Source organism: Pholcus phalangioides, unplaced genomic scaffold, assembly GCF_987345545.1.
Source record: "Pholcus phalangioides strain wild (caught in Gottingen) unplaced genomic scaffold, Ppha-v1.0 ptg000003l_1, whole genome shotgun sequence".
Classification (NCBI taxonomy): Eukaryota; Metazoa; Arthropoda; class Arachnida; order Araneae; family Pholcidae; genus Pholcus; species Pholcus phalangioides.
The window spans coordinates 1,940,267-2,012,355 of record NW_028301596.1 but is presented as its reverse complement, the minus strand read 5'-3'; the positions used below and the strand labels follow the sequence as shown (position 1 = coordinate 2,012,355).

At 35.9% G+C, this 72,089-nt stretch overlaps 1 protein-coding gene across 1 annotated transcript; it reads left to right on the top strand.

The window, feature by feature from the left end:
* Nucleotides 1-37,797: 37,797 nt before the first annotated feature.
* On the top strand, nt 37,798-38,875 carry LOC149087882 (uncharacterized). Its single transcript, XM_089252579.1, has one exon. It carries the CDS (start codon nt 38,126-38,128, stop codon nt 38,873-38,875), a length of 750 nt encoding a protein of 249 aa, XP_089108705.1. The 5' UTR covers nt 37,798-38,125.
* The last annotated feature ends 33,214 nt before the right edge of the window (nt 38,876-72,089 follow it).

The following is a 72,089-nucleotide window of genomic DNA, read 5'->3' as shown; positions in this document are numbered from 1 at the left end:
GTTATATAGGCGTTGCCGACCGCAGCGCCGTACTCTGATTGGTTCCATATTTCTTTATTTGCGTACGCATGCCTGTACCAGTTTTTTTGGCTCTTCAGTTTATCTGAAGAAATGAAACAGAAAATACTTGATAAAATGAAATGGAAAATGTACTTGGAAATGAAATAAAAAAATAGAAAATACTTAAAGAAAACAGAGAGGAATAAAAGATTATCTTTAAAAAAAATAAAATAAATAATACAAAAATGAAATAAATAAATAATATAAGAAATGAAAAAGTTACAGATATTAAAAATGAAATAAGTAAAAGAAATATGAAAAAATAACATGAAAATAAAGTAAAAAACATCATGAAAATTAAATAGAAAACATTACGAAAATGAAATAATATGAGAATGAATTGAATAATATGGAAAGAATAGAATAATTAATCTATATGATTATTCTATTTTTAATTATGGAATTATCAAAATACAATAATTAACTATAACCAATTAATTAACCATTATGATTGAATTATTAACCATCGACTGTGAAGTTATTATGAATACAGTCGAATCCCATTTTAACGAATACCGTTATACCGAAAATCTCGTTTTAACGAACACTTCTTATAATCCCCCAGATGAGTTTACATAGAAACAATGCAAATATTTAGAATTCCTTTATAACGTAATTTAGTTTTAACGAAGTTATTTCTCTGGTCTCTTGGAGTTCGTTATAACGGGATTCGACTGTATAATTATTAATTAATAAGCGTCCGGGACATTCATGATGGTCAATTGATTCATTGAAAACGAGCTTTGACTTGGCAAATGTCCGGAATGAAAACGTTTACAAACGTATTTCGAGCTTTTACCAACTCGCCTTTGGTAAAACCTAGGTCTTACCAGTAAATCCTAGGTTTTTTACCAGTCTTCGGGCTTTTACAGTGACTATCTATATATATATATATTATACATAGTTTTTTTTAACGTCTAAATTTCATCTAGAAACATGCTTTATACACGTTTTGTGCAAATACATGATGTAGAAGGACCTAAGAATGAATATAAATACTGTATATTCAGTATCCACTTAGGGAGTGTTATTTACATTGCATTTGAAGAAGAGCGAAAAAAGTATTCGGTTAAGAGCAATCATCCACTAATCCGATTTTTATAACATAAACGTGTAGAAACTGAACGGGATTAAATAGTTTTACACTTCTAAGTATTATCGTCTTATTCGGTATTCACTTACAGAAGTGCAACTGTCCATGTATCTTAGTTGTTGAATGGATAATAAAATACGATGTAATACAGTGGAATCCCGTTTTAGCGAGTACCGTTATAGCGAAAATCTCGTTTTAACGAACACTTTTCTAATCCCCCAAATAAGTTTGCATAGGAACAATGCTAGGTAACCTGGAATTCCTTTATAACGAAATTTCGTTTTAACGAAGTGATTCCTCCGGTCTCTTAGCGTTCGTTATAATGGGATTCGACTGTATGTATTACACTCGTATTTTATTTTGTTATAACGTCAAAAATTGTTGATACCGGCTGATACTTAAAACTTGGAATGATTTTTTTATTAACAGTCAAACTCAGTTATAACGTCAACAATTCTTGATAACGGCTGCTACTGAAAACCTGGAATTATTATAATGGAATTAAATATTTCACTATGAATTTGCAACATTTTTGGAGCGAATTTGTCCCGTGGTGTTTAAGAAGATCCTAACTTCCGCATTTTTCTCAACAAAATATGGTCACGCTGATCTTGATATTTCAACTCTATTTAGTATTCGATTGCCTCTGATCATCATATTAAAGGTATTGAAAATTTCAGCCTTGGTTGTAACGAAACCTCGTTTATAAAGAAAAATTCGTGGAATCGTAGATTTTGTTATAACCGCGTTTATAACTACACATTGAAACACGAGGGCTATAAATAATTTTGAAAAAGTCCATGAACAGTCTCTATTTTTCATATTGTACAGTGAAACTCGTTTATAGCGACTTCAGTTGCAACGACCTTGGGACTTCGGCTATTTAGGATTAGGCTGATTCCCCATAGAGAATAATATTAATGAGGCCCGGTTCTACGTCGAGGTGGACTTGACATCGGTAGTAAACGGTACTTCTCATTTCTATAACAACCCCTTGCGATTACAGAAAGCACTCCCCCTCCCCCCCTCTAGTTTCCTAGTTTGGCTTCTTAGCAGTTAGCAGAGCTTACAAGCTACAAAAATGCAAAAGCTTGCAATTAGAGATCTTACTGATTAAGATGGGGGGGGGGGGTCGCTATAAAGTACGATCTGAGTCAACCAAGGACCGTAAAAATCTCTGAATCGCAAAAGGTTAATTTTGTTTGTGAAGTACGGTTTAAATCACTGCAGACTTGCTAATGCATTGTATTAGATTTCTCGCCAAATGATGTTTTTAAGCAACATTTGGATTTATTTTTATTCCACAAAACAAATATGTACACAAATTCAAACATGTTACAGGAATATAAACATATAATACGCAAATGCAAGCATATACACAACTACAAACATATGCACTACAAACAAACACTGTAGCCTCTAGGACAGTGTTTCTCAACCGCCGGACCGCGGTACCGGGCCCTGACATCATTCGAACCGGGCCGGGAGTAGTTCATTTTTATCCATTTATTTCCCATTATTCGTATGTATGGCCGGGCCTTCCAATCAGAAGAAGAAAAAAATCAACAGGGCCGCGGGCTTACAAAGGTTGAGAACCACTGCTTAGGGCACAGAGGTCTTCAACCTTTTTCCATTCGCGAGCACTGCCTGTACCCGTCATCAAAATAACATCCTTATGGCAAGTTTAGCATACGAATGAATGAAATCAGGATTATTTCAATCCTCTCATGCAATTTTTACAAGGTGTTTTGATTGGAACGTTGATCAAATGCTCGCGAGCATGAAATCGGACACAATCATCGAGAACTCTGGGTACTTCAGGGAGCACGGTGATGCTCGCGAGCAACGGGATGAAGATCCCTGCTGTAGGGACTGGAAAGTCCTTCCAGCCGGTTTTTAAAGGAATTTAGAATATTGAATATATATCTGAGCAACCGCGTTATTATATTTATTAGATAAAAATAATTATTTGTTATTATTATTACTTTATTTGTTGTTATTATTATTACTTTATTTGTTGTTATTATTATTACTTTATTTGTTGTTATTATTATTACTTTATTTGTTGTTATTATTATTACTTTATTTGTTGTTATTATTATTACTTTATTTGTTGTTATTATTATTACTTTATTTGTTGTTATTATTATTACTTTATTTGTTGTTATTATTATTACTTTATTTGTTGTTATTATTATTACTTTATTTGTTGTTATTATTATTACTTTATTTGTTATTATTATTACTTTATTTATTGGATTGGTAACATTATTGGTGAGAATTGACAATGTCCCGTATTGTTTACTGATCAAGTCTGGCTACACTAATCACGATGAAGTAACAACTTCTATTCACGGTATTTGATTGCATCTGTATATATATTTCATCAAAAATAATCGTTTTAACGACATAATTTCGTAGAATTATTAATACCGTTCGACCGAGTTTTTTTTATTAAGAATTAATAAGTTTTATATATTAATTGATTAATATAATTTATTTAAAGTGTTTTATTATCAATGAACAAATATTATCTAAATATTTTATTCAATGGATGGAATAATTGTTCTTCCCGCAGTTCTATGATTAATGCGAGGGGAAAAAGATGCCTAGATGAACGGTGTACCTACGAGTACCATGAATTTCCAGACGTAATTCTGGTGAATGAATTATTGCGGAGTGAATATTTTTCTCATGAAATCGTCGGCAAGATAATTCCGGTATGCAATATTGATTTGATTACGGCTTAGCCGTGACACTAAACCGATTAAATTGCCTTAATTGAATGAATGAGGAAAGAAATTTAAACGATACAATTTCTTCATTCGTTTAAACCGAAATTTGCAATTTTGAATGCGGACAAGCACTTAAGTTTCAAAAAGAAAATCTTCATAATTATATATTTCTTTTAATTTTTAAAATATCATGATAAAATAATACTCAGAGTATTTTTTAAAGCTAATTGTTATAAGTGCATTTCTATTAAATGGCTTCGAGTAAATTAGTCGAAGCCATAATTTAAGCCTTATTTACATAAGCCTTATTTCGTCTTAATTAGTAGTGGTAGTCAATCGTTTCAGCGAAACTGGACTTGAATAATGGTAATAAAAGTACATAAAAGAGCTGTTAATTGGACTTCACTCATCTCCAAGCTGCTGTTTCGTTACCGTAAAATAATTTTTCATTTTGTTTAAAGCTGAAACACTTTTCAGGTTTTTTTTCTCGAAATGAGATTAAAAATAAGCTGTGAGATCTTAATTTCTAAAATTCTTCAAATTTTACAAGAAAAGTAAGTCAAAAAAAAAGAAAAAAACTAGACAAACAATACGAGGAATTCAACTAATGTACAATCAAACCAGATGTGATGGTCTTCAGCGAAATAGATAATACAATGTATTGAGAAGTATGCGCGAGGTGTTATAAATTTCGAAGAATCCATCATCGCATTATTATTTTTACTTTTCCCAACAAAGATGAATGAGGAAAGAAAAATATAATCTAACGCATTAGTGTGATATAAAGCATGATGTGTGTGATTAATGGACTGTCTGTCATCAATATCCGACGGGAAATTACTCGGAAAAGTTTTCGATGAGAGATCACACAGAAATTTCAAATATTATAGACCATATTTCTATTACCACAATTGTCGAACTTCCAGACATTCGACAAAATAGATGTATCGTATCACATAAACATATTATAAATAATTAATGCAGTAGAACTCACTACATCGATACTCGATGTAACAATACACCCTTCTACTAAGAAAATATTTTATATGTGGTTTGGAATTGTCTTTTAGTCTAGTGTTAAAATCCTCTCGATACAACGATATACTTCACTACGATAAACTCCTGTATAACGATATTTTTTAAGAAATTTTGAAACGGCTACAACTATATTATTTTGTATTCCACTCAAAATCACTTTCAATATATTTTTTAAATCCCTCACCGGTGTTTGTTCTTCCGAGGGTGTTTAATAGCATCTGTATTTTGCACCATCTACCCCCCCCCCCCCGAAAGTGTTAATAAAGTTGCAGTGAAGCTACTTTTTGTGCAGTAAAGCGAGTACTATGTAGTAAACTACTTTACAGGGTGAAACGACTACCTGAATTACATTCATCAACTAATCAATTAGACGTTTCTACTACGAATAAATACTTAGAATTAATGCATAAGGTGTACTAACAACGACAATTCAGGAGAGTTGCCAACAACACCATATACAAGATATACAGAAAAACTGGCTAATTTTGTAGAGTCACTGATTTTTGGAAAAATTCTCATCTCTGCCCCTCCCGGGACTAGAATCCGGGTCCGTCAAATGCTCTACCATCTAAGCTATAGCGACAGATAGAATATTTAACTAATGGAGTGCATATATATGCTGAATGATACCCGGGGTACCCGAATCATGCCTTTTTTTTTATCGGACACTGGTCAGGGATCTCCCACTACTTCGCGAACTGGCTACTATTTACAGGCTAATTTACAACGAAATCGCCCAATTCGCGAAGTGGCCAATTTCGGGCTTTGACAGTACATCCGATGCCAGAGTTATATGTACTTAATTAAAACTTCTTGAAAAATACAAAAAAAGTTAATAAAATTTGAAAAAAAATTCATGGTTCATAACTTATCCGAAATACAAGCAGAACATATGATTCACAACGAATTAATTAATTACTTCATATTTTCTGGGTTCTTCATATTTTATTTTACCCCCCTCGAAATTTTCTTAGTGGGTGAAAATACTCCTCAAAATTTTTCTTTGGGGACGAAAATATTCCTCAAAATTTTTCTTTGGGGACGAAAATATTCCTCAAAATTTTTCTTTGGGGGCAAAAATATTCCTCAAAATTTTGTTTGATTTTGTTTTTTGAAAATATGAGCACAAGAGAATAAACATAAAGTGAATAGTATACCAAGGGTTCAGAGGTTATCCGTATAGGATCTGCAACTTGATTATACAGGCTTATTTTAACTTAGCTCTGATCCCTGTATAGTGCTCGTTACACACCTTTATTTTAAAAAAAGGGGCTGCTGACACCAAATCCTTCACCTTGTTCAAAGGCAGTATCTGAGTTCAACTTTTCTTATAAGATTTTTTGGACTTGGTCGACAAACTATCTGTTGTTTTCCAAGCAGACAACCAATTAGTATTTCAGCTAAAAACGAAATTCCGAATAGAAAAATTTCATAACAACCCTGGAATATGTTCGAAAGACTTCGCAATTCGTTAAAGGAAATGAGTATTACCAACAAATAAAAATTAAAAATGTTCAATTTAGTTTAGATCAAAATTGCATGGAAGCAAAAAGAAGTTTTTAGATCATATGGTTGAAAGCTTGGACAGCAGTTTTCCATTGACTTTGACGCAGTTTTTATTCCTATGAATCACATAACATGTGGAAAAACTTTGGAGTCCAATGAGATAAAAAAATAAATGACACTATAACGGTTCAAAAAACGAATCGCAACCCAAGTTGTGATGAAGCAATGAACTGTTTAATTTGCGTCTATTTTAAAAGAAATGTGAATACCTTATGTAAAAATGAAAATATGTTTCCCTATATAAAAAGAAGCGCCACTTAGGGAAGAATGGTTATCTGTAAAAGAAGTATTACATAAACATAAAGGAATGAAAATGGCAGAAATTTGCAAATATACCAGTGGTGATAACGCGTCCTTTTATGTATCCAGAATATAGAAAGTTGAGCGTAATTGCTTCAACTTTGCCTCTTTCAACAGCATCATGTGAGAACGTGGTTTTACTTATTTATTTAAAAAAATACAAACTACAGGCAAAAGCCCAGTTACAGTTTGCATATACAAGAATGATGAATACAAGATAAAGATAAAACATATATATGCACATACAAAATAAAAATTTAAAAATATACATCATCAGTATTATTGCATCTTAGAAATCGGTGCAATGGGAAATTTTCCAAAACATTAGAGCGATATGGAGGGACATAAAAAAAGATTACGGCATCCAAGATTGATTCTTGGGCAATAAAAAAAGTAATAAGATTTAGACTATCAGGTTCACATCAATATCAAAGAGAAGAATTTTTACAAAAAATCTAGTAAGGGGGGCCCGGAGACGGCGTGAGCTTCAAGTGAATCATAACTAAACGATGACCGAAGTATTTCGTTTGGTAAGTAATGATTATATGAACACAATATAAACACAAAAAAGAGGGCTCAACTAATAAGATTATCATGCGAAGGCTCTTCTTTCACTGTCATTGATGAAGGCGTTCACTGCGATATGGATTTTGAACTGGCTGTTATAAAATATGGAAATAAAAGAAAAAAAATGGAAAAAAAAAATGCAATGAGTATATAAATATACTGTATATGCGTATGATTAAGTTGGTTCTTGTTATCTCATTCTTTTTATACATTTGTATCAAATCAATATTTAATATAAGGGTTCCGATCAAATATTTTTCAAAGTTTGAAAGTTTTGTCGTATGTTTTCATTTATGTATCATGAATTTTATATACGAATGTCGTGGCGTTTTATAAGGTTTTCAGGGTGTTTCATTTCCAATTAAAAATCGTTTTTCGCAGTTAAAAAATTACCCCCTCGAAATTCGGGAGAGGAGTGAAATTACTCGTCATAAAAAAAATCCCCCATAACACTGCTTCTATCAACTGAAAAGTGGTTCAGTTTATTATCTGGAAATTAATTAGAAATTTCGCGAATGAAATATTTTACGTGTTAGCACCGATCATAAATTTAGTTTTCTCCAGATTTATCGAGTTCAAATGAAATACAAATAAATTTGCGATTTATAATTAGAAAGGGGGAAAAAACAAAAAAATAATAATTAGTTATAATGATTTATCGGAAATATGTAAATTAGACTTGTGTCATAACTTAGATTAATGTATCACTAATTGTAAATTTACCAAACATATTTCTGCTCAGACTGCGTTTTGCTTAGGCATCGGAGTGTGTGTTCGTTTCTAGCCTCATCAATCATTATTTACAATAATTTCTCAATTCGATTATATACGTGTCCCATAAATTCAAAAAAAATTCGTAGAAATTGAAGGAATCGGTATATTTAAATGCAGTTTGCTGAATAGTTATTCTCGTGAAGGGGGAATTTTTTTTGGTACAGGAAAAAAAAATTTGTTAAGTTTTTGTTGATAGAGGATCAAAAACACCTGTTCGGCAGGAATAATACTCCTGTCGGATTATTTCTTTCCTTAAATTTGCAATTATTTCTTTCATTAAATTTGCAATTATTTCTTTCATTAAATTTGCAATTATTTCTTTCATTAAATTTGCAATTATTTCTTTCATTAAATTTGCAATTATTTCTTTCATTAAATTTGCAATTATTTCTTTCATTAAATTTGCAATTATTTCTTTCATTAAATTTGCAATTATTTCTTTCATTAAATTTGCAATTATTTCTTTCATTAAATTTGCAATTATTTCTTTCATTAAATTTGCAATTATTTATTTAAATTTGCAATTATTTATTTAAATTTGCAATTATTTATTTAAATTTGCAATTATTTATTTAAATTTGCAATTATTTATTTAAATTTGCAATTATTTATTTAAATTTGCAATTATTTCTTTCATTAAATTTGCAATTATTTCTTTCATTAAATTTGCAATTATTTATTTCATTAAATTTGCAATTATTTCTTTAAATTTGCAATTATTTCTTTAAATTTGCAAATATTTTTTAAATTTGCAATTATTTATTTAAATTTGCAATTATTTATTCAAATTTGCAATTATTTATTCAAATTTGCAATTATTTATTTCATTAAATTTGCAATTATTTATTTCATTAAATTTGCAATTATTTATTTCATTAAATTTGCAATTATTTATTTCATTAAATTTGCAATTATTTATTTCATTAAATTTGCAATTATTTATTTCATTAAATTTGCAATTATTTATTTCATTAAATTTGCAATTATTTATTTCATTAAATTTGCAATTATTTATTTCATTAAATTTGCAATTATTTATTTCATTAAATTTGCAATTATTTATTTCATTAAATTTGCAATTATTTATTTCATTAAATTTGCAATTATTTATTTCATTAAATTTGCAATTATTTAATGATAATTGGGATCCATGATGCAGCCACCTCGTTGGGCAATTTGCCTGTTGTGGCGTTGTATTTGTATGTATTTGTATAATTTCTTTAATTAGTTTTATTATAATTTCTTTAATTAGTTTTATTATAATTTTTTCCATTAGTTCTCAGATTTCTTTTCTTTCATTATACCCTAATTATCATTAATTTCGATATAATTTCTTTAATTAGTATTAATATAATTTCTTTAATTAGTTTTATTATAATTTTTTAAATTAGTTTTGTTATAATTTCTTTCATTAGTTTGAGTATAATTTTTCATCAGTTTTGGTGTAATGTTTTTCACTATACAGCTATCGTATAATTTTTTCATTAGTTTAAGTATAATTACTTTAATTAGTTTCGGTATAATTTCGTTCATTAGCTTTGGAAAACGTTCTTTTAGTATAATTCCTTCTATTTAGTATAATTTTTCTCATTTATATGAATTTTTTAATTTTATTATTTTTTCCGGAAAACATTTTTTCGGAGCAACCGAGAGTTAAGACTTGGTAACCAATCCAAGTAAGATCCTCGGTGAGCGTGATATTTTTTGTCCTCTGAAGACGACACCCATCGCGAGTCGAAACGCATAAGGAGTTTTGTATTTTTCCTTGTTGTTTTGTTTGCCTTTTGGTGGTGGTTTTTCTAAGTCAAATGTACACCTGCATAGACTTTGGCTATTGGATTTTTTTGATAACGACTTGTATTTTTTGTGAATATTCTTTTGTAATATAAAGGATTAACTACAGATTACTTGGCAAAAGAATCGATTTTTAATCGCTGTTTGATGACACAACACGTGCCAATATCTTTCGCCTTCGGTTCGTATCTATTTTTATGCTGTTCTGCGTCTGACATTGGAAGACAAATGGACTCCGATGAAGGTCCGTGTAATGTCAGAAATTAATCGGAAATCGTTAACAAGTTTTTTCCCACCCACGCGATCGGTACATGTCGTGTTATGACCAAAATGAAAAGATTTATGATAAATGCGTGGCTATACATACAGGGTGTCCTGTAAGCGCTAGCACGGCTTTTATTTCATCAAGAGGTATAGTTTAAGTTTTAAAAATGCTTTCAAAAATTACTTTGTATCAGTTTTGAGAGTAAAAATACAGTGTGCAACAAAATTACAAAATAACCTAAATTTTTATACGGTCCCCCCTGTGATCTAACTTCCAGTTAGATAGTTGTTGACCTGTCTCTCACTCATCTGAGGCCAACGAATTAAATTCCAAGTTTCTAGCCGCAATATCCGCTGAGATGTCCGAATTCAAAAATCGGAGTAAAGTTGGGAAACAACGACGTTAAATGCGGGGAAAACCGTTTTAACCAAATATAACGCTGTTCTCTCCTAAATTCCCTCCGTTTTTCGATTTCCAATATCTCTGTGAATATTTCACACATAGAAACCTGGAATTTTTTCTGTTGGCATCAAGAGAGACAGGACAACAACTTTCTAACTGGAAGTAAGAGCACGGGGCAACGTATAAAAATTTAGATTTTTTTTATTTTGCGGCGCAGTGTATTTTCACTCTCAAAATTGGTACAGGGTAATTTTTGAATGCCTGTTGAGCATTTTTTTAATCTGGAATCATGCCTCTAAGACGGACGAGTGATGAAATAAAGGCCGGAGCCTAGCACTTACAGGACACCCTGTATAATTACAGTGTATTCAATTGACCATCAACTTGTTTCAGAAGTTCATTTAACTGCACAGACTTTGGGTGGGAATCACTACCAACTCTCGTAAACGTTTCCGATACAGCTCATAACCGTACGCCTTATTCTATCTAATGGGACCCCCACGTAATTAGCATGTCTGCAATGCGGCAAAATCAACTAAATATTCCATCTTATAGAAAGTGTTAAATGATTCTCCCACGCATACAAAATATACAACGACGTTCATTCAAATGCAAATTTATACTCAGTAAAATTATAGGAATCTCTATAACGTAAACTTATTAAATTAATCTTATTACGGAGAATTCTAGTAAAAAAGTACTACGTTGCGCAAGGGAAATATACATTCTCATATATAATTTACTTCGATTCAAACTAATATTGTTCAGTATTTCAGCGATAGGAATTTCCCCTTACATGTTTCGTAACGCGTCTGTGAATATATTGTAGAATGTTATTATGGGTTAGTGAAGTATAAATTCAAAACTTTCCACGGGAATTACTTACAGCTGAATTTATGTTAATTTTTTGAATGCATTTGCACATATTTTCCCGTACGAGAAACATTCACGCTCAATGTAAATTTCACGTTTCACGTATTGACTTTCGGTTTTTGAAATAGTGTATAATGAGGGGGGAAACTTCTCTGTTGACTTTCATGGAGGCGTATTAAAGCTCTATAAGGAAGTGAATGTGTTGTGTGTTTGTTGGATGTACGAATTTGTTGACAAAAATGTTTTGTATAGTTCAGCTTTTCTCAAAATATTTTCGTCATTAGCGCTTTTTTTCCCAATCATGTACATTTATATACCGGATGCATAGCAAACAGGGGCTATGCCATTTTACTAGCGAATCGTTGATCCTAGAGGTATACCTCCAATTAGAAAAAAGTATTCAAATAACGCGTATATATAGAACTCAGATATGTCATTCATGTTTCAGGGGGGTTGTATAGTTATCAATTGATAAAAAAATAAATTTTTGTTACAGTCCCCGTGTACCACCAAAATCCAATCAGAAAGTTTTTCCTTGTCTTTCCTGATGCAAAAAAATCCCATGTTTCTAAGTGCGATATTCATTGAGATATTCGAATTTCAGAAAGAGGAAAGCAGGGGGAAAAACAACGTTAAATGGGGAAAAACCGTTTTACCCTCATTTAGCGCTGTTTTTTCCCAAATTTGCTCCGTTTTTCGAATTCGAATATCTCAGTGAATATCGCACTTAGAAGCATGGAATTTTTTTGTTGGCATCAAGAAATACAGGGCAACAACTTTCTAGGGGGACCGTAAAAAAGTTGATTTTTTTTTATTTTGATGTGACCCCTTGACACATGTATGACATATCTGAGTACTACACGTTATTTCAAAACTTTTTCTAATTGGAAGTATGCTTCTAGGATCAACGGTTTTCAGTAAAATTCCAACCGCCCGTTTACTACGCACCCTGTATAGATTTTCTGAGCACACTCTCCCCCACCCCTCGTCTAACCAGGGTCCTCCTCGTCCAGGAGAGAGGTAATTTCTACTTATTTAAATTGATTCCTGACTAAATTTATAGCGTCGAAAAATTTTATAAATCAGCGCCGTTCTCCGCGAACAAACCTTACAATTCATAACATATTAAAACAAACCGTTCTTTCTTTCAAACCGAGCACAACTCCGGTCTGTCACCATGAGTGAGCTGTGTCGGAAGTGTGGTATGTGTACCTTACAGTATGATTGTGTATCTAGTGTTGTGTCAGATTTTTTAGTGCCGCCATCTATATTTCAGAAGTGTAATAACTGAATATTTGCGCCTTTTGCTCTACGTGGCGAGACTTTTTGACGGGGAGATCGGCTCGCATTCACACCCAAAAATTGGAAGACATAGAAAACCAACTTCTGCCAATCATCACTGTGGCGCCAGTGGGGTTCGAGTCCAGAACCTCTCGATGCTAGTCTGTTACTATGACCACTCGACTACCACAGCAGCTAACGAACCATATAACATAACGATTTTTTTCTCCTGTGTAACGATATTGGTCCGTTCCGTTTTTTACAAAAGAGATGACAATAACCGAATGATAACATTATCCATGATTCTGATAAGTGGCGGCATCGACTGTATCAGCAAACAACTAACCGAGAAAATGAAAATACCGGTAGGTGGTAATGGGGGGAAAAATCGCCATTCTACCTTTACATCAAATAGTCATTTGCAAAGTACTGCTTTTCTTCATCACTTATTGTAACCAATCACAGGAAACTAAATTTCTCCTGTACGTTGTTAACAAACCGTATTACACTGTGATTCCATGTGCGCGTGGAGCTGCTTTCGCAATGACCTTACTGTAGTGAGGGCAAATGTATGACGGAAAAGAAGCTCTTCCCTTCAGTTCTTGATCAGTTTCTTTCAGTTGACCAGATTCAAATTTATTTTTCCCCGAGAGTCGTTCTCAAAGGATCTATGGAACATATTATGTGCATTAAAGGAAATATCGTAATTCTTGATACACAATAGGCAGCTCCATTCAACGCCTCACAATCGTTGAATAATAAAAATGCAAGATTTGTGCTCAAATTAAAAGAAAGTCTCGTTTTAGAATAAAATTTTTAAGGAGGAAGGTGCATTGCATTGTATTTTCAGAATTTATTGGGGGGGGGGGACTCAAATGGCCTCAGCCCTAGGTTCCGACGCTTATGATTGTTACCAACATAACTCACGAGACGAACAATTACGCTAACCTAAATTTCCTCCTTACTCATGTAAATGTTAAGTTTGTTAATATGTTTCCGAACCTGCAGACTAGATAGCGTTCAGTATCCCGCTTGTGGAGGCTTTTCAGTGTAGTTTAATTTTTCCTCGCTAATTTCACTTAAATGCTTCACATCAGTTTCTCTTCACAGGTCTCTGTGGCCCTTTTAATTACCTGCCGTGGTTTTGCGCCCTCTTTTACTTGATTTCCACTCATGTGTGACTTCCCCCCCCCCCTCCCAGTATATTCCCAGTCCTGCAAGGATGAGAATCGCTGGTCTAGTACAGTTGTGTCGACCCCGTGGTACGCGTACTTATGAGATTAAATTAAGGGTACGCGTTTGATAAATGCACGCGTATATTCAGAGGTACAATTCACGCGAAGAAAACGAGTGAAGTAATATAAAAATAGAAAAAAAAACACATTAGTTATATGACTACATAAAAGAGCTACATACTATTTCTACGCCCACTCAAATCGAAGTCTTTTCAGGAATACACACACGGCTATTGCGTATTTCTAGGAGCATCCTACTTCCTACAAATTTCTAGAAAAACCACCGACTACGCATTTGTGCGAGTCTCATTCATTTCGTACGGACCTATTCGCTTCCTACGCATTTCTAGAAGTATTTATACTTCCTACGCATTTATTGAAGTACCTACACTTCCTACGCATTTATTGAAGTACCTACACTTCCTACGCATTTATTGAAGTACCTACACTTCCCACGCATTTCTAGAAGTACTTACACATTTATAGAAGTACCTACACATTTACAGAAGTACCTACACATTTATAGAAGTACCTACACATTTACAGAAGTACCTACACATTTATAGAAGTACCTACACATTTATAGAAGTACCTACACTTCCTACGCATTTATAGAAGTACCTACACTTCCTACGCATTTCTAGAAGTATCTACACTTCCTACGCATTTATAGAAGTACCTACACTTCCTACGCATTTATAGAAGTACCTACACTTCCTACGCATTTATAGAAACACGCAAGCCTCATTCGTTTTGTCAGAAGTACTTACAGTACTACTTCCATTTGATGAACGAAGAACATGGCTCCACAAATATGAATAGCTATCACAAAATATTTCTGTGGAAGGTCTTTAACGCAGAGATGCATTCAAATGCCTCTCTTGAGAGAGACATTGAAGAAACGATCTCGAGAAATTGGCTACAAACTTTAGATTCCGGCCTAATTAGCTCTCTTGGGTGGTAGTAAATCGTAGTAGAACAAGATTGATGAAAGTTATTATGCCATAAAGACTATAACCTCGACTTCATGTTATAAGCTTCAAATAAATTCCTCTGGCAAATTGTTACGGATGATGATACGCGAATGATTGCCTGGTATTAGAATTGCAAGACAATTTGTTATTTCATGAGAATTTTTTTTCCGATACTTTTCCCTCATAAGAACAAAGAAATCAACCTAGATTCATTCTGGTGATTCAGGAATTAAGGAGCTCGTCTTCTTTCGATGATGATGGAATCTCCGATACGATTTGCCGAATGAGTTTTCAGCCCGAAGGGCATGAGAGAATTTGCATATAATTTGGTCCATCAGAGTAATGAGTTCTTTTCCAGATGGGAAGACACTCTTCATTTAATCATTGCGAGAGATGGATTTTATGATGTACTTCAGTCAAAATTAGTTTTCTAAACATATTTATGGCTTCTGAAATTGTCTCTGTCCAGTAGATTTTTGTATTTCCGTCACATTAAATAGCGGTTTTCTTTGGGTATGAACGGAAATTAACTGGTAGAGATTTTTCTCGTTTCAAATAATCGAATTCATGCAGGGATACGAATTTTATCACCTCGTAATAAAGCTTTGATGTTGAGTTTATGAGTAGAAATAAAAAGAAAAAAAACATCCTATGCATTTCTTTTCAATTTAGCGAATGATTCAAACAATACTGTAAAACTTCTCGATAAGGGACACCCATGAAACTAGACTTTTAACCCCATAAAGGAAGGTATGTTATTAATCCTCCCGTACTCTCCCTGCGTAAGCCTCTGATTAAGCGTATTATTTTGCCAATATTTATTCACCTGTATATACGAGACAGAGCGGTCGGCAATCTGTTGATCGCGGAGTCGTGTTACCATCAGGGGCTTCGTCATCGTCCCCTGAAGAAAACATGACGGCGCGTGCCTCCGTTGATAATTAGTTGTAGTCTCCTACAGATGACAACTTTTGATAAAAAAAAATGAAATTATATAAATGAATCTTTCTCTCACAAAAATGTATACATATATAATGGCTCGAGAACAAAAATTCACAAGTTCTGGAGGTAGCATGCGTCTCTAAAAATGGCACCTTTCTAAACGGTTTGAGGCATGCCTGAGCGCATGCGTTACGTGCACAATACTTTACTAGAGCAGAGAAAGTATAAAAGTTGAGATGGTACTTTTAAGGAATGGACCATTCTTATGTAGGGAGAAAAGAACGGGGTACTTTACCGCACAACAACTGCGGTCACATATCGCCATACAATTCCCAACCAGTAAAGAAGGTTGGGAAATGAAGGCGCCATCTATCGGTGGTCACCTCAAGCTCGGTAGGTAAAGAACTTACTGATACTCTTTGCCCGAATTTGAACCCATGGACCTTCACGTCCTGGCGAGTGATATAATGAGCAAGTAAGTGAGTGAGTGATATAATGAGCAAATAAGTGAGTGATATAATGAGCAAATAAGTGAGTGACTTGGTGAGCAAATAAGTGAGTGACTTGGTGAGCAAATAAATGAGTGACTTGGTGAGCAAATAAATGAGTGACCTGGTGAGCAAATAAGTGAGTGACCTGGTGAGCAAATAAGTGAGTGACCTAGTAAGTGAGTGATGTAATGAGCAAATAATTGAGTGACCTGTTAAGTGAGTGATATAATGAGCAAGTAGGTGAGTGAGCGACCTAGTGAGAAAGTGAGTGAGACAGTGAGTGAATGATAGAAGACTAAGCTACCTAGTGAGAAAGCTCATTCATTGACTCACTCGCTCAGTCACTCACTCATATCGAACTGTTGTCGGTGAGTTTTCCCGACGATCAATTTTCCATTGTGTGAATTGTTGGTCGGTGAATTTTCCGGTGGTGAATTGCTCGAGATGAATTTTTCGGACACGGAAACTAACACGTTCGATTCCCTTATCAAAAAATCAAGTAGGAAAAACGTTCATAAAAGGAAATCAATCATTCAACGTTTTAAAGGGATATTTATTTCAGCGATATTACTTTAATCTGGAAAACCCACGAAACATTCTTCCCCCGTCGGAAAATTTATAAGTGTTTCAAAAAGCGATTGGAGCAAACATTTCAGTGAGTTTGTTCATGAAAAATTCAGCCACTTTAAAATCTCATGTCAAAGAAATATTTGGAGGGAAACAATCTTTCCTCATGTAAAATGGATACACTTTTTAGTTGGAAAAATATTGACGATAAAATAAACAGACACATATATCATATTTTTTGAATCCTGGCCAAGTACTGGATATATATATACTTTTTACATATATATATATATAGTGTTTTCATACCCGTTATTATTTTGGATTGAGTGTTTCCAATACGTACCGTCAAATGGGTTTTGATGTTCGAATTGAAACTTTTCATTCAACTCGTTGAATAAGGGATTGGTGCGCACAAATTTTCGAATTGTTCAACTTTCGAACATAAAAGTTTCTGCTCCTAACTGTGTTGAAGTTTTCGTTCTACTAGAAAACAGAATAGCATTTTATTCATTTCGTCGTTTCCCAGCCCAATGAGGTTGTCTGACGACTTACTAATACCTTACTACCGAACCGAAAACCGTAATTGGTGAAACGGGGCTCCAATGGATAGTTATAATCCATCAAACCACCTTCATCACGACTCTGCCAATTCCTGTGCAGTAGTACGCTTTGCAAACATACCATACTAAAAATATTTTTAAAGCATTTCTGCTGGAAATCACTATACAGGGTGGGCAAAAAGACCGTAGAAACTTTGAAAATAAATATAAACCGCAAAAATAACCGAAATGAGAAACAGTTTGCAGGGTTACCATCGCTAGGTCACAGAAACATTTTTAAGATAGGAAAAAAACCCTAAAAAAACAACCGATAGGTGGCGCTGGTGCAATCGACTTCGGTGGAAATTATCACCTTGTGTGTCAGTGTGCGACCTTTTTTTTTACACCTCGGAACAGACACTTTCCAGCTGGATCGTCAAGGGTAATGTCCATAGTAGAAACAGTCAAGTGTTCTGGCACTTACAGTGGACTCTTGTAAGACGGAATTTATCGCAGTTGCAGCCGTGAAAGTTTGTTTTGGTTTCTCAGTGGAACAAAATGATGTGACGAATTTCAGAATTTTCAACGGACATTTTGCGCTTCCCGTATTACACCTAAAAGTTACAAACAACGAACAAAATTTTGCGAACAACTAGAACACACTTTAACGCTTCCAAAACGATCGCGATAATGTAAATTAGACTGTGAACTTGTCAGGCGCGACCAATCATTTTTTGCAAGAACTTTGTTTCCCACCTAATAACTGATAGGACTCACCTGGTTATCCAAAAAGCTGCACAAATGAGTTTGAGGTCTTAACATTTTTCTTGACATTGAATCTCGTCGAAAAACCGGCTTATTGGCGTTATTACTTTTTAGGAAACGTCCCCAAACCTTAAGCCGTCTCATTTACACGTGAAAAATGTTGTTACTAATATGTATTATTGACCTTTTTGTAAATTTATGAATTTATCTGTACGTGAAATTGATTTGCATTATTGAAATTATGATAAATAATGCAGAATAACGACAAAAAAAAATGTGCCGTTATACCCAAGGTTGGTCACGTTTTCATCGACGTTATACAAGCAATTGTTAACATTATTCTCCATGGAAATTAGTTAGAATCACCAAATATTGACGTTATAATCGAGGTCGTTACAACCCAACTCAACTGCACGTAAAAAAAAAATATTTTTTATTGGCTGTGGTATGATATGCCGTTTTTCTATTTTTGTCTACGGAAACTTTACTCTAGACTTTTTCACATGCCCCGGCCACATGAATGACCAAGTGCGTGACCACATGAGCGACCAAGAAAGTGGCAGTCACGCACTTGGTCACTCACACACACACACATACGGTTACTCACTCGTATATATATATATATATATATATATATAATATATGATCATTCAGCAATTAAAATGGTCACTCACCCAATCACTTGGTTACCAAGACGTTGAGTCGCTCATTCGGTAACTCATACTCTGCCCGGCCAAGGCAGGCGAAACGTCTGGGGCGAAATGCCATTGGTGAAATTTCCGCGACGAAATGTCGGAGGCGAAATGGTCGGATTCCATATATTTTACAGCGGCCGCATAAAAATGTATTTTTTTTTTGCGGTCGTTTTTACGGTGTCTTGGAAAGTCGTTAAGTTAACGACTTGCCCGGAGATATCCCACTCTATTTCCTTCTTATTATTTTCAAAATTATAATGTCCGTGGGAAATATGTTTCCCAGTGAATGTCACACGTAAAGCTTCAAACATCATTTTCAAAACTAGAGAAAGAATCATCTCTTGTCTTGTATTACGGAGCTTTATGAGTCTTTACTTGAGTTTCAGTTAAGTTCGTAAATATCTTAGCACTTATTATTATTTTCTGTGAATGCATCAAAAGGCAAATCTACAACTTGATAAGCTTTGGTTTTTTTTTCTCGCGGCAAGGGCGTCAGCCTGCCTTCAGGAGAGCGCACGCCACTTCATTGATTTGAAAAATTGTCACGGCCACTTAACCAAGTGATGTGGAACCAGTGCCGTCTTTAGGCATGGGGCCCCCACCCGGGCAGCTTATAAACAATCCCTACATTTCTAGCGCATCGTGATTGACCGAAATGGTTGATAAACCATAACGTCACTCATGGTGAAATTTTTGCTGGCGACGTTTAACAATAGATACATTTAATTGTGCTAGAATCCGGCGTCCGAAGTTGGAGTAATGGCGATACTCAAGTACCGAAGATTGTGTGTTCGATTCGATCTGAAACCCATCCAAATTTTTCTTCCATCTTTGCTGCCATTTACTGATTTACTAAAAAATGTTTCCATTCTTGTTCCTGATTAAAATCAAATGCGGTTCACGTGCATCGAAAAGACAATAATAACAGCTCGCGAAGCGCGCGCTCAGCCCACAGCTATCATTTACTGATTCAATGAAAAAATGATTTCATTTTCCGTTAATGAACTTTGAAATTAAGTTTTGCCCAAAACCCCGCCTCTCGTGACGTCTTGCTAGCTTTTTTTGCTCGCAGTAACCAATCACCGGAGTGCTAATGCTTCCTGTGTTACTAAGAAAGTAGAGATTGAAATTACGCACCCGGACGCTGCCGGGGGGGGGGGGGGCTCAAGAGAAAAGGGGCCTCACAAAAATGAGATCTGGTTGAGATTTTCGAGAATTTGCATGGTAGGGCCTCAGAAAAATCATTTGGCCCGAGGGCCCATGATGTTCTCAGGACGGTCCTGTGCGGAACAGCGCCACAGGTCACTCAAATTGCCTGTAAATGTGCTGTGGTTCACTCAATAAGTGATTTGTAAATGTGCTGTGGTTCACTCAATAAGTGATTTGTAAATGTGCTGTGGTTCACTCAATAAGTGATTTGTAAATGTGCCGTGGTGATCAAAACATGTTTCGCGGTTCACTCAAGTAATCCAGGAATGCACTGCTGGTCCCTCAAGGGATTTGCAAATGTGCTGCGGGTCGCTTGAGTGAGATGGATTTGTGCTGTAAGTCACTCAAGTGAGCGAATATGCTACTACTACACCACACACACACACCTCGTCCATATTCCTTTGCAGAAATTCTAACGAATTGGTACATGTTGGAATGTGTGTCCGTGTTGTGAACCTAACGCGAGGCTTGTTTCTGTGTAATGCTTGTTATAGTGCCGCCATCTACCACATATTTTTCCAACTACGAGTGAACTGAAACGAAAAACTACGTTTTGAAGATTTTACCGTTGTAGGCCTGTTGCTCTCTGCGGCGAGACATTTTAATAGGGAGATCGGCTTTTATTCGTAACTCGAAGTTGGAAACCCCAGAAAACTAACTTCAGCCTACCACCACTGCGGCGAGGTTCGAACCCAGGACTTCGCGATGCGAGTCCGTCACTATGACCACTCGACCACCACAGTGACGAGCGAACGCGCTGCAGTTCCTTTAGTGAAGGGGTCGCGGGCATCTCAAGTGATTTGTAAATGTGCCGCGGGCCGCTTGAGTAAGCTGTATTTGTGCCGCTAGTCACTCAAGTGAGTAAATAGGCTATGGTTCACTCAGTATGTGTCGCGGGTCACCCAAGTGATACAGGAATGTACCGCGGATTACATAAGTGATCCTGGAATGTACCGCGGATTACATAAGTGATCCTGGAATGTATCTCAAGTCACTCAAGTGATCTGGAAACGTGCCGCGGTGATCTGCAAAAATAGTCGATCCCGCTTATAAAGTTCCCACTTGGAACGTTTTCTCGCTTATTAAGATTTATTTTTATGGTCCGTCAACTCTAAATAATTCGCATTGAGATTTCCCGTTTAAACTGTTTTCCCGCTTGCTTACAAAGGTTTTTTCATTTTGGTGTCTTTTAAAACGTTCTAAGCGGGATCTACTGTATTTCGCGGGTCACATGAGTGATCGGGAAATGTGACACGAGAAACTTCAGTGAACTGAAACTGTTCCGCGTGAAACTTATGTGACTTATAAACGTGCCGTAGGCCGTTTGAGGGACCTGGAACTGTGCTGCAGGTCACTCAAGTACAATCTGTAGAGCAAATCAGTAGATGTGCTGCTATTAATGCTTTTTTAACAAGCTTCTATGGTCGCCTTCCAGTCGAGTGGTCAGGGAACTGTCCTCTGACTATGCAAGTCCAGGTTCGAATCCCGGTTCGGGCATAGATGTCTGCTAACACTAACAGATTTCTTGAACACATCATACGGACCTTTTGCGAATACGTCAGGTTCTTGTTGTTCTAAGTGCATGGGCGGAGATCCGAGGAGGGGGGGGGGCAATTCTCCAGCCTCAAAGGTGGAGTCGATTGATCTGGGGCAGTGATTCTCAACGTGGGCGTTAACGCCCCCTGGGGGGGGGATGGAATGTTCCAGGGGTCGGTAGAAGCTTTTAGTATAACATAGGATCCTTTGGGTTAGATTGCGTTGGGGGGGGGGGGATTTGAGGAAAAAAATTTCTGAAGAAGGGGGCGGTGGGACAAAAAAGGTTGAGAAAATATGAGCTAGTATATAAAGGAATAAACATCAATATCATTGTGCCTCCCCCAGAAATAATGACCATGCCCCCACCAAACTTCCAAGTCTATCTCTGCCCATGTCTAAGTGTAATCTGTGTGCATCTATCTGTTAATGTCCCGCGGGCCACTTGAGTGCACTGCAACTGTGTCGCAAGTCAATTAAACGATCTTGGTATGTGAAGCGGTGGTCTTTGAATATGCCGCGGTTCAATTAAATGATCTCGGAATGCACCGCGAGTCCCTTCAGTGGTCTGGGATTGTACCGCGGTCCACTTGGGTGATATTTAAAAATGTGACGCGGGACACTTGGGTAATACCTTGGATTATGTCCCGGTGCCACTCGAATAATTTGGAACTGTAGCGCGAGTAACCAAGTGACCTGGAAATAAGTCATTTAATAATAATTATCTCACGATAATATTTTTTTTCAAGATTGAGATTGAGGTCACGGGCCACATCAGATGACTCCAAGGGGCCACATTTGGCTCGTAGGCCATGGGTTGGGCATGCATGCTTTACGGATTTCTGTGATTAGTTTTAGCGATTTATTAATTTATATTTCTCTTGCATTCACTACCATTAATTACGAATGTTTCAAGTAGACTTACGGAAATTAAACATTCAAGAGTTATGAATTGAAAAGGGAATAGAAATCGCATTTCCGCACACCGTAAATTTAAAAAAAAATTGAATTAATGCAATTGCCATTATATTTATGTGTCAAAGAAAATTTATTTTTTCGAGTAAATTGAAATTTTTAATTTAGCCTATACACGCCGTTTCCCCTCGCGCTGAAATAACAGAAATTTAATCAATTGTGAAAAAAAGTAATTTGAGGAACATCGTGAAAAAGTGGCGGAAACCATGAGTTTTAATTATTATCGATGTCTTGGCAAATTTTTCTTCAGGTGTAGCAAAATTAATTTTCATTCAGGGTTTGTAGAGAGAGTTGTTGAAGTTAATCCGTTATTCCAGCCATAATTTCAAATTTTACTTCGAAATTTGTTTTTCATTTGAAAATGCTTATTTGTCTTCTTTATAAAGGAGATTAATATTTTATATGTATTTTTTCTTTTTTTTGGGAACGTCAATTTCATTCTATAGCAGAGGTTCTCAAAATCTGTGGCCATCCGCGGCTCCCCTTGCCATGAAAACCTTTATGTGTTGCTCCCAAGAATAGTTTAAAAGAGATCCTACCTAAGTTTTTAACAGCTGGGATTGATGCGAAGATGAGGTTTAGGGGGGGGGGAAGAGAAATTTCACATGACCTTGCGGGGAATCGAACCCCCGCCTCCTCTCACTTCCCGGGCGCGCACTAGACCAGTGGTCCTCAACCTTTGTAAGCCTGCGGCCCGGTAAATCTCTTTTGTGTAAGTGAAAGGCCCGGCCATACACACAACTAACGAGAAATTAATGGGGAAAATTAAACTGCGAATCACACTCGCTGCCAGGTGTGACTAGTGTCAGGGCCTAGTACTGGGCCGCGGCCCGGCGGTTGAGAAACACTGCGCTAGACTACACGGGCAACGAATGTGTCAATCTTTCCTTAGAGCTCGTGTGCACTGAACGGGATCAGAAGCTCACAATCGCTGACACTGCCGCCAAATGACGACTTATCCGAGGATTACGTCACTCTCCGCTATCCATACGAAGGTTTTAACACCTGGATGATGCGAAGATGAATTTAGGAAAGAGAGGAAATTCAACTGCTCTTGCGAGGAATCGAACCCACGTCCTCTGACTTGCCGGGTGAGCGCCATACGCTACTAGACTAAGGATAGCGGAGAGTGACACCATCCTCGGGTAAGTCGCCATCTGGTGGCAGTGTCAGCAATTGTGAGCTTTGGCCTGAACTAGGTCGCACCGTCCATGAATAATGGGTCCCGCAGTGTACACGAGTACCAAGGAAAGATTGAGATATTCTTTGACTTTGCAGTCTAGTAGTTCAGGACGCTCATCCGGCAAGTGAGTGGACTTGGGTTCGATCCCCCGCAAGGGCAATTGAATTTTCTCTCTTTCTTAAATTCATCTTCGCATCAGCCAGCTGTTGAGATACTTTCATATGGATAGCGGAGAGAGATATATCGTCCTCGGATACAAAAATAACTATTTAAATGCACGAATGAGGCATCAATCACAATCGAAGGTGAGCTACCGTCTTCTTTGACAGAGGTTGGTGACGCACACTTTGAGAAACACCAATTTATGCTATTGGTATCGTCGGCTGCCATCAAATTATACTGCTCACCAAAAGAAAATTACGCTCTTAAGCAAATGTCAATGATTTCAGGATATATTGGGTTGCTGGCATTGGTTTTGTCAGATTAACTCTAGTTTTTGAGTTAAAGTGATAATTACATTTCAATGGTAATACATAAGCACTTACTTTTGACATTTTTTTTTTTTTTTGTGCTGCAACTGACAACCTTACTTGCCTTCGAAAACTTTTTTGGCTGAAATCGGCAACTTCACTTGCCTTAACACTTTTCAACACCTTAACACTTGGCAATATCCCGTTTTTTTGTGGAAGAAATGTGGTCTGTCTAAGTATTCATTGTGTTGTGTGTTGTTCTATCTACATCTACAGGAACAACTTTCGCGGGAAGGGTGGAACCATTTGGCGGGTATCACTTGTCTTGCGGGACGGACGTTGTGCACCCCGTTTTAGAACTTTCTATAAATTTTCAAACGGTACTGAGACAATAATAACAGGCTTTGCCAAACAGAACAATCTGATTTTTTTAAAGAAAATGCAGGCATAATTTATCTAAGAACATTTTTTTCTATTTTAATGTGTAATATGTCCAAATTTAATTTATTTATTAACAATAAACTACTTTTTTATTATCACAAGTGTGAGTTCCTTATTGTACTTACATTCAGTTTCAATCATATATATGAAAAGGTGAATGTAATAAATGCAGTTATTATACACAATAACAGGTTATTATGCATACTGAGAAAGCACTTTGGTAAATTTGATAAATTTCCCTAAATCAGTCACTTTTACCGGCGATTATGCATAGTAGGCACACAAGCGTCGCGTCGTAGGTAAACATGATAAATCGTACTATATGATATATATGATAATTCATTTATGTATTGTATCATTATATCGAGGTACGATCGTAAAGTTTGTTATAATACCGGGATCCGACAAAATTCATCACACGTACTAGACTCATTTGGAATTTTTTTCATATTTATCACATTCACTAATTACCCTCGTATATTATGCACAATCACAGATAAAGGCGATAAATTTCTAGTACTTATCAAATTTACCAACGACGCTTGGGTATTATGCATATTCACCGGTAAAAATGATAAATTCATGAAACTTACCAAGATGATTGGTAAGTATGCATAATAACCGATTTATCACACTTACCGTAACATATATGCATACATTTTCCTATTCATCCCATCAATTAATCATATGGAGTTATTACTTTATGGAGTTTTCCTCTGAAAATATAAGTTTGCGAAATTTTGGGTTACCGATTCACCCGCAGAGGCGGATTAAATGGCGGGAGCACCGGGCCCCGAGTTCTGAATTACCCCAAAAAACCTCAGTTTTATACTTTCTCTAATTTATAAGGGACCTCAATATTTTTCTTTTACTCCAGGAGCCTCAACCGACCTTAATCCGCTTCTGTTCACCAGTTGTAAAAATCAGCCGCTTAATAAAGACAAAATCATAAGAGCGGAAGTGATTTTAGTAAGCGCTATGCCCTATATTCACAAAAAATACAGATATGGTCACATACTCAAGGCGATAAACATGTCTAACACTACATAATGAAACATTGGAGTTTTGCGGATAACAGCACTATTCATACTTGTAACGTATTATTCATGATTTCAGAGCACTTCTAGTAAATATACATTTTTAAACGAATTCATAAATTCCAACATTTGTACATTCGTTCTGCATATAAGTAAAGCATAAAAAGCCTACGGTTCTTTAGCCTAATTTCCATTCGAGATAAAATCGAGTGAGTCTGATTATTCCCATTCAAAATCGCAACGCCGTTGTCGAAACTGAATTTATTTTTGTTTGTATGCGGATTCACTACGATGATGTGTTCCCTTGGATATTCGTATAAAACGATGCCTCGAGGGCAAATCATTTGAGATGTATTAGTGCAATCCACATTTGCATACAAAGAGACTTACGCTTGTTTCGGTGGTATACCTTTCAACTATTTTCGATTTGGATGAGGAGAAACTTTGAAGGAAATGTTCGCGCACCCCAAAAAATAAAATAGGAAAAAAAATCCCAGGGAATAAATTTTTTCTTGGCAAACTTTAGACAGAGAGAGACTGTATTATAGGAAAGACTTGCGTTTCTGTCTCCAGTTGAAATCGGAAGCACGCTCTATGTAGGAAAAATATATATAAATAAGTGAAGATACCTTTTTCCTATCAATAAAACAGAGGATCATATAAAAAAATGGGAGAAAAAGAAATCCGGAGAAACATGATTGAACATGAAATGACATGCAACAAACTAAAGCATTTCCTTTTTTGTTTTTGGTTCCTTGAATTTTGTTGTTTCCTTGAATGCACACTTACCGTTTCGTTGTGTTTTCTTCAAATACTAAGACAAAATATTTTAGTTTTGTTTGTGGGACGAGTTTAGTATTTCCGATTTCAATAAGAATTTAAAAACATTCAAATAATTCTCAATCTAAATAAATGTCAGGAGTACATAGACTATTAGATTGATTATTTAAATATGTTAAGATATAATAATATATGTAATTTCAAGTGATGAAAACTATTCAAATAAATAATCCTTTAAGGATGCCATTGCACGCTTCCGGAACTCCACGCTATCCTATGAGAAAAACCCTCCGTCTTTAGGCAAAATTCAGTTTTCCTATTCATTTTCAAGCAGCTTTTAAATGCTACTGGATACTTTTATAAATTTTAATTAAAGCTTTTCGGATTTTAGTAGGTGCTTATTTACTAAGCATTAACTAGAACAACATGTAACTCGGACGAGATAAGTAGGGTGAATATATACTTCTTCCTCGAAATCAATCTTTGTAAAAGTTCTTGAGTTAACACTAGTTTTTAACCTTTTACCGGCTGAATTCAGATTTAGTTTAGTTTTCTTAATTTTTTCTTTTTATTTCTCTTTCTGATCTTCAAGTTTCGAGATATCAGTCAAAAAAATCCATGAAATTTTTTTTTTCCTGTATGTGTTCTGGACTTGCCCACGTCGATAGCAACAGCATTAAAATTGAAAAAAAACCAATTAAATTTTATTTTTCCTTAAAAATAAATTATTTAAAAAATTTGAATTTGTGACAAGTACTCGAAGAATGAAATTTTGGTTTTGTAAATTGAGTTTGGAATCTCACATCTTCAGGGGGAAAAAATCAAGTGCTTTCATGAACAAAAAATAGTTTTTTTCATTAATAAAACATCGGTTTGTAATTCTCAATCCTTCACCCCCAGTACAATATGATTAACCTTCCTGTATCCCTTGGATAATGCGTTTTCTATCAGTTATAAAATTATGTTTTTTGCAATTGGTTATATTAATCATCCATTAACTAATTTTAAATTATTTAACACATTGTTTAATTGTCTTTTTGGCATGGTTAACAATTAATTTAGATTTCTTTCTCTTATTCATCTTTTAAAAATTAATTAAAAAGAGTAAACTAAAAAAAAAAATTAACATTTCTCGTAATTTGGAAAATACAAAAGATTCATTGAATTGTTCTGAATTTATTGCCAGCCAAAACAACAATAACAAGCATGATGATTTCACTAGGTTCGGATGTCAACAAATCGTAAAAGTCCTTTAGGTATTCATGGTACTTTCCTTATTTGAAATGCAAAGCAAATACCATCGCTAACCGAAAAAGAAACTTTTGCAACGCTAATTTCGTTCGAGACATATCTGCGAGCGAAAGCTAAAAAATGAGGTGTCAGAACGTCAGTACGATGCATATTTTCTATATTATATTGAAAGTTTTAATTTTTCTCAACATCTCAATTTCTCCGACTAATTAGTCGACACGTTATAATTTTTTTCCACATCGCACCCAGTGATGGTAACCTCTTCCAGCAAAATTTCCCTTTTGGCTAAATTTTTCCCACGCATTCAGAAAAATGTGCTGCCATCTAGCGGGGGATATACGTTATCAAGAATATTACAATAGTATTGCACTGCATTAATTTTTTTATTTTTTGCAAAAATTTTTTTGTTTGATGAACTCTCAAAATTTCCCACAAATGCTAAGAAATTTCCCACTTGGGTGAATTTTGCCCAATTTTTCCCACGAGTTACCATCACTGCTCGCACCCCTAAAAAAAATGCTTACCCACACCCATGGTTGAGAACCACTGGTCTAATGGACTGACTTGGGGCTCGTCAAACATAACAACCAGAGATTTTTATCTGTAAAGCGGAAACCATCGAGCTTATATTACTGGAGTGAGTATGAGTATGACGTCAGCGGTCTCCGGCTTGGCAGTGCTGAGAACGGTGTCCCCAACATAATTCGTCGGAAGATCACGTGACTCGGTGAAAACACGCACAATCCCTCGTTATTTTCTTATGGCGTCCACAGGAATTTGAAACAATAAATGAAAGAAATGATTTCCGCATCGATGAGATAATTCCACAATTAACGAAAGAGATAATAATAAAATTAATTAACGATAATTCCAGAATTAAAGAAAAAGAAAATTTCAGCATTGATGAAAGAGATAATTCCAGAATGAAGGAAAGAGTAAATTCCAAAATTAATGAAAGCGATAATTTCAGCATCAATGAAAGATAATTTCAGCACCAATGAAAGTGATAATTCCAGAATGATGAAAGTGATAATTCCAGAATGATGAAAGTTATAATTCCAGAATGATGAAAGTGATAATTCCAGAATGATGAAAGTTATAATTCCAGAATGATGAAAGTTATAATTCCAGATGATGAAAGTGATAATTCCAGAATGATGAAAGTTATAATTCCAGAATGATGAAAGTGATAATTCCAGATGATGAAAGTGATAATTCCAGAATTAATGAAAGTGATAATTCCAAACTTAATGAAAGCGAAAAATCTAGAATTAAAGAGATAATTCCAATGTAATGAAAGGCCCCCGCGATGGCTTTCGCCGGCTGTCGCGGGGGGCCGGCGAGTTTACTCTGAAAATTTAATGAAAGCGAAAAGTCTAGAATTAAAGAGATAATTCCAATTTAATGAAAGAAAAAGTTATAGAATTATATATATCTATCGAAAGAAATAATTCCAGCATTAATGAAAGAAATAATTCCAGCATTAATGAAAGAAATGATTCCATAAGTAATGAAAGAAACAATTCCAAAATCAATGAAGGAAATTTCAGCATTAACGAAAAAATGATCCCAGTATTAATGAAATAAATAATTTAATCTTTTTTCATCTTTAGAGGAGTTCTCTATCCTTTTTTTTAATCATTAAAACCCAATATTTAGAGACCGAACTGCACATTTCTATGGGCAAATCGCCAGGCACGAACTTTGTTGTCACCGAGTCACGTCATTTCCTTGCATTCGATGTCGTGGCGGTCGGTACTCCCTCCAGTAATATAAGCGCGATGGCGGAAACCAATCTGAAATGTGGACTATTTACTCTATTTTCGCCAGTTTGGCTGTTGTTGCATACAGCTTAGATCATCTATAGAACAAAAATTAAAATTTCTAGACTTCAGTGTACGATGGACAAAAATTTAAAGTTTTTCATAAATGGCTCTTGTACAAATCAACTTTGAGAAGTGCCAGCATAAATCATCTTCAACCCTTTATCATTTTCATTTTGACTTATTAGATCTTACTTTCATACATAAAATATATTATTTCCCAAGAAGCAAGTAGTTGCCCTTACTGTGGGTTATAATTATAAGAACTTAAAGAAAACGGTTACATAAATTTGATGAAAGAAAAAGAAACTCAAAACACAAAATAATCACAATTTAAATTCGAGTTGAATTAGCATAGAAAGACAAATGGATTTATAAATATGTTGTATTTTGACGAAGCGGCGGAGCCTTTGGCTGAATTGCATTTATCAGGCACATTGTAGAAAAATAACATGCTTTATTGTAACAAAAACTATTATGTGAAATGAATTAAATGTGGTCATCGCGCGCGTCCGAACGACAAAACATCGTGGCCAGGGAAGTCAAAAGGTAAACATCAACAGACGGACGGCATTGACCACGGTTTTAGTTCGTAGTTGTAGTTTCACAACAAAATAAATAAAAACACGAAATTAACAATCAAAAAATACGCATGACATATCTATTAAGTTTAAGAAAAAGTATATACATGGTGGTTGAGTATCGGAGTGCTACTTAAGTCAGATATTCAAACTCAGATTTGTTGGTAATGCGATTACGATAACACATGCCAAAATAAATTTCAATATCCTTTATTGTGAAAAATGTATTCCTTCAGTTTTCTTTTGAAATGGGATAGATTTGCATTTGACATGGAATTGAATTGGAAAACATATTATGAAGATGGATACCTTCATAAAAAGAATACATCTCATCAGCTAAGCAATGTAACGTAAAATTTCCAGTCGCAAAATATTATCAAAGTTACGGAATTGCAAGTTATCATCAAATTGAAAGACTCCGCTCCAAACGAGTTCTTTGATGTTGTGAACACAATGATTCATGCTTCGGGTCTGAATTTTATGCACGTTTTGATAAATCACAGAACTTACACACCTTTGATTATGAATTGAAGTATTGAAAGGTATTCAATTCATAAGGTATTCAATGGCAATCAATGTTTCCAAGGCAGATTTATTTCAGTGATATTATTTTAATCTGGAAAACTCACAAGAATATTTTCCTCCCTACGGGCAATTTATACGTGTTCAAAAGCAAACATTTCAGTCAGTTCGTTCATGAAAAATTCAGTCGTTTTAAAACCTGTTGTCAAAGAAATATTTCGAGGGAAACATTCTTTCTCATTTAAAATGGATACACTTTTTAGTTGGAAAATATTAGGGAAAAGAAACTCTCTCTCTCTCATCAGCAGTGAGATATATCATTTTTTTTGAATTCTGACTGATGTTCAAATACTTGAAATTGGATATTTATTTATTTAGTGTTTTCAATGCTCGATATTTACTTTGATTATCGTACACTTTCAACGCGCAATGCTCATACGAATGATTTTAATGTACAGCTAGTAGAAATGACATTTGTTTGTAAAAAATATATCAGAAATAGTATTTTCTTATTGGCTGTGATAAGGTATGCTGTTTAAAATTTGAAGCGATTGCAGGAAAATGCATTTCTTCTGCCACTTTTGCTAATCTACTCGGTCTGAGAAAGTCGTTAAGCTAACGACTTGCTCTTGGAGATATCCTCCTATTTTTATTTTTTTTAATTATTATATGCGTGGGAAATATGTTTCCTAGTAAATGTCATACATAAAGGTTTAAACATTTCAAAACTAGGGAAAAAGTCATCTTGTTTTACAGAGCTTTACGAGTCTTTTCTTGAGTTTCAGTCCGTAAATCTTACTGGTTTTTTTCCCATGAATATATTAAGAGTAATATATTAATATGAATATATTGCGCTCACAGATCCAGAATTTAATGAGCCCTGGTAGTTTTACGGTTTTTTTATAATTAGTTTGTGATACGACTGATTAGTTAAAGTTAAGTATTCATGTGCACATCTACGACTTTGATAATTTTTTTAGTAACAACTCCGTATATTCCGATTTCATGGTTGTTTCTTGAAGAAATATGGTTAGCCTAGGTATATAATGTGTTGTGTGCATTGAGTGTTTTTTGATACATTTTTCATGGAATACAGTTTGCGGGCCACCAAACCAGAACATGGCTCCTACTCTGTCCTAAAGAGGGATATAAGCAGTTTATGAAGATACGCTGGAGAATATTTTGAGGGCCGGAGATTGTGTGCCGCTGATCTGAAGCATTGCATCACGGGGATCCGAGTTCGAGCCCCCGGCGTCACCACAATGGCGGTCGGCTGAACTGGCTTTTCTGTGGCTCCCAACTTTGAGGCGCAACGCGAGCCGATCTCCCCGTTAAAAGTCTCGTCAACAGGCCTACAAACATTATAAGTATTCAGTCATTACACTTCCACTTCTGAATTATAGATGGCAGCACTGAAAAATCAGACACAGCACTAGATACGTACTCAGACTGTTAAGTTCACACGCTCACACTTCCGGCATGACTCACTAGGTAGTAAATTGCCCATGGCGATAGACCTGAGCTGTGCTAGGTTTGAGGGAAAAAAAAATGATCTGAAGTATTATATATTATTATATGGATTCTTAAGGATGGACAATAATGTTCAAAAATTGATTACATTTTTATGCTATATCCTTTCATTAATTGCCAGTTTTTGTTATATACTTTTATTGATTGATTTATTTTCTTCGTTGTATGCATTCATTAATTGCGATTATATGTTATACCCATAAGCATGTTGATTGCCAATGATGTTCTGAAATTGATTTCCATTGCTACTTTATGTATTTTTTTATGTTTCTTTTTCGGTTATTGTTTCAACCACTACGGCATTGTCCGCCCATATTATCTTTAATTATCATTATCTCTCCTACTGCTCTCTCGTATCTGTACTTATATAGCATATACAAGATCTTGATACGAACGACAAAACATACAAAAGACGCAACAAAAATTCCATCCATGCCATATCACTGTTTGTAAATCACAATCACCACCCATCTCCGTAGGCTGTTTATTGGAACGGTACTGCACATTGCCTGCTAGGGTTGAAGGATTGTAAGGGGATCTTGCTCTGGGCGTTGATTGGCTTCTTCCGCTGTGGTTGACGTCCGTCTGGGCGAACTGTTTGCGTCTCCTGGGCGACATAGCGGGGGGGGGGGGGGTTCAGTCGGTTACACACACACACACTTTTTTATTCGACAACGACAAAAATATGACAGCTGGTATAAACTTGTACAAAAAAGCAAAAAATACAAAAATTACATACTCTGCGATATTCTATGACCCCAAGGGACCAGGTTATCTTTCCAGTGGGTCTATAAAAAATAATATAATATTTGTTAGTCAATGGCAACCGTCATGAATTTTTCAAAAATTAGTTAATTGATGGTTGTTGTTAGGAATAATCGAGTCGATTCTGCCTCTTATATATGTCTTAGTTGTGCTAGCTTCATTCCAGTGCTTTGCAACGCCTCCTCTATTCATCTAGTGCTCAGGCTGCTTCTTCCTCTTTTTCCCTCTATTCTTCCAAGCAATATCATTTACAAGATATACAGAAGACTGGATGTTGTGAAGATATTTATTATTTGAGATGTTAATTTTTTTTTTTTTTAAGGAAGGAAAAAACTCATCTCTGCCTCTACCGGGAGTCGAACCCGGGTCCCTCGATTGCCGGACGAGTGCTTTGACCACTAAGCTACAGAGGAGATAGAGATTTTCCTTCGCTAGAGCGTATATATGCCGAACGGAACCGTGCAATGGACGGTGAAACCGATCAGCTAATAGCTCATGGACGACGAGCCACCAGATGGATATATATAACATGAATGTTATCCACTTGTTAATACAAGATATACAGAAGACTGGATGTTGTGAAGATATTTATTATTTGAGATGTTAATTTTTGAAGGAAGGAAAAAAAACTCATCTCTGCCTCTACCGGGAGTCGAACCCGGGTCCCTTGGTTGCCGGACGAGTGCTCTGACCACTAAGCTACAGAGGAGATCGAGTTTTTTTTTTTATACGCTCTAGCGAAGAAAAATCTCTATCTCCTCTGTAGCTTAGTGGTCAGAGCACTCGTCCGGCAATCGAGGGACCCGGGTTCGACTCCCGGTAGAGGCAAAGGTGAGTTTTTTTTTTTCCTTCCTTAAAAAATTAACATCTCAAATAATAAATATCTTCACAACATCCAGTCTTCTGTATATCTTGTATTAACAAGTGGAGAGCGACATTCATGTTATACAATATCATTTATTCTAGTGAGCCTTCTGTACACATTATATGATCAAAGTAAGATGGTTCCTGTTTCGTGACTTTGCTTCTGACTTCTTCGATACCTAATTTATTGGTCCTTTTAGCCGTCCATGGAATTCTAAGCATCCTTCACCAGAACCAAAATACAAAGGAATCAATTATTTTTATATCCGCTTTCTGTGTAGTGTCCAGCTCTCACATCCATACATTATGACATGAAAGACCAATGCATTTGCGATTCTGATTTTTGTTTTCATTGAGATATCGTTCTCTTTCGTTATTATATTAAGCTTCCTCATAGCTGTTTTGCCCAGAACTACTCGTCTTTTTAATTCTTCTGTGCATGTTCCCTCTTTTACAATTCTTTACCCAAGGAAGTCAAATCTGTCCACAATCTCAAAACTTTCTCCATCAATCGAAAACTGCGAATATGTGTTATAGTCATGATCTTTGCTTTTTTGATATTTAGATATAGTCCAAGCTTCTCACTTTCTCTTTTTAATCTTGATATAATATTCTTCAGGTCCTCTCCAGATTCTGCCATCAGAATTGTGCCATCAGCATGCCTAAGGTTGTCGATCACTCATTATATATCCCCCATAAAGAGTATGGAAAGGGTAAAGAACGCATCCTTGTCGAACTCCTTTTTCAATTCCAAACCATTCAGTTAGGCCATAAATCGTTCTTATACTTGCCTCTTGGTTAATATAAAGATTTCTGATCAAGCAGACAAGGTGATTAGGCGCTCCCATTGTTCTAAGAATATCCCAAAGTTTATCATGATCAACGCAGTCAAAGGCATTTGTATAATAAACAAAAGTATAACTTCTTTTGATTGCTGCCTCTGTCATCCATCTTATATTGGAAATTGATGGTTAGGTTTACGTAATTGATTATGTAAGGTTTATGTTAGGTTTATGTAATTGATTTTATACTTAACATCTTTTTTCTTTTTTAAATATGAAATAACAGAATGAGCCGTTTAATAACAAGTTATGTATACATTTACATTCCATTTTATTGGGTAATCAATATTACATATAATTTTTTTATCAATGCCTAAAGCTTCAAATATGGTATGCAAGAACATACAAAACGAAAGGAAAAAAGACATTATCCATATTAACACTGTGCAGGGATTGTAAAGATTATGTATGCATACGTAAAATTGTCAAATTCCAAAAAGTCAATGTCTTGGGATACATAATATTTACAAAATAATTTTATTACCACACCTCAAAACTGTATACATCAACACGGTGATAAAATTATATCTGTTTTTTGTTACTGTTATCAACCCCTCCCAAACAAATGCATTGATTTTTTCATAATTTGTGTCTTTAGCAAATGAAAAAATGTTGAAATTTTCAAAAGTGCATTCATTGGATTTTTCAATTCCTTCCATAATTATACTCTTTCACACTACGTCTTTATTAACTTGGCTTTCGGCTTACTTCCCAAATACTGTGTAATAAACGTTTATGAATTCCCATTGTTGGAGGATAAAATCAGGCCTTTAACTACATTTTGTTCTGAGTATATTTCAATTAAAACTACAAACCATATTATTTCTTTCGGAAGAATATCAATAGCTCATAAACATTTTACAGACTCATTTCAAAGAATATCGTCGCTGGCATCAACCTTGAAGGTGGAGTGGCCATAATTATTCTGTTTTTAGAAGCCTATAACTAAATCTAATATTTTATGAGAATTTCCGATCACGTAAAAACACATTTCAAGTACAGTATAACACATCGAAGTTTTGTAAATGACAGCGTTTTAATTGCACTCGGAGCGTAATACTCATGATTCCGGAGACACTTCAAACAAATGTACATCTCTAAGTGAATAAATTAAATCCCAGCATATGTACATTTGCTCTGCATATAAACGAAACAAAAAAAAAAAAAAAAACCTATCGGAACCCCCTTTAGCCAAATTGCTATCCGAGATAAAATGAAGTAAGCCTGATAATTCCCATTCAAAATCACAACACCGATTACGAGACTCAATTTACTTTTATGTATAAGTCGATTCACTATGATGATGGTTGCCGTGTTCCCTTAGATACTCGTATAAAGCGATGCCTAGCAGACAAATGTATTAGAGCCGTATTATGTATGTAGAGATGTATTAGTGCAATCCAAATTTACATACAAAGAGATTTACGCTTTCCTGCTGAAAGTCTCAACTATTTTCACTTTAGCATTTCGGATGAGAAGAGCTTTCAAAGAAATGATCATCCAAAAACAAAGAAAAATTAGCGGAAATAAGTTTTTCTTCTTGGTAAACTTTTAGACAGACTTTATTGTAGGAAAGACTTGAGTTTCTGTCTCTAGTTGAAAACGGAAGCACGCTCTCTCTGCGAGAGCAAAACAGAATTATAAATAAGTAAAGAGACTTTTTCTACCGAAGAACTAAAGAAAATGAAAATATCATAAAAAGAAGTAGAAAAAGAATGCGGAAAAAACATGATGGAACATGAAATTACGTGGAACATAAAGGAACAAACTAAAGTATTTGCTCTTTTTTTTTTTCCTTGGAGAATTCTGTTTTCTTCAATGTATTTACTACTTTATTATGCTTTTTTTCTGCTCCGTACAGAGAAAGTATTTTCTGTTGTGGAACGAGTATTTCCGATTTCAATGAAAAATTGAGTTCCAAATCATTCAGAAAATTTTCTGAAATTTAAATAACGTCAGAAGTATGTAGGCTATTAAATTTATTATTTACATATTATCAGGTATAAAAAAACAATATAGAAACAATAAAAATATTCAGATATATGACTATTTTAGGAGGTCGGAGAAGAAAGCAGAAATATATGAGAAAAACCACCTGCCTTCAAAGGAACATTGAAAAAAATGATAAGTCACTCTTAGATGTTTCTCATAAATTCTGCAGATACTTTCACATACTAGAGCATTTTGTTAGGGGTTATTCCTTAATCTAACATTAATTTCAATAACAAGAGACATGTTCAAAAATCACCAAAATTTACGGGTATTTTTATTCATTAAAGTATTTGAAATTACATTTCAATAAGAAATACTCTCTTTAAAGCATGTAACATCGCTCTGCCAAAACAGAAATTTCAAGGAATTTGAATAAATTAGTGTTTGAAAAAAAAAAAATTCCTTGTTTGACGAAAAACAACTCAGACTAAAATACTCTTGTTTGAGAAAGAGTATTTTAATGAGAAACATATTTTAATACAGCGCTGGTCCGCGGTCCGATACCGGTTCCTTGGAATTTCAGCGAATTATTTGTCCCCTTAGCGATACTTATCTTTTGCCTGACCGCAAATTATTTCTTTCCAAATTTGCCGTAAAATTGTTCAACAACTTTCACCGGCTGGCCTGCAGATGTAAAAAGGTTAACATACTGCCTTAGCGTGAATAATGCTTTTTATATTATCTCATACAAAAAAGATATGAAAAATGGTTATGGCGCAAATTAAACGAAAATTCTGTAGAAGTTACATGCAGAAAAAGTTCAAAATATCTAAAAATTGAAACAAAAAAATTCAAGGAAAGTTTTTGTGCATCAATTCCTTCGGGGAGGGGGGGGGCGAGCAACTGATTACGTGCGGGGCACTTTCTATTTTGAAAACACTGTGGTTTTCACAAAACAAGTGAGGTTTCAATCAAAATACTGTATGAAATAAATAAATTCAGTAAAATTTCTGAAATTCTAAATTATGTCGTCAAAACACTGCTCATTTACAGACATTGTACACTGAAAATCGCACAATTTATTTGAATGGTTTTGTGGCGTCGCCGCCGACGTGTGGGAAAAGAAAGCCACTTCCTCAGAGCGAGGATTGATGTACGCGCTCAAAGCGCCATCAGGTGATTATTCTAGTTATTGCGCAGTTCGTTTCTCGTCATGTATATAGGATGTTGTGTGAAATAAAGTCCGTCCCTTGTGTAAGATATGTCTCTGTAACTACACGCAACCGATGCATCTCATAATTCCCGATATTGGTGACCTTGGAAAGTCTGATCATCAGTTGAGACATTATATCTAAAAAAAGAAACAGCGGACGCATCTCAACGGAAACAACACGTGCTGTTGAACATTCTCGCCCACGCAAAAGCGAAAGCATGGCGGACGTGGCAGCGGTAAAGATACCACCGTACAATTTCTCCGATCCTACACTGTGGTTCTTGATGTGCGAATCAACTTTCGAACTGGGGATTCCGAAACCGGTAACGGACAGTCGCACAAAATTCAACTACATAGTGGCCCATCTACCACCGGAAGCAGCTTCCGTCATCCGCGATGTCATCATGAATCCAACGGCAACAGATCCCTACGGACACGTGAAATCGGAATTAATCAAGCGCAGTGGTGAATCGTCACAGCAAGAGATACGGAGACTTCTCACTGGGGAGCAACTCGGTGATCGTCGTCCAAGTGAACTTTTGCGCGTCATGCGGCGTCGCGCGGAATCACACAGCGTTCCGGACGAGCTCATGTTGGAACTGTTTCTTCAGCATTTGCCAACATCTGTGCAATCTATCCTGGCTGCAGTCACACCACTAACGTTGGACAAAGCGGCCGAAATCGCCGATCGCGTCATGGACGTAGCACCACAAGCGGTAAGTGCCTGTTCTAACTCTTCCGCGAATTCCATCGAGGAACGTTTGTTGACGGAAATCGAAAAGCTCCATGTGCGAATCGACGAGATTTCCCGAGGGCGAAGTCGTAGCCCGTACCGAAATCGCTACCCGCGACAGCGTAGCAGATCGAAAAATCGCGACGAGTGTTGGTATCATCGACGATTCGGCACCGATGCCAAGAAATGTGTCTCTCCCTGCAAATATTCGGGAAACGAACTCTGCAAAGAGTAGAGGCGACTTGCTCTTTGCCATCTACGTCACGTCGCCTGTTTGTGAAAGACATGAAAACGAATCTATCTTTCCTCGTTGATACGGGCAGTGATGTTTCGATCTTGCCGGCAAGCCTTTCTCAGCGCAAACAACGGCCTGTTCAAGCGTTCGCAGCCGCGAATTCATCATCCATCGAGGTGTACGGCCAACGTATTCTTTCCGTGGATTTCGGTTTGAGACGAAATTTTTCCTGGCCATTTTACATCGCCAATGTGTCAACTCCTATACTGGGTGCGGACTTCCTTCATTATTTCGACTTGGTCCCGGACCTTCGCAACAAGTTCCTACGTGACTTGAAAACGAAATTGAAACGTCCCGGACGCGTCTCAAACGCAACGTGCATTCATTCGGTGAAAACGATTACCGGTGACTCGGCGTATCACAAGCTGATTTCTGAATTCCCGGAGATCACTAAACTTCCTAATCCAAATGCACCAGTAAAGCACAACACCATCCATCATATATCCACAAAAGGACCGCCTGTGGTGGCGAAACCTCGTAGGTTAGCTCCAGACAGATTAAAAATAGCGAAATCGGAATTTCACAACATGCTGCAACTGGGGCATTTGAGACCTTCGAGGAGTAATTACGCCTCACCACTTCATATGGTACCAAAAAAGGGTACCTTGGAATTTCGACCGGTCGGAGATTTCCGTGCTTTAAATGCACAAACGTTAAAAGACAAATATCCCATTCCTTGCATTGCTGATTTCACTGCTGAACTGCATGGTACTAAAATTTTCAGCCATGTGGATCTCATAAAAGCCTATCATCAGATCCCAATAAACCCTGATGACATCCACAAAACAGCAATATGCACACCTTTCGGATTGTTTGAGAGCACCAGGATGCAATTCGGATTGTGCAACGCTTCTGCAACCTTCCAGCGATTCATCGATGAAGTGACCAGAGGACTTCCTGGAGTTTACGCATTCGTCGACGACATCCTGATTGCATCAAAAGATCCTGATGAACACATCCATCATCTCAAGACTCTCTTCAACAGACTTCAAGAATATGGACTCTGCGTCAACGTCTCCAAGTGCAACTTCGGTAAAGAAACCATCGACTTCCTTGGATTCCGGCTATCTACAAGCGGCATCGAACCTCTGACAGATCGAGTTCAGTGTATCTTGGATTATCCACAGCCAACGACCTTGACACAACTTCGAAGATTTCTCGGTATGTACAATTTTTATCGACGTTTCATTCCGAAAGCTGCCGATTTGTTACATCCGTTAATAAAATTTCTCGAAGGTCATAAAAATAAAAAATCACCTCGTTCTGCTCGTGCCAACGACCAACTCGCGTGGACCGATGAAGCAACAAAGTCGTTCACTTTGGCCAAAGATGCCATGGCAAATGCCACACTCCTGAGACATCCACTTCCTGGAGCTAAATTAAGTGTTTGGGTAGATGCTTCAGATGTCGCAGTGGGTGGTGCTCTCATGCAATTAGCCGACAAATGGGAACCCATCGCATTCTTCTCTATGAAATTGTCCAAAAGTCAAAACAAATGATCCGCATACGACCGAGAACTATTTGCAATTTATTCATCTATAAAAAAATTCAAGCATATGCTCGAAGGCAGGGAGTTCATTATCTACACAGATCAGAGGCCCCTAATTTATGCCTTCAAGCAAAATCCAAACAAATGTTCGCCGCGACAGCTTCGTCATTTGGACTTGATATCCCAGTATTCAACCGATATCCGTCACGTCCAAGGCTCTCAAAATTATGTCGCAGATGCACTGTCAAGAATCGAAATCGATGCAATAACTGGTTCTAAGGACATTAATTTCAAAGAATTCGGGGAATTTCAATCAAGCGACCCGGAACTGAAAGAAATTTTGAAGGGTAACAACACATCTCTACAGCTGGAACTGAAGCCATGTCATCTAACAGATGGTGAATTATGGTGTGACATTTCAACTGGCTCACCCAGACCTTTCGTTCCAGACTCGTATCGAAAGCTGATTTTTGACCACCTTCACAATCTATCGCATCCCGGAATCGCTGTAACAAAAAACCTCATTTGCTCACGATATGTGTGGCCAAACATGAACAAAAACATCACAGCTTGGGTACGCTGCTGCCAATCATGCCAGCGATCGAAAATCCAGAGGCACACAAAAGCACCTCTGAGCACCTTCGCACTTCCCGACGCTCGTTTTTCACATGTGCACATTGACATTATAGGCCCTTATCCACCATCAAACGGGAACATCTACTGTCTTACCATGATAGACAGATTTACAAGATGGCCCGAAGTAACACCGATACCGGACATACGCGCCGAAACCATCTGCAAAGCATTCTTTGATTCATGGATCAGTCGTTTTGGGTGTCCCTCAACAGTGACCACAGATCGTGGAACTCAATTTGAATCTCATCTCTTCCAGCAGCTCGCAGCACTACTAGGAACAGATCGCATACGAACCACTGCATATCATCCAATTGCCAATGGTCTGGTCGAGCGATTTCATCGCACCCTAAAAAGTGCCATCATTGCTCACGACAATACCAAATGGTCAGAATCGCTTCCGATAGTCCTCCTAGGTCTACGATCCGCTTTCAAGGAGGATCTTCAAGCTACCTGTGCCGAACTGGTGTATGGAACCACTATTAGATTGCCATCTGACCTACTTTCAGATGAGGTGTCCAAATCTACACCAGACGCTACCTATGCATCAATGCTGTCTTCGCTCATGAGGAGTTTATCACCCGTATCTCCATCTCATAAGAATACTTTCAAGATTTATGTTCATCCTTCCTTAAAATCTTGTTCTCATGTGTTCTTACGCGTAGACAAAGTTCGACCTGCATTAAGCGCACCCTACACTGGACCATATCCTGTAGTGCGAAGGACCGACAAAGTTTTTGTAATCAAAGTAAATGGTAAATCTATCTCAGTGTCTATTGACAGAGTCAAACCTGCATTCGCCATGGATGACAGAGAACCACCTGCAGTCACCGAACTACCAAATGAGATCAGTTCTAAACAGGACTCCAAAAGTCCAGTGTCAACGACAGAAAAAACAGTAACAACTCGTTATGGACGAAGAGTTCATTTTCCAGAACGATTTGTTTCGTATTTTTGATTGCATATGTTTTACACCCATTTATATTCTTGTGTTATGCCTTTACATTTCCGCATATGTGTACATATTATTTTCGCATTTCTCGCATAAGTGTTAATTTACATTATTTATTTTTTCAAATCATTGCAAACATGTTAACATCGTATATATTCGTATTTTTCATTCGTCTTAGCAAAATATTGAATTCTCAGCTGTCGCAAGTATTTATACACACATGCACATTGGTTATTATTTGTTATAATTTTGTATCATCAATATGTGAATGTCAATCTTGTATTTCCTACATTAGCGTTCGCTCGCTCACTGGGGGGATAGTCTGTGGCGTCGCCGCCGACGTGTGGGAAAAGAAAGCCACTTCCTCAGAGCGAGGATTGATGTACGCGCTCAAAGCGCCATCAGGTGATTATTCTAGTTATTGCGCAGTTCGTTTCTCGTCATGTATATAGGATGTTGTGTGAAATAAAGTCCGTCCCTTGTGTAAGATATGTCTCTGTAACTACACGCAACCGATGCATCTCATAATTCCCGATAGTTTTCATACTGCATATTTTTATGACTGTTATCTGTTCAATGAACTGAAAGTTTTAAGATTCATGAAATATTCTCTGAGATATGGCAGTTTTTTCGTGAAACAATATGTGAATTTTCACAAAACATTTTCAGTTTTTTTTATTCAAACAGCTGTAAAGTATTAAATTCTAAACATATAGCCAAAATCCCACTTTATTGCTCAGCTAATGTTATCTGGAACGATGTCGCAAAATTTCATGAGAATATATTTCATAGTTTTTGAAAAATTTAGTTTCGCGTGAAATAAAGTAACGAAAAAATTAATCTTCAACAAACGCTTTTGAAAATTGTTTTTTGCCTTCGAAACGATTGTTGCAGATGATTTAAATCAGAAATAACTTTGTTGTTACTTATTGCATGCACAAGAATAAAATAGTTTTTGATTGTGTGTATAAAACATTCTTTCAAAGGAATATATAAAACCATTTCCGGCAATTTTCGAAAATTGCCTTAAATAGTTTCTAAATATTTTGATTAAAAATAATTATAATCGCATTAAATAAATTTGAAGAAGTTCCATCGCCTTCTGATGCAGGGGCCAAAGAGGAGGTCCTGAGTAACTAGGGGCCCCATCATGTCTGGGATAAAAGATATAATGTAGTTAAGGGAGGCTGCTATGACTCCACTCAGCGCTTCACGCTACTAATGCGTGTTATCAGGAATTGAAAAGTGTGTCTTTGGTGTATTTTTTAAGCGCACTTGCCCGGTATGCAGGGGGCTCGGGTTCGATTCCCGGAAGAGGCAAATCACTTTTCTATCCAAATATAAGTTTCGGCATAACATCCAGAAAATTAAATTTCTCAAAAGATATTTTGTTCGTCATGCGAATGCATATCACATAAATTTAGGTTAACTAGTTTTGTAGTGAAATAATCATCAGAAATAGAAAATGAAAAATTTCTTGATATATTTCAAATTCTATATCAAATATATATAGAATTTTAAATGCTATAATTAATAATAAATATTTATCTTCAATTTTTTTCACCGTGGTAGCAGTATTGAATATGAGCATAGAGAACAAAATGTTTTCTCTAAGGAAATAAATTAACATCTGTAAAAGACTGCCTAAGAAATGAAAAATTTGAGACGGCACACATTTTCTCCGATGAAAAGTAAGCATGAACTAGAATTGCTATGCATGTTTTTGTGACATCTTTCAAAGTTCGAGATGAAAAGGAAAATAAAAGGCGTTCTTCAATATCTTCTGAGTCTTTTTCCATCCGAAAGCGAAATGGGAATTCAGGAATAAGAAATAAGTTCGAAGAATGAGAACAAAAGTTTTTGCGTTTCAGGGGATCACAAATGGCGTTTTCTTTTCAATTCTACTAAATACTTACGAATGTGTTAAAAAAATAAGTAAAGAAGAATAAGGAAAAAAACCAAGAAAAGTCTGTATTTGAATTTTTTAAAAGAACAAAGGTACGAAAAAACAAACTCTTCCATACTGATGAAATCGGCAAATAAACATGGGAAAACATTTCCCCATGTTTATTTCCCACGTTTATGAGAAATATCCAATAATTTTCAATTAAACACATTTCACCATTAAAATGTTTAGATAAATTTTTTTATTCACCAAAAAACTGTATTAATAAGGCAGTCGAAGTTCATTACAGCTACAGTAAAACCCCCCTATTTTTGTGGAACCTCGCGGGACAAAAAAATTCGTCCGTAAAAAGAGGTGACCGCATGAGAGGGAGTTCATCAGGTTCGCATCAGATTACTGTTAAAACTGTAACCTAGAGTATTACCAATAACTGAAATTATCCTCCACTTGATGAACGCAAATGAACGAAATTCTGACAGTAGAAGATGCCCACATAATTATTGCGTAGATACACAATTAAAACCATGAAAGAAATATTATACAGAGTTAATATAATGAATTTACAAGTTTTGGAAAAACTTATCAATCGATGTTTGGTGGTTTTTTGAGAGTTCCAGCTTGTTATCAAACATTGACGGCATGCGGCCAACGAGTCAGCTTTTGGCCACTCCTGGTATATATCATTGGCTGAATATCTCTCGATATATTTTGGCAATTTTTTACTTCGCTTTTCGCGCACATCATTGTTGGCATTAGCAGATTCACGGCACAATTCCTTGAATAAAATTTTGTGACGCACTCGAAAACGATCCAACCAATCATTCAAATCGTTTGAAATTGATGAGTCCGAGTTTTTTCGGCAGCATCTCGAGCATTTTCTTGTTGAATCGAATCAGAAAGAGGTAAATTCTTGCGTCTTGCTGAATCTAACCAAATCGTACGCAACAGCATCGGGAATTTATTTTTCGTGGCTTAATTTCAATTTCTCAACCATTCTTCTTGCCAATGTTCCTTGGAGAATATCGGTTTCCTCCCAACACTCTGAATTCATCTCCAACAGCACGAACTCGAATTTTACGTTTTCCACCGTTATTTGATGGCATCAATTTCTGTTCTCCACTTCGGAGTTTCTTCTCTTAGGCCGGGATAACACTATGAAAGTTTTAAAAAAGTTATTTTATAAAGCTTGCAACCACTAAGCGTATTGGTTTCATTCGAGCGAATGTAACCAAAAGTCTTATTGGTTAGTGCTATCCCAGCCTTGGTTATACAGAGCGACGATTGCTAGAGCTGTGGCCATATTAAACAGTGCGAAATAATAAAATATATGAGCACAATTAGCAAACTGATATCAGAGTTATCAAAATAAAATTAAAATTAATCAAAATATTAAAATAAACCTCATGCCAAAATGTCACTAAGGGGATCATTGGAACTTGTATTGCCATTTAGTGAGTGAAATTTGAAACAAAATTGCAACTATCCGTGTCCGTATACGGGTTTTAGTCCAGTGGAACGAATGATGGAAAATGGTGCCCGTGACCTTTAAGCAGGGGTTTGGAATACATTATTTAAATAGGCTATTTGCTAAGATATTTATATTTTGTCGTAAAACAGGGGTGACCGTAAAGAAGGGGTTTACTGTACTTAACCGTGCATACACCTCGTATACATTCCTCTGGGAATTTCTAACGAATTGGTACCTGTCGGAATGTGTGCTCTGAGTGTATGTATGGCCCTTACGTATTTATGTTGTCAGAAATGTGCATGTTTCGTGTTATAGTTGGTGCTGCCATCTGCCTTCCATAAAAATTTCGCTATAATGACACTCCCCCTCGTTCCACAGAAAACGGACGTTATATTGGGAGATCGTTCCATCGAACGCTTGAAAAAGATTAGCTCCTTGAACTGCTATTCATATCTGGACATAAAAAAACTTCTATCAATTCTGTTATAACGTGAGCAGTTACAGTGAAAAAAACCCATCGGGTTAAGAAATAATAACAAAATTATAATAATTAGTCACACGCACGCGCCTACGTGTTATCGAATTCTCAATTATCAAGGATCTATGTCAGACGCAATTTTGGCAAATTGAGGAAGAATCAATTTTGAATCAATTACAACTTGAAGAAGAAAGGTTGATTTCAAAATCATTTTGAGTCTTGGGAAATGAAGTTTTTCATGAAAAAATATATGGTTTCTCTAGAATTGTCTTAATTAATAAAGTTATTCTCATATCTTTTTTTTGTAAACTATTACATATCTTATAAAAATATCCGATATTTTCAATCAAAAAGACTTTTTATTCACTGAAAAAAATCTTTTATAACAATAATAAATTCTTAATTGTAACAGTCATCATTCTCAAAAAAAAAACCCTCATACACCAATTGGTTGATTTGATTTTATACAAATTTTTCAAATTTATCATGGAATTTTATTCCACCTTCTATCAATAAAGTTCCTATTGATGAGTAAAAATATAGGATTGCATTATTGTTTTGTTAATAAACTTTTATTGCATCATACTGTCCGTGATTAAATATTGTATTCCGAAATAAGGATCTCAGAGATAATTGAAATGTCTTAATTTGATCTTAAAGTAATTGAATGAAACGAATGAATTACTTTCATGACATTAGTTGGGACTTTGGAGAAACCATTTTCACGGACGAAACGATATTTCGTTATACGAAAATTGATTATTATTTGAAAATTATCATCATTAGTAAAAATTACCGCTATTGTCATTCCTAGTTCTAACTAAATCTCGAAAAAAAAAGTTGATTGTACTATCATTTTGAGTCATAAGAAATAATTTTTTTCATCAAATAATATGACATTACTACATTACTAGTGTGTTGTTTGTATTCAATAAAGTTCTTCTGAGCTCATTTTTCGGAAGCTATTTCATATATAATAAAAATATACGATATTTTTGATTAAAAGAATTTTTTCCATTCAAATCTATAAATATTTCTTTTTACTTACTGAAAAAAATTGATAATAATAATGTTATTTATCATAACATGCTTGAAAACCAAACTCTCATACGGCAATTGATTGATTTTACATTAATTTTTCAAATGTGTCATGGATTTTTGCTCCACCATGTGTCACTAAAGTTACCGTTGATAGGAAAATAATATACAGGATTGAATTATCATTTTGTTTATAAACTTTAGTGCTTGATAGATGGAATTTGATCTTAAATAAATTGAACTACAATAACTCAATATTACTCTCACAATAATAAAGAAACCGTTCTCGTAGGAAACATCGTTTTGTTAGGGTATCCGACTTATACACTGCTCAAAACAATTAGGGGAGCACATGGTTTTAACAAAATTACGCAAAGATGTATACCGATAAGTAACATAAAATGAATCATCCATAATTTAAAGCCTTGCAGGAAACGGAAGAAGAAAACTTCATATGCAAATCAAAGTTCATGACGTCAAAAACCAGAAAAAGGAGATAAGGGCAGAAATCGGGATGTTGCAGAAACGTCTGTTTTACTGCCGTAACTGTGAAATTCGATTGCGCAGTATTTTTTTTTTGAGAAAAGGTGACTTGAGGATGTCTCAACAACGTGATTTACCGGAATCCATGGCATGGCGTGTTATAGGCAGACTGGAATCCGGGTAAACACAACGTAGTGTCGCGGACGCTGTTGTAGTCGCCAGAAGTGTTGTTGCAAGGCTGTGGAATCGATTCCAAGAAAGAGGAAATGTTAGACGTCGACCAGGGCAAGGTCGGCCACGCGCCACTACAGCAACTGATGACTGGTATATACGGTTAAGCCCGTCGAAACAGAACAGAGAATGCTACGCAGCTGCAAAGACGGTTGCTCTTGGCAACAGGACGAAGGGTGTCCAGCCAAACAGTACGTAATCGGCTTCATGAGGGAGGGCTCTATGCACGTAGGCCAATGGTCTGCATTTCGTTGACCCCACGCCACCGTGCGGCCCGAAGAAGATGGGCTGCTGAGCATCGAGATTGGGAGCAACATGATTGGAGCCAAGTGCTGTTTACAGACGAGTCCCGATTCAGTCTGGAGTGTGACACCCGACGTGTTCTGGTATGGAGGGACAGGGGCACTCGAAATAACCCCGCATTCGATCGTGAAAGGTCACAATATAGACGAGCTGGTTGGATGGTATGGGGTGGAATCAGCATAGGCGGACCTGCATATCATTCGGAATGGCACTTTGACGGCCCGAAGGTATGCAGACGAGATACTGCGACCTCATGTCATCCCTTACGCTGGAGCCATTGGAGATTCCTTTGTTTTCCAGGATGATAATGCCCGACCGCATAGAGCTCGTCTGGTGGAGAACATGCTTGAAGCTGAAACAATACAGCGTATGGAATGGCCAGCGTGCTCTCCTGACGACGCATTGCTGCGCGACCAAGGCCGCCTGTTACTGTCCGAGACTTGCAGATTGCACTTCTTGAGGAGTGGAACAGTATTCCCCAAAGTCTGATCGATAACCTCATCGCATCCATGGCAAACAGGTGTGCAGCAGTCTTAGCTGTTCGAGGAGACCACACGCCCTATTAAAACTCATGCATCATGTCTAAACAGTACTTTTTTTTTATCGTTTACATGTAACCAAATTGTTGCCCTAAATCATCTTTTCATGTTTTTTCCATATTTTCAAAGAATTAAAGCTTAATTCCAAATTTTTTTACGTCTTTTTTCTGTATTGCGTATTGATACGCGTGTACTATTCATTGTATGCCAATACGTGGCTGTCTCGCACGGTTTTCTTCACTTTTTTGCTTGCTCCCCTAATTGTTTTGAGCAGTGTATATTAAGAATATATCATTTTTACTTTTTATTATTTGACATTGTTTTGTTTTTATACAGTGCCTAGAACTGCACTTACACCCACTTCATTTTGCACACAAGTAATCTGTGAATGAAAACTGTAAGAGCGTTCTGCGAAAAATATCCTTCTTCGTATTTTAGTTAGTTTAAAACATGTCTCAAAATTTATTGATTATTTCATTACAAACTTTCAATATCGTATTTTGCTATATACTATTAATATTTCATACCAAAACTAAAGCTCTATAACATATATTTAGGTTGACCATATTTGCTCGAGAAAAATACGTGAAATTGGGCTTCGAAATACGGGAAAATACGAGACATTGCCGATAATCGCTGAAATGATGCCAAAAGTATGCAAAGTTGCCAACTCGTGCTAAACTTCACAGAAAAGTCACGAACCGAGGAAAATTAAGCAACACTAAAAAAAAAAAACAAACACGACAAAGCAAGAGGAATATTCTTATTTGTAATTATAATTATCGTAATGTAAGTTTTGAGTCTGGAAGATAATTTGAATCGTTGATTTGAAGAGTAAAAGTCAAGTTGGCTTCATTGAAAATACGTAAAAAACCGGGGCATTTTTGCAAAAAAGTCGGGAGAACCAGAAAAACACAAAAACCTGGACTGTCCCGGCAAACTGTACATATGGTCACTGTACATTTATTTGTCTAATTACGGTGTTGTATACAAATTATGTTCAATGAATTACAGTAATTCACACGTACATCAACACGTAATCTATGAGCATACCATATAATCCTTTAATATTTTCATGTACACGCTTTTGGCAACAAATTTGGATCATCTCTATTTGATGGATCGACGATAAATCGATATTAACCTTTCCGTAAGCTAACTGCAAGGGGGAGGGGAACTCGTTAACAGGAGTATGGACAAAACGGGAGGAAAAAAAACAACTTCGGTTCATAAGGTTGCAATAAAGCTTGGCGATGGATGAGGAGGGAAGAAAGAAAACACAGAGATTAAAGTAGGCAAAGTCTATTTTTGTCAATTGGCAAAGTCCAATCGATGGATTTTATATCAATTTTTTAAATGTGTCATAGACTTCTATCTCAGCCTGTATCGATAAAGTTCCTATTGATGGGACGAATTATAGGATTGAATAATTATTCTGCTGATTAACATGTTGACGAGATCTCTTCCAGCCCAGCTTCGTTGCACAGTCCAAGCTGAATGAACTGTGGAAATAACAAAATATTTCAATCGTAGAATTTTCTGCAACCGTGTTTCGAATATTACATGGATTTTGCTTTAACACTACTACCACGGATTGGGTCAATTTGACCCACATCAATCTTCGTTTTCATCTATCTCGAAAACTTACGCGCAGATGGTAAAACAATTTCGTGACTTTTCATGTCATATGAATATTAATTCACGAAAATTTTATGCTCTTCACATTTGGTATTTCAGAGCTATAAGTTGTCATTCAAGTATTACGTCAGCATCGATGGGGGGTTCCGATTTGCTGACTTTTTGAAGACGGGGGTTTGGATGATGCTTACGTCATCAACCACCCTGTATGAAATTATGAAATATTCTCAATCGCATCTTACTCGCTGAGCCAAAAAAGAGAAAAAGCTTTCGCTAGTTTGTGGACACCTGAACTAACATTCTCCCTAATGATAAATCCCTTACGGAGCCTCTTCGACGATCTCAAAATGTTTCACCGATCATTCAAGTGCTCAGGAAACGTGTCCGGGCTGCTTAAGCACTATGGAAACGTTTCCGGGCGGCTTATGAGTGCTCTGGAACTACGGTACCGCATACACCGTAAGTATGCCACGGATCACTTGAATAATCTGGGAATGTTCCGCGCGTAACTTGAGTTATGTAGACCCGTGCTGGGGGGGGGGGCTGCAGTAGTGCTCTAAATTTGTGCCACATGTCACTCAAGTATAAATGTGCTCTAAATGTGTCACGGATCGATTAAGTGTTCTGGAACTGTGTCGCGGGTCTACTTCAGTGATCTGAAAATGCGCCACGAATCGATTAAGTGTTTTGGAACTGTGTCGCGGGTGTTACTGTGCCACGGGTCTACTTCAGTGATCTGTAAATGTGCCGCTTAGTCCATTTTTACAAAATTGGGTTTGAAGGGGCAAGCCACATCAGATAACCTTCAGGGCCACATTTGTTGAGCGAGTCCATATATGGCTTAAAAAGTGGGTCGCAATGAATTTCTTAAAGAGAAATTTTGAGTTCTTACCCTTCAAATAGCATTGAAATTAACAGAAATTGATTATAATAACACATATAAAGGTATTTTCTTTCGAAATTTTAATTTTTTTTAAAATGTTTTTTACATTAAAAAAAAATTTCTTCTGGGGGGGGGGGGAGGCGCTCGAGCCCACAATGCTTCCCCCCCTCCCGCATACGTTTCTGATCCACCCCAATATGCGTTAGGAGGTAGGGGGCAGTGCTGACGAAATTTTACAGACAAGTGGGGATGGGGTCAAAAATGGCTAAACATTTTCTGACGTAATACTTGAACGGCCCCTAAGCACTCATACCTAGAACGACGGTTTGGGTCATTTTGATCCAACATACTATTCTATGGGGGAAAAAGGGGTGTAGAATTTTCTGGGATGTGGTTCCCTCTTTCTAAAATGTATTTCTAAAGAAGATAGCGAAGAATAAAAGTCTTTCAAGGCCAAGGAAAATTTTATATTGTCCGAGGAGATTATCTTATTTTTTTCAATGAAAGAACAGCAAGCAGAGCTAAATATTTATTTTTCTTTTTAAAATTGATGAACTCCTGATATTCTGACTGGACTCAAGAAAGGTTTTGGAAAATTAAAAACTCAGCTCTAGAGAAAACGTGTAGCTGAAATTCCTGTACGCAAGCAATGTCACAGAAAGAGAATAGAATTCTGGCTTGCAGTTTGAGGTGGACACGAAATACATTTTGAATGGATTTCCAAGCATTAGGAAGGATCAGTGTCTAACGCATCTCTCTCTCTCTCTCTTTCAGAGCACGTAGCGATGCAACTGATCAAGCCATTTGAGAACAAGGACATGAAATCTCACTACTGGCACCTTTTTTCACTACACTTAAGCTAGCTGAAATACTAAAAAGTAAAAAAAATACGCGCTTAGTAAGGACGGTGAGACGAAATCGAAGAGAAGTACCTGGCACAATAAATATACCATGAAACCTCACTACTGTAATACATAATGAAAATTTATCAAGGAAAAAATAGAAAAAAAACCGTTTTATCAGTCAGCACGCTTCATCTGACAGTCGATACCGACAGTAGCAGCCCCAAAAAGCTTTCGGGGCTTAATTCGTGGATAATACAGGAACTGAATGGTAAGAAAGGATAGGGGCTAGGTAAGCAGCAAAAGTTTGGACGAGTTCATTTCACAAAGCAAAAATAGGTTATTTTCACGGATTCCAAGTATCCTTCAAGAATCGGTAAAGGGTTCAAAGAAATTGATTTTTTTAACCCATTGACGCCTGTTGGTTAGAAAATTTGTCATTCCAAATTTCAATTTTTTTTCTTTGCCAATAAATGGTGGGAGTGCTTCCACTCAGTGTTTTTATTCTTTCTGAAAATCAAAGTCGCCTTTAATGGGTAAACACAGTTAAAAAAAAGTTTTCTCAGATAAGCGGTTCTATTTGACACAAAAATACATGGAAAGATCCACTTATAGAATAGTGTAGACCTATTCTATACTATTCTATACAATAATAGAATTGTATAGAATAGTACAGAACAGCGAAACTATTTTTCGAACGCAGTTCCTGTAAAATGTTACTGAAGAGATACGTTCATCATACGTGTTACCCTTGCGCAAGAAGACACGCTCTTGATCGTGTAACTTCGTGAACCATAAAAAAAAATAAACGAGTTTGATTTTAGGGGTAACATCAAAATGTGGAAACAAATTTGTCAATTTTTGCAGTGGTTGTGCAGCTTCAACATGCGGTAAAGTACGGAAATCACGAAAATAATTTGCTCCAAACCGCTCATCATAAATTCCATTTATCGGTAAGAAAAATCTATATTTATTTTGACAGAAGCATATTATAGACAATCTCATACTTAATTTGACACACTCGTTTTACATCTTTGTCATATTATGAAATTACTGTAAAAATTTTTTTGTATTGAACGGTATACTGCGCATGAAATCTTATTTTTTCTGAATTACATCATTTTTAGCAAATTTTGTGAATCCTATTTCATATTCATAAACAAATATATTTTTCCGTTATTGAATACATAGTTAGACAATGTTGAATAAAAGTAGGGGAAACCCAGGAACTGAAACTAAATTCCTGTTTTCGCTACGGAACAATTCACAGTTTGGTTCAATTTGACCCAGTCCGCGGTTCTAATGTTAAATTTACCATAAGAATGTCCTCTTCATCGATAATAAGATAGGTAGTACAAAATGTTTATTATTGTTTCCACCATTTCTAGACGAAGCTTATCACTAGGGCTAAGATTTGTATGCTCTAAAAACTTCTAAAAAATTCATTTAACCTGTTAAAAACTGCGAATACACCCTATGAAACGAAAAATATGTCCTAAAAATATCAATTCTTATCTCAGATAACATTAGTATACGATAATGAGGAGTGTTGATGCACTCTAAATTAATTTGGACCATTATTTATTGTATGAACAAAAAATTTTCGGTTTTAATAACTAATCTCACACACATCGAGCAGAAATTTCCCTTTTGAGTGTTTTCCTCCCACAAATACAGAATTGATGTGCTGCCATCTATAGGTAAAAATACCTAGCCAAGTACTGTATTTAGCTTTAGAAGAGCATTGCACAAAATTTAAAAAAAAATGTTCAAGTAATTTTTTTATTCGTTAAAAACTATCAAAATTTCCCACAAAAGCTGAAAAATCCCCCATTCTATCTCACTATTCAATTTTTTCCCCACAAGATACTATCATGTTACCACCATCAGATGATTAATTACTCTATTTACAGCCACACACCGGTATCGTTGAAGTTATAGTATTGCTGATTGGTTGAAAAAAAATACCCGAATTTCAGTATTTTTTACCAATCAGCAACGACGTTCCATTTTTAGTGCATAAAAATACTAGATCTGACAGCTCTCGCCAGAGACGAGAACCGAAAAAAATCCCCAAAACAACAGTCTGAAGCGCGATTAGAATAGCGAGGAAAAAATTTACTTTTTATTCTAAATTATGAAATATGCAAAATATGCCTTTTGAAAATTTTGAAAATATGAAAAATATGCCTTTTGAAAATTTTGAAAATATGAAAAATATGCCTTTTGAAAATTTTGAAAATATGCTCTGACACGTAAAAATAGCGAAATATGCAAAAGAAAAAGAGAAAAAAAAAAGCAAAACATTGAAATCCGAGCCCTACTTATCACATTTGAAAATTATTACTACATTGGAAAATTATTGCTACTGACATTCCAATTCGAATTAAATCTCAGAAAAAAAGTTTGATGACATGATCATTTTTAGTCGTAGGAAATGAATTTTTTTCATCAAAAACTATATTTGATTTCTCTCTAGTGTCATTAATATTCAATAATGTGCTTCTCAACTCTACTTTTCTTAGAAAACCATTCCATACCTATTAGAAATATACAATATTTTTCGATCAAAAATATTTTTTTCCATTTCAAACGTTTAAACAATTTTTCATTCACTGGAACTTTAATAATAATAGATTTTTGATGGTAACGTGCATCAGTCTAAAAACCAAACTGTCATACGCAGATTGATGGATTGTATGTTAATTTTTCAAATGTGTCATGCACTTCCGTCTTTCAGAACGAAGTTCCTATCGATGGGAAAAATTATAGGATTGAATAATTGTTTGGCTGATAAAATCGTATTGTATCTCACTGTCTCTAATTAAATACTGTATTTCGTAATTGGAATCTCAGAAATAATTTGAACGCAAATGATAGAATTTGATCCGAAATTAAGAAGTGAAATGAATCAATTCTCTGACTACAGTAGTTGGAAGAAATAGGATATTTGTCATTATTTTGCTAATCAAAATTCTGATGAAGATTATTACTTGGAAATTATTATTATATTGGAAAAGACAGGCATCACTACATATACTGGCATTCCAATTGGAATTAGATTGCTCCATAAACTTTTGGATCGTTCCTCATAGAAACTCATAAACTCATAGAAATTGAAGGAATTGGTATACTTGAATGCGGTTTTTTCCCCTAATATAACAAAACACAAATATATGTGCACGCACGCACGCACGCGCGCACACACACACACACACACACACATATCGATAAAAATATATAAACGTAAAAAACACACTTTGTGATCTCGAGGGATTTGAAGGTCTTCCACCAGGTATACAGGGTTGGAATTTCGAATGTTTCAAACTACAGCTTATACTATAAAGAATAGACATGTCATATTGTATAGTCACAATGCATAAACGAGTTTGTGAAAAAGTTTTTCTCATGAAAGATTTTTTATGGTGCAGAATAAATAGTTCTAACTTTTTTTAGGTGGAGGACACTGTGCTCGAAGCAAATCACTGAAAATATGCTAATCAGAGTCCTGTACGACGCACAGTGGTCCAAATCGAAAAATTACTTCAAAAAAATATAAAATGAATTTTAAGTGTCTGGAAAAAAATCCATATCAGTGTGCGGAGTGTATACGGAGGTATTTATTTCGTGATATTTATTTACATTATCACTCAAATGGAATTTTCGCCGAAATGTGGTGAAAAACTTGACTTTCATAGCTTATTGTACTCGGTTGTGTTTGAGTGAAACCACAAAAAATATTTTCCATTCATTTTTAGGGTTCTTTTCTTTTAGACTCTTTGTTTTTCCAGTTCTGTGTAGAATAAATTGTTTTAGAAAATGGTACTTGAAGTTTCGCTTCTTTTTTAAGTGGTTTTAAGTACGAACAGTGATTTACGGGAAAAGTCAATCTTTGTCTCACCGTGAAACTGTTTTTTCGATATTTTGCATATTATGGGTGAACGCATTGTATGATCCATTGCCACCCCTAGTCACCCGTTACTTGTAATAAATTTTTAAAATGACCTTACGCATGGCTTGCATCATAGACTAAAGATATAAATAGACCGCGCACGCTATTCATAAAACTTGTCGAACGTGAAGAAAAGATGAGCAGTATTGCCGGGGGAAGAACAGGTTCTGCGCTATGGTTCTGCCGCTGTGGTGGTCGAGTGGTTATAGTGCCGGACTCGTGATGCGAGGATCCGGGTTCGAACCCCACAGTGGTGGTCGGCTGAAGTTGGTTTTCTGTGGTTCCCAACTTCAAGGCGCAAATGCGAGCCGATCTCCCCGTTAAAAAGTCTCGCCACAGAGAGCAACAGTCCTACAACGATAAATCGTTCAATCATAACACTTCACTCATAGTTAGAAAAACTGGGGGCAGATGACAGCACTACACATAACAAGCATTACACAGAAACAAACTTTACGTCAGGTTGCACTACACGTACACGCACATTCCCGCATGTACCGATTCGTTGGGGGGTTCATTGGGGGGTTTCGCGGGGGGGGGGTGCATGTGTGGTGTATCAGTAGTAGGTAGGGCCTCCAAAAAATGGCTCGGGGATCCATGATGTTCTTAAGTCAGCCACCTCGTTGGGCAATTTGCCTGTTGTGGCGTTGTATTTGTATTTGTATTACATTTGGCTCGTTTTCGCAGAACATAGTGATTTCGTGTTAATGCTAGGATGTTGCTGTAACGAAATTTGACTCGATCGAGTTGATGAAAACTTTCCTTCATTTGTTCAATGAATTTCATTCATTCTTTTGTAAAATATTTAGGGAATGAGGGATTCGAAAAAAATTCAATTCTATAATATAAACAAATATTGAAAAACGAATATTTTTTATTTTCCAAAAGGGATAATTCCTAATAACTTTTGAGTTTTTAAATCTTATTATATAACCTATCTCTTATATATACAGTCTATGTCATTTATATTTTCAAATATTCTCTTCTCATTCACTTTGTCACTTTTAATTTCGAAAATTTATTTTAACTAGGGGTTATTAAAACATAAAAATTATCTTCCAAGAACATTAAAATTACTCTAATCATACATTTATCTTGAGTATATAATTATAATGCATTATATTATGTTATGTAATGTAACACATTCACACTCGTACCATATTCAGTCATGAAATATTTAAATAATAAGTAAAAGTTTCATTTCCAACATTCTTGAAAAACTTTTTATAACCTTATCACACAAAAATGTAATATTATATTATAATAATATTTCAGAAATAAAATGAATTTTTCAAGAAAATTGCAAAACCACATCGTCAGTACTTTTCTTAATTATAAGAAATGAAATTTCGTGTAGCGTATATATGTAACAATTTAGAGTACGTAAATGTATGTTACATGTGACATATGTGTAACCTCTTCGCTCCAGAAGTATACATATGTGAATCTTCATTTTTTTTAGGCATTAAGTAGTTTTTAGAATGATTCTTTCTTCAAGTTAACATCTGAGGTACACATAGTGACTTCCGATCTCAACTCAGACGGTCCTAATAAAGATATTGACTGAATATTAATTAATCAATTAATTAATTGATTTTTCTTGTTTGAGGGCAATTTCACACATACAACGCAAACACAAATTAATCAATAAAAAAATTTCTTTTCTGTAATAGTTTTATCTCAAGCGTGAAGAGAGGTAAAAATACTATTTTTGTGGTAGTTATACATTTTTATGCAAAACTGCCATTGTCTAGAGGGTGAGTTTTCATTACATTCTATTTAAATAAAATATTTGCCATAAATTCCTCATTCTGAAAAGCATATTTTCTTCAAGTTGATCGGAACTCGAACAAACTCACTAGCTCGCCAAATCTCGCCAAATCTTGCGGAGACGTATATTTCAGTTAAAAGTTAATAAAACTCATTACTTCAATCATTTATTACCAAAAATTCTATTAAAACATTTAATAATGGCTCGTGGCATTTGAATTTTACCAAAACTTGGAACTTTAATTGAATTAAATCCAAAATAGAGTCGTTAAAAACTGAGACTACGTCAGAAATCCATTGAATCGTCAATTTAATATTCCAATTTTTAATTTATAAGAAGGGGAATGAGCAAGAAAGTATTCCCTTGTGAAAGGATACTGGTCTCCCTTTCCTAAACCATTCAGAACATCCGAAAGCTGCGCAAGTGTTGGCCATTCTAATCAAAAATAAGACAGCGCGTGTAGATCATCATACTAATAGCCATAAGGAAAGCATTGAAAGCGAGATTCCCTGACCAGCCTTTTGACCGGAGTCACGTGACTCCGGATCTTTGCTTCACATTGTAACCCCTCGCGCGCTCTCTATGTTATTCTTACTCTGTGGCTTGCATAGTGCTAGTGGTGGACTGGGCTTGATTTTTAGGAAGTCAACAGATCTGCCAATCAATTGCATTGATGAAAAGTTCGCACACACAACATTTAAATATTCTCTTTAACGAAGAAACATTAAATTTCGGCAAAGTATAGAAACATTTAATCAGTCATCTTTTAGAAAATTGAAAATCATGCAACAAGGCCCTATCATGTTTCCTCGAAAGGAATTCGTCGCGATTACAAGGACAATAGGAAAACAAAAAAACGATATAAACCATGAAAAGTACCAAGAAAGATCAGTGAAGAACTCAGAGAATCTTCCAAAAACATTGGCTTGAAGAGCCTACAGTAGAAAATCTTTCGGAGAAGCCCAGCACGAGCAAGCTAATGTCAAATCATCCGGTCAACTCACGATGATGAAGTTTCACCATCGCTTAGATAAATGTTAAAAGCAAAAGATTCGTTGTTGACGGGTTTTTTAAATAACTTTTTAATTCGTGGAAAAAATTAAATAAGCGTAAATTAATTTAAACAATCAAATAATGAATTTTTGAAGTGTTTGCAGCATTCTTGTGTTAGTATATTCTGAAATTTTAACCCTTTGCACTCGGGAGGTGACTCGGTCACCACTTGATTCAATGCGGTAACTCGAGAGGTGACTCTCGATCACCACTCAGTTTGACGCGATAATACGAGCGGTAACGATGCTTATTTAGGTTTGGTTTGGGCAATATCGCTTCATGAGTGTATTCAACAATACATGCGTATAAAACGGCCAATCTTTAATCTGAAATTCGTTTTTTAGATTTATTGTTATATATGCGTCCTCTCATTAGTTCGAACTCGGCAGTCGTGGCAATAGGAATATTATTTTCAAAGTCACGGAGCCCAATAAGCATGGAATACGATGAAGGAATCAGTTCAAGTGAAGATGAGTTCGATTTTTCGCTGATGAAGAACGAAATTACGTCTATGCATAGACTACTTGACGATAGAAAGGAGGAAAGCAGTGATGAAGATAGCGCTGAAGAAACAGGTGTAAGAAGGCGAAAAATTAGGTAAATAGAAGATAGTGAATGTGAAAGCGACAGTGATTCCGCAGAAGAGACAGAAAATTCGGAATGGATAACGTGCACAGAATCCGAAGAAATACCGCAAAGAATACCGTTTGTATCCGTCGAAAGAGCTGCAAGACCGCAAATATCTTCCCCACAGACATGAAAGAACTATTAGATTTTCAGACATAAAAGACTATTAGATTAAATAAGTTATTTTTACTTATTTATTTGAAGTATAAAGATATATAAAAATGTTAAAGTATAAAAGTTTTAATCGTTAAATTGCGTGTGAAATCTACTTTAAGTTAGCTGTAAGAAATTCACCAAATATGCTGAAAACGCGAAATATCCAATCATTAATCCAAATAAAAATACAAACTATATTTTGTGATTTTAGATGGTAGATGGTTTATATTTGTTAAGTTGTTTGTTATGAGGGGGAATTTTTTTTTTGAATGAAAAGTTTGATTTATTTCATGCAAACATTGAATTAAGTGCTCCGAAAAGAAATTTTTTGAGTGTGACATTTTGTTAAAAATACTTTGGCATCATGTTTGTTTTTCATTCTGAATGCGAGGGACATACAGTCGAACCCCGTTATAGTGAGCTCTCTGCAGACCCAATAAAAAGTTCACTATAACCCAAGATTCAATGTATCAAAATTTGTTGAAGCAATTAATATTTCTTAGCATTTAATGATTTTGTTGTACACATTCACTGCGATAACACACAATTTACTAATAAACTATTAATAACTTAAATAGAGAATTAATCAAATATTAGAAAGAAAAATGTTTGAAGAGAGAGAGAGAGAGAGTGGTGTTATATTTACTTTTATTTTTAGATCCTGTAGAAGAAAAATTTGTTATTTTTGATTGAATACATTTAAGATTTTAAGTAAAGCTCATCCATTTTCTTATCGAGGATTAAGAAAAGAGAATCCTAAGTCTTTTTTGTTCACATTTTCCGTAGAAAAAGAAAAGTATTCAGAATATTCTCTTGCAGCCGACACTTCAGGCCGACGTAGCTTCTCTTTGCTGCATCCAGATCATCTTCGTGAGCAACGATGATCGCGCTACGATTTTTCCAAATGTTGGAAACTAGATTTCAATGAGGAAAATTCCTTGCATATTGCCAATTGATTGGATCCAGGGCCGTAACTAGGCTGGGGTAACCGGGGCCCTGAGCCAAATGGGGGGGGGGGGGGAGAGGAGAGGGGCTCACAAAAAATATACACTTATTTTGGATTATTTTTTTCCTTTACTAATCCCCCCCCCCCCCCAAGAAAATGTCTGTCCCGTGCCCGAGGAGTTACGGCCAAGTAATTGGCTCCATATCTCTTTGATACGCTCTCTAGATTATTTTTATTTTATCATAAAATGGCAATGCTTTCTCCTTTACGGAATTCGCCATTTTTACCGATGTTTTTTTAACATACTGCCAGGGCCGTAAATTGAAGATTCATTCGCAGAAAGAAAAATATTCTAACATATATATATATATATATATATATCATCATCATCAACAACAACCATTTTCAATCCACTGCTGGATGAAGGTCTCCTCTAAATTTTTCCATTCTGCTCTGTCTGATGCTTTAGCCATCCAGTTGACTCCTGCCACTTTCCTGATCTGGTTGATCCATCTTGCGTGGGGGCGAATTCTAGGAGGTTTAACACCACTCTAGAATACTTGTGGTCCATCTGTTGTCCTGTCTTCTTGCAATATGTCCAGCCCATTTCCATTTCAAACGTTTAATTCTTTCAATGATATCATACACCTTTGTTTGGTTCCTTATCCAAGTGATTCGTTTTCTGTCTCTCCTTGCGATGCCTAGCATACATCTTTCCATGCTCCTTTGTGTTGTCTGTAACCTTTGGGAGTCGACGTTTCAGCTCCATAAGTCGGTACTGGCAGCACACACTGGTTAAACAGTTTTATTTTCAAGCATAATGGCACGTGGCTCTTCAGAATTACACAGTTTTTGCCAAAAGTGCTCCATCCAATCCTGATCCTTCTGTTTATTTCATTAATGATTCCGTTCTCCATGCTAATCCTTGTCCCAGATAAACATAGCTTTCTGTCCAGCGTGGCCAGAGTGGAGGATTACGGCCAAAAACCCTCTAAAAAAGAAATATGAGAACTCTGTCAATATATATATTCGAAAGTATCGTTTCAGTTGTGAAAAATTCAAAACTGTGAATAATAAACAACTTCTCAACACCTCAAAAGCATATTTCGTCAGTTTTGCTAACAATACTCTATTTATGTGAAAAGTAAGTCACAAATTCTCTCTCCACTTCCGTCATTGAAAATTGTTTTCTGTGGGAAAGAGCCTTTATATATTCAGCTATTTTTCACGTTCCGAGAAAATAGTCGTAACTACTGCGTTTATTTACTCAAGATTCTTAAGGATCGCTGTTTGTCTTTCGGCTTCTACACAAACGTCTTTATATCTTTATGTCTTTATTCGATATCATATTTATCACTTTGTCGCCAAATTCCTTTTTCTTTGGACATTGCCCTCGCAGAGGTCGAATGAGGTTTACTTAAGCCGCTATACTGTCTAGGTCTTCGCCCTTTCTGACAATGCGGGCTGAATTCGAATTTCCCATGACGCCCGCGGGCAATCACACCAAGTCATGCTGTGGTATTTAGAATTCTCAGATGGAATCCAGATTTATATAAGGACGTGTACAGAGGCGTCTTAACGGATAGGCCCACGTGGCCAGGAGCAAAAACGGAAACTCTAAATAATTGGTTTTTATTCATTCTGAACTCATTTGTTTCACTGATTCTAAAAATATTTCTTGATTAATCATTTCTTTTATTGATTTTGAAATTACTTTAAATGATTCCGACTTTATTTCTTACAATTTTCTGAAATAATTTTTTCAATTTTCTTAAACTATTTTTTTGTTTTCTGAAACAATTTGTGCAGTTGTTTGAAATCATTTTTTCAGTTTTTTGAATTTGTTTTTTTTAATTTTCTAAAATTATTTTTTAAAACTATTTTGAAATTATTTTTTAAATTAATCTGAAATTATTATCTTTAATTATCCTGAAATTATTATTTAATGGGCATTTTGTCTGTTATAGCTTTTGTATTTTTCTTTGTAAATCATTTGTGCCACTTGTTATGATATCATAGGGTGTTCAAAATATGTAATAATAATATATATTTTCAAAATAAATATTTTTTGTGAATGAACTATTGACATAATTACTTTTTTTTTTGTTGAAACTGGAAATCGAAGTCTACTTTATTATCCCGACAATGCACCAGGATGCCTTCTAACTTATAATACACAAAAATGAATATATTTTTTTAAATTTTAATTAGAAATTACGATTGCGCACAACCTAATGTACCGGCATGTCGGTTACATTGGAGTGAATGTAATCGGTATCCTTACTGGTTGAATTTTTCAAGTTTGTAGAAGACCTTTTTCTGAATCTGTTATAGTGTTATGACGGACTAAGGAAAAAAAAAAGAAAATAATAATAATTTCTGTCGATGAACAAAAAAGAAAAAAAAATTCCTGTTCGAAAATCAGGATAATATTTTTGAAATTCAATTTTTCACAAATCATAAGAAATTATTTTATATGAAAAAAAATTGTTTATATGGCAAAAGAGTTTTAAAAATTACAGTGAAAATCCTATATATAGATAGTAAATATAATTGCCAAATCAATGTTCTTCAACCTTTTTTTTTTCAATTGCGTTCCGTAGAAAACGATTGTAGAATTTCGTAAATGGGAGAATAGTTTACTACCGGCAGAATCAATGAATAATAATGGTGGCAAAACTAATGTTCGTCCCGAACATTAGTTTTGCCTAGGCAAAAAATAAATAGAAAAATAATTTGAGGGAACCGACGGTGAAAAAAAGATAAATAGAAGAAATAATTTTTTTTGTGGACCGGCAAATAATACATAAATAAGAGGAGTAATTTGCGGACCGGCACTAAATCGACAAATAGGATGACTAAGGGTGGAATCGCATCTGCAGACACTCACCGTATCGAGTCAGATACGGCATACATTCTTTAACATAAAAAGGTACGATATATGTGAACACGTTCATTGGTTTTATGTTAAAGAGTGTTTGCCGTGTTTGACACAACACGGTGAGTGTCTGTAAATGTGGACCGGAAATAAATAAGATGAATAATTTGCGAACTGGCAATAAATAAATGAATAAGAGAAATAATTCACGGAAAAACCGGCACGAAATGCATAAAAATTATTTAGACTGCATTTTATTTATTTCACCTAAAATTGCGGATCTATGTTTGCATAATAATATAATACTATTATCCCATAGGAATATTGGACGATATGTTTCGTTGACCAAATTTGAAATCCCAAGGACCGGTCTGCGGAACAGTGGTTGATGAACACTGACGTAGATATCGATATTACTGTCTGGTCTGTGTTAATAAACTCCATCTATAATAAAGGTACTTTTCTCCTATCCCACGGGATTCATTGTATTACTACTATACATACTCATCAGATCTTTTCATTACCAAAAGCAATTGTGTTTCTTAAAAAAATATATACTAGTGGAAACTGCTTTATTCACTTAAAAAGGGTAAAGAAAGTGTTGCGCTAAATGTGTGTGTGCGACGTCGATATATAATGGGTGGGGAAAATGAAGAGAAGAGAAAAACAAAAATCGTAGATGCAAACTATTTAATGAAAAAATAAGCCGAAGTTATTTCAAAAATTTATTTAAAGAAAAACAAGCATAGAAATGTATTTGAAACATTTTTCATTTGTAGTACATTAGGGTAATATGGAATACCGGGTTTTCTCAGTTTTAGGTATGGCCTCCAAGTGAAAGAGTTATAAACTATTTCAAAAATGCCCCCCCCCCCATGATACTATAGAGCCGGGGTGGCCACCAGCTGGTCCGAGGCCACCGCGAGGTGATTTTGTGCGGCCCACGACAAAATGAAAAAAAAACCATTAATTTTTTTTTTGACATATTAGTTTCGATTTTCGAAATTGTGGTTATTGTAAACAAAACATTTTTTCTGTGATTTGACTAAAACAATTTATATTTTCAACACACAAACACAAAAGCTCTTCAAATACACACAGGTCACATGATTGATTTCAGAAACCTACAGTGGGTGTTATAGAAGTAGCGTAGCAAATTTTCTAGCACAATCATTGGAGGTCAGTGATGGCAATCTCGATGAGAAAAGTTTATCATAAAAATTCAATATTGATGTGCTGCTATCTTTTGGTAAAAATAGCCAGTCAAGTGTTTATTTAGCAGAAAAAAAGTAAACTGGAATTTTGCACTAAATTCAGAATAAACAAATTTCAAAATACAAATTATTTTTTTTATAAACTTTAAATGTTCTATGAAGTAATAGTTTCCACTCTGGTGAGAACATTAACATTTAAAACTTTCTGAAAGAAGAGAAATATAAGAATAACTCTTCTCAATATTTGTACGTCTGCCCACTTTCTAGTTTTTTTTTTTAATGCAATCTCTGTGGCTATTTAGCTGCTAAATTACTGGATTTCAAGGTAAGTGGTATCGTATGCGTCTAAAATGGGGCGTACTTGCCCTTTTGTGAACTCAAATCAGGTGGTGGTTAAGAATTTGTGTGTATGGGCTAGTAATGCCTTAGAATGTAGTGTCACTAGAGAGAAGTTTGAAAAATTACTGGTTGACTTTATTGGGGAAAAAAAACGTTTGGGAGATAACCTGAGCCATGTGAGTGATAAGTGTACTCTGGCTCGAGAATTCGATCTCATTATGTTAGCTGATTTCATTAACTGGGAAAATGCAGTGTCAAAGCAGAAGGAAACATTTTTTGAATCTTTTGTAATGAATTCAATTACTTTTTTTGACGCCCTAAATTTTGATTCTTGTCGACATGCAATGTCACTCACCTTCAGGAAAGATGCTGTGACTCCAGTTAGTGGGGGTGCAAGTAATAATGGGAAGAAGGGAAAAAAGAAGAAAATTAGGACCAAAAACATTCACAATGATGGAAATTCCAACTTTCAATTATGTAAATCTTTTAATAGAAACATCTCCAAAATTGGTCGATGTAGGGAGGATGAAAATCCTGTACAAGATAAAAACGTTAAATCTAGTGACTCCTTAAATACTTCTAACGAGTCAACTTCGGGATCATCTACACAAAATTTGAGCCATCGTGATAGTAGTAATGAGTCGACTTCTACTGGTACCATAAGTGATTGCAGTTTAACGATAGAAACTGTCAATGGTTCCTTGGAAACATAGCTTGATATTGTTCCAAAATTCCCTAAAAATATTACTTCTTGTGGTAACAAGGATGTGGAAATTACACAAACGGTAATATCACAGGAGAAACAAGAAAGTAATTTGATTAAGAAACAGGTAACACCCTCCAACACTCACGAATATAAAATTACAACAAGTAACGAGGTCTTCCCGGTTAATCTTAGGCCTAGCACTTCGGGACAAACAAATGCATCTAATACACATAATAAGGCCACTCAGGACCCCATTGAAGCACATATGCTCACGAATGCTGCAAAAAAAAATCGCACCGGGAGACGCTTGTATAAGTAATGCATCTGATAAATCAAGTGATGATGAGGGATTCAAGGTTGTTACTCGGAAAAAAACTAAGACACATAATTACAACATTGATATTAATAAAGGGACAAACAACGGAAGCATATCAATCTCTAACCCAACTGGAAATGCCCCTAACTTCTCACGTAAAATTAATATTCCGCCCATTATTCTCACAGAATGGGGTGGAAGCTGGATTTCTGACTTTGCAGCTGCCAAGAAAATATGCGAAATACCTCCACAATTTAAAGCAACGGAAAACACAATTGTATTTCAGGTCTTCACTGAGAAAGAACATCGACAAATTACGAAATTTTTTGATGACAAAAAATTTCGATACTTTACATATAACACTCATTCGGAACGAACACTTAAGTTTGTAATTAGGGTACTTCCAACGAATGTGAACCCTTTGGAAATTATTGCTGACTTGGAAAAAAAACAATTTAAGCCGGTTAAGGTGTCAAATATGAAAAATTACCATACTGGTAGATGTCTTCCCCTTTTCTTAGTTGAGGTACCTATTGCTGACAAAAACATTGCTAATATTATGGAAATAGCTGAAATTCCAATAGAAATAGAAAGATACAGAGGCGCTCAAGGACCCATTCAATGTAGGGTCTGTCAATTATATGGGCACAGTTCATATAGATGTAGAAATACACCTACCTGTGCATTTTGTGCCGGATCACATGAGACCAGAGATTATAGAGTTAAAGGTAACTCAAGGCTGATTAAATGTTGTCACTATGCTGAAATGTTGTCATTACACAAACTTATAGACACAATATTACTTCTGACTCTGAACTATATGTTGATGTAATGGATAACAGAAATAATACAGAAACAGAGGTAAATGAAGAACTGTATAACAATCCTCTGAACGCGGAATCAAACACAAATAACACATACACAATTAAGTCTATTGATGAGGTAAAGTCCTTGAGTAAGTCAAATTTTTCAAAGGGTAACAATAATTCCAACTCATCAGCTGTTCTTCCTGAAATTTTACAATTTAATGACATACTCAACACTGTTTTGAGTGCCGCTGGAATATCTAGTGACAAAATAAGTCAAATAAATAAAGCTTTGATTGACATTCTTTCACAGCCCAACAATTAGCACAACAAGAAATATCTATACCAGGCCATTACATATTATGGCCTGGAATGCTAATGGTCTCAAAGACAACTTAAGGGAATTAAAAGAAGAATTATTCAATTATCAAGTGGATATCTTACTTCTATCAGAAACATGGTTATTGCCCTCACAAAAAATCAAAATTAATGGTTACACTGGCGTCAGAAAAGACCGATTACATGGTAGGGGGGGGGGGAGGAGTAGCTGTATATGTGAAGTCTGATATTCCATTTCAAGAACTACAACTACCCCCTTCCACTCAAATGGAAGCTACTGCTGTCACTGTTTACATAGATAGAACACCCATTTCTTTCTGTGCTTATGTATAAGCCCCCCAATAATTGCATAGATATTTCCTTACTAAAACACTTATTCAGAACAGGGCTTCCAATTTTTGTAGGGGGTGATTGGAATAGTAAAAACGATCTATTCTTTAGTAAAAAATCCAACAGATGTGGTCGAGTGTTAAGAAAATTCTGCCTTGATAATTTCCTAAATATACATTCATCCACTACACCAACACATGTACCACCTCAAAATAGATATCAACCTGATGTAATTGATTTTGGCATCTCCAAAAATATTCTCTTTGACGTTCAAACTTACACAAAATCAATTCTCAGCTCACCGCACAATCCAGTATTTTTTATTATGGATTTTCTTCGCTCTTGCACCAGGAGAACAATTGAACGTATTAATTGGGACATGTATAGACAAATTTTGGAAACAAATCAAACAGCAGGGCTGACCCTGAACAACGCTCAGGATATAGATGAGGCGGTATCACATTTAACACAAATAATACAAGCTGCATTAAATGATTCATCTACAGAAGTGCTACAGCCTGAAAATAAATATGGACTTTCTAGAGAAATCATGCAAAAGATTAGACACAAAAACAAAATACGTAGTAATTGGCAGCGCTTTCGTAGACGTTCAGACAAAATTACACTAAATCGTCTCAATCGTAAGATTAAAGAAGTGCAAAATTTTGTAAATGGTAGGTTTACCGAATTTGTAGAGAATGCTACCTCAGAAAATGGAAACATATGGAAAACATGGAATCTTTGCAAACCTGGTGGTACTCGTATAATCAATAAAATACAAGACCCCAATGGTCTGGTTTTTTCAACAGAGGAAATAGCTGAAACCTTTGCTACCGCCTATGAAAGGCAATTTACACCCAATCACGTACAACCGTTAACGACTCAAGTTGAGCTCCGTCGTAGAGTAGCTCGTTATATAGACTTTCACATTAATAATAATATTTCCACCTTTGAACCCACAGACTTGGCTGAAGTCACTGACATTATAAACAAATTAAACAACAGAAAAGCTAGTGGCTATGATGGTACAAGTAACAAAGCTTTCAAAAATCTGCCTTGTCATATTATTTTGACATTCACGAACATTATTAACGCAGCATTAAAATTTAACCACTTTCCAAAGATATGGAAACATTCACTCATTAGAACAATACCCAAATCAGGAACTGACCCGTTACTTCCTGAATCCTTTCAGGCCCATTAGCCTTTTATCTAATTGTTCAAAAGTCTTCGAGAGGATTTTAGCTCCTAGATTTCAAAAATATCTGGATGACAATAACATAATTCGAAAAGAACAACATGGCTTTAGACAGGAACATTCCTGTGTCACTCAATTGATTAGGGTGACTGAATATATAATCGATGCATTCAACCATTCTGATTATGTGGTGGCCGCCTTTTTGGATATTAAAAAGGCCTTCGATAAATGTGACCACCCCACTTTACTAGCCAAAATAATTGATCTCAATTTTCCCCCACACTTTATACTTTTCTTCTACAGTTATTTGAACGGCAGAACATTCCAGGTAAAAATAGGGGACTCTAATTCATCTGTTAAGAACATCAAAGCATCAGTACCACAGGGTAGTGTTTTGGGTCCACAGTTGTTTTTAATATACATCAATGATTTTCCAGCTCCTCAAGTGGGTATACTTGCCTTGTTTGCCGATGATGCGGCTATACTATGTGATAACCGAGACCCCTCCAAGGCCCTGGAAAATCTGCAGGAAACCACAGAAGGAATTATGGACTGGTGCAAGAGGTCGGACATTGTATTGAACCGTGAAAAAACACAATTTATAGGTTTACTAGGAAACATGGTATACCGAATAGGCATTTATATATAGGTAATCACCAGATCAGTCCGGTTAGAAAAATAAAATACCTGGGATGCATTTTAAATAAAACAATGTCATTTTTACCACACATTAATTATGTACGTAATAAAACAAACAATGTAATGGGTGCTCTTAACAAAATTTCATTCCCCCAGGCTAAGCTATCTATTAAAAATAAAATTCTTTTATTTAAGTCAATACTCTCTTCGCCCTACGATGCTTTATGCCTCACCTGCATGGACCCATGCATGCAAAACCAATATTAAAATCTTGCAAACTGAACAAAATAAAATTCTAAGGAGATTTTTGAATGCACCTTGGTTCATCAGAAATCTTAATATTCGCCATGATCTGGGCATTCCTCATATATTCAAATATATCAAAGAAATTAATGAAAATCAATTTGAGAGAATGAAAAATTCCAGCCATCAACATATCAAAGACTTGGTTGATTATAGTTCAGCACCTACACCAAAAACATCGGCTCGAACAGTGTATAGGAGACCCCAGCAGATTTTCCACCTCCCTTGGGAGGAGATTGGATAATGCAGGAATAACTTGGAAGCCTCCTAGGCTATAATTAGGACTGTAAATATTATATATATACACGCTGATTCTGTACTAATGCGGCACCTATTTTAATCGCATTTATCTATTTGGCACCTATTTATTCACTTTTCTGAGCATCTAATTATCGTATTTAATTAACACCTTGCACATATGGAAATTACTATATGGCACATATATTGGAACTTAGGGAAAAAAAATCCACCCGGACGAATGACATTTAATTTGACGAGTGTATAAATTAAAGCTTTGGATTATAACCACCATTTCTTTTCTTCTGATTGAGTTCACTTTGACGCATGCAGTTACCACTAAGATAAATATGTGGGTTGGACCTCTCTCCATCCGGCAGTGACGTGTCATCGAAGAGTTGTGGTGGCATTTTCTTAGTGATTTATCTGCATTTAGGCTAAATTCTGTATAGCTATGACCGTGACCTGGATTTGAGTATGCTTTCTATCCCACACAAAACACATACATGCACACACACTAATTATCTTACAAAACTGACAGTCTATTTTTTTCCCCCTTCTTCATAGGCCTTACTGGGCCCGTTCGTAACCCCACAATCAGCCAAGAGCTGGGCATGGGGGGTAACAATTTGATTCTGTTCTGTTCTTACAAAATTCACTATTACTTCATGCGTAGCAAATAATTAGGTTAAAAGTTCAGTTAATTACTTGACTGAAATTACAATCATACTGGGTGCGGAGTTCTTTCCCCTTGCTCATGCGGTTTATGTACCGGAGTTGTCCCTAGTGGTGTGGTCCACGACACGGCGTCCGGCCGCTACGTTGGTCCCCGAACGGAGAGATGTTGGCCACCCCTGCTGCAGAGTATAGTTTCCCAAACTTCTCGTTCCATCGCCACACACACCTTCTTCAAAAAATGTTTCTTCTCATCGCCCCCAACTCGCCAATCCATAGGATCCTGTAAATCCAAAGCTTCTACCTCCCCCATCACCCCCAGGGAGCGATATTATTGCTTAATTTGGGAAACACTCCTATTGAGTCAATGTCGCTCGGTTGTGACCGTCATCACTGCTGATATGTGAGATTTTGGTTTTTTTTTACTTCCCAAATTTTCTCAGGCAAGTTTTCAAAAGTGTTTATTAATTATTGGAATAAACGCCCAATAATTTGGAACTAAGCACTTAATACATCAGAAGTGTTGTATTTTGTTGTGTGCTCTGCTCATTTTTACCTAGCGACTTTCTCCTTCCGTTATTTTTTCACAGGTGGAGTGTCGGGTAATATGGAATACTATAAGTGTTATCTAAGTTGAGCTAGAAATCTCTTCAGGATGGAAAGTTTAGTAAGATAGGAGTGGAAAGGTCTAGAAATTATGATGTATGTTCGGTTCTCTGTGAGACCACCTTGGCAATTTTGGGGCAAAATAGGAACATTGACTTTGAGGCTCTTGCAAACAGACCATGACATCAACACCATCCATGTCAGAAAGTTCACCGACAACAATTCACCGAATGGAAAATTCGTCACTGGGAAAATGCACCCGCAACAGTTCAGCATGAATGAGCGAATGAGTGAGTAAAAAAACGAATGAACGGAGTGAGTGAGCAAATGAGTGAGTAAAAAAGCGAATGAACGGAGTGAGTTAATGAATGAGCAAATGAGAGTGAGCAAGTGTGCTGAGGAGGTCACTCAATCCATCATCAGCTCATGCGGCTGCTCACTCTGTTACACACTCAATCACTTTGTCACTCGCTCACTAACTAGGTTGCTCACTCTCACTCACTAACTAGGTCGTTCATTTTACTAATAACTCACCAGGTCGCTCATTCTATTGCTAACACTTCAGCTCACTCTATCACACACACTTAATCATCAGATCACACACTCAATCACCAGGTCACGCACTTAATCACTAGGTTCACTCGCTCACTGAATAGATCACTCAGTCGCTCACTATGGCATTCACTCACTAGGTCACTTGTTGTACCACTAGGTCACTCTGTAACTCGCTAGTTTGCTCACTCCCCAAAACTACCCACTCTGCCACTGATTCACTATATAACTACTTTATCCTTTACTGACCCCACTTACTCGGTCATTCCTTGCTCACTTACTGGCTCGCTGACTCGTGTTGGACTGTTGTCGGAGAATTTTCCTGGAGGTAAATTTTTTCAAGCGGTGAACTGTTGCCGGTGAATTTTCCGTAAACTACCATCACCATCGTCAATTATAAAAACAAACCAATGAAATTTCCATTGTTCATTGCCATAGACACATTAAATCGTGTTTTTGGATGAATTCGAATCAGTTTTCTTCGTTTTGAATCTCCCCGCCTTTCCATATTACCCTACGAACATGAATTCTTTTAAATGCCTTTTTACTTAGTTATAATGTTTATATTCAAATAAGATATACGCCACTCAATGCAGACAAGAAACCAAATTTTACAGAAATACAGGTT

What these genes read in the sequence shown, in the direction of transcription:
- LOC149087882 (XM_089252579.1), top strand. Translation starts at nt 38,126, where the DNA reads ATGGCGGACGTGGCAGCGGTAAAGATACCACCGTACAATTTCTCCGAT.